The following is a 72,089-nucleotide window of genomic DNA, read 5'->3' as shown; positions in this document are numbered from 1 at the left end:
GTACCCAATTCCTCTTGTAGACTTTTCCAAAATCGTGAGGTGAAACGACTATCACGATCTGACACAATCATTAACGGAACACCGTGAAGCCTTACAATTTCCTTCACGTAAGAATTCGCAAGCTTTTCCATAGACCATTTCTCATTGGCTGCTATGAAATGCGCACTCTTAGTGAATCGATCAACGACCACCCAAATCATGTCGTGACCACTTTTTGTTCTGGGCAGTTTAGTGACAAAATCCATGGCAATGTCTTCCCACTTACCCATAGGCACAGGTAATGGTTCTAAACTCCCGTATGGTTTCTGATGCTGTGCCTTGACTCTTGCACAAGTCACACACTCGGCCACATACTTCGCAATGTCGAGCTTCATCGTCGGCCAACAATAATAGGGTTTCAGGTCCCTATACATTTTTGTGCTACCGGGATGAATCGAGTACATGGTTTTGTGAGCTTCTTCCATCAGAAGATCTCTGACTCCTCCTGTCTTAGGGATCCAAATCCGATCTTGGAACACCTTCAGTCCATGACTGTTTACACCGAACACCAACGTTTTGCCCAAACGTTCCTCTTTCCGGTCATTCTTCTCAGAAGCTTCGCTTTGAGCTTTCTTTATACTTTCCAAAATAGTCGAGACAACTTCAATTCTCAACGCTCTTGGCCTTTTCCTTTCAAGATTGACTTTCCGACTGAGAGCATCAGCAACAACATTGGCTTTACCGGGGTGGTAAAGTATCTCACAGTCGTAGTCTTTAAGAAATTCCAGCCAGCGTCGTTGCCTCATATTCAAATCTTTCTGACTAAAGAAATATTGGAGACTCTTATGATCCGTGAAAAGTTTGCACTTCGTGCCATAGAGGTAATGCCTCCATATTTTCAGAGCGAAAACTACCGCTGCCAACTCCAAATCATGAGTCGGGTAGTTCTTTTCATGCTCTTTCAGCTGTCGAGATGCATATGCTATCACCTTATCCCTTTGGGTCAAAACGCAACCCAATCCAACCCCAGACGCATCGCTATAAACAACGAAGTCTTCAACTCCATCGGGTAGAGAAAGTATCGGTGCCTCGCATAGTTTCTTCTTTAGCTTCTCGAATGCTTCTTTATGCTTATCACTCCAAGCATAAATAGCTCCTTTGTGGGTCAAAGCTGTTAATGGACTAGCGATCGAAGAAAAGCCTTGGATAAATCTTCGGTAATATCTGGATAATCCTAAAAAGCTTCGGATCTCCGTGGGACTTTTCGGTTGTTCCCACTTCATCACAGCTTCGATCTTCGCTGGATCAACCATTATCCCTTCTTAGTTGACCACGTGACCCAAGAATTGGACTTCTCGAATCCAAAAATCACATTTGGAGAACTTCGCATACAGCTTCTCCTTCTTCAAGACTTCCAACACTTCTCGCAAGTGTCTGCCATGCTCTTCTTGGCTTTTTGAATAAATCAGAATGTCATCAATGAACACTATCACAAATTTATCAAGGAACGGATTACAAACCCTGTTCATTAAATCCATGAATGTTGCTGGAGCATTGGTCAGTCCAAACGACATAACCAAGAACTCATAGTGTCCATATCGGGTTTTGAATGTGGTCTTCTCTATATCCTGATCCCTTACTTTCAACTGATGATATCCTGACCTTAGGTCGATCTTTGAAAAATAACTTGAACCTTGTAGCTGATCGAATAGGTCATCAATCCTCGACAACGGATATCTATTCTTTATTGTTGCCTTATTCAGCTCTCGGTAATCAATGCACATCCTCATGCTTCCATCTTTCTTCTTTACGAATAACACCGGAGCTCCCCAGGGTGATGAACTAGGTCTTATGAAACCTTTGTCCAATAACTCCCGAAGTTGCATCATTAGCTCATTCATCTCCGTCGGTGCTAATCGATAAGGTGCTTTTGCAATTGGCGTTGTTCCGGGCAACAAGTCGATACGAAATTCTACTTGTCGATCGGGCGGTAATCCAGGAAGATCTTCGGGAAATACTTCCGGATAATCACACACAACAAGAATATTTTGCATCACCTTCTTTTCCTTCTTAGCATCGATCACGAATGCTAAGTATGATGTACACCCCTTGGTCAAACATTTTCTAGCTTTCATTAGAGAAATGATTCCAGAATTTACTCTGCATTTATCTCCATACACCATAAACGATTCCTTCCCAGGCGGATTCACTTTCACTATTTTCTTCTTGCATAAAATTTCAGTATCATTGGCGCTAAGCCAATCCATTCCCAACACGATGTCGAAACCGTTAAGTTCGATAGGTAATAATTCCTCGTGGAACTTATTCCCATTCAAGTCAATTAAAATGTTTTTCATACGATGGCTAATAGGTACAAACTTGCCACTAGCAACTTCGACTAATAAAGCATTATCTAGTCTATCAACAGGCAAAACTAGTTTTCTACCAAATTTATGCGATATAAAGGAGTAGTTGGCTCCAGAATCAAATAAAATTTGGGCAGACAATTTGTTAACGAGAAAGGTACCTGAAGCGACATCAGCTTCATCTTTAGCAGCTTCCAGTGTCATCTGGAATGCTCTCGCCTTTAGCTTTGGCGGGATGTTGGGTCTTGCTGCTTCTATCTTTTTCGGACAATCCCTTGAGATGTGCCCCTCCTCACCACAACCATAGCAAACATTCTTGGTGAAGGTGCAGTCGTTGGCATAATGCCCTGGCTTTCCACATTTGAAGCATGTAGTTTCCCCGCCACACTTCCCATGATGCTTCGTCTTACACTTGTCGCACCATTTCGCCTCTACCTTTCCTCCACTTCCTCTCGAACTAGACTTCAAGAATTTACTTTTCTTGCTGGACCCTGAAAATCCATCGATTTTCCTTTTCTCACCAACCTTTGACCTTTCCAGACCTTTTTCCCTGATCTGGGTCTCAACATTTCTAGCAGCCCAGATGGCGGCTTTCAATGTGGTTGCTTGCTTAACCATTGGACCATAGTCCGCTGGTAGTCCAAGGGCAAACTTGTTGACCTTATAGAGTTCTGTAGGCACCAAATATGGGATAAACTTCATCTTTTCCGTGAAACTTGCAGCCTATTCAGTAACGCTCAATTTCCCTTTCTTCAAATTCTGAAACTCATTACTGATTTCCAGAAGGTCCTGCTCGGAGCAGTATTGCAGTTTTAGTTGTTCCACAAAGTCTTCCCAAGACATTTTGCTTGCTTCTCCCTTGGGCATAGAGTCAGCTAATAGCTTCCACCAACTCAACACGCCAGATTTTAGCAGAGGGATCGCAAGAGCGGTCTTCTGCCTGTTGCTGCATTCGCAACTTTCAAACATAGTCTCCATTTCGGAGACCCAGTCCATAACTTGTACCGGCGTCGGGCTTCTGGATAGACATGGTGGTTTGGATGCCATGAAATCCTTATACTTGCACCCACGACCATCATTTCCTCCATACTAGTTATTGCGTCTAACCACTGGTTGTTCGTCTTGACCAATGATCCCACTAAAGTTTTGTCCTTCAGACTGCCCTCCATTCTCCTCGGGTCTTCCGCTTGAATCGACGGTTCTTCACGATTCTGCCTAAGCAGACGTCTTGTTTCTTCCATCTGACGATCCAACATCATTTGAATCATCATTTGTACACCAGCCATTGTTATCGGCTCAAGTGCATCATCATTTGTACAGGCGGTTGATTCCTGTTTTCATCAGCATTTCCAACTCCGCTTCTTGTTCTCACCATTTTTGATCTACACACCGAATAATTTCACCTTATTACTCCAAACGATTACATGCTAGTTCTAATATCGTACACATACGCTTAGAATCCTAAGCACATAAACCTTCAGATCCGGTTGGCAACAAACCGTAGATCCGAACAAATAATATCATATCTAGCAACATATAACATTTAGCACATAAAAGCATTTTAGGCAACTTTCCTAAAATAAACTAGTGCTCGTGTCTAAAATTTATCAAACACACATCTCACAATCTCCACTTAGCATCCTATGTTTAAGTCTAGAAATCCTACAAATTCCTAGTTCGCTTAAACTAATGCTCTGATACCAACTGTGACATCCCCAAAATCTCGGCTAGAAAAGACCGATTTCATTTATGCTTTTTAAACATTTTCAGAGTAAATCCTTTTAGTTTTAAAAGAGATGCGGAATTTGTTCCCAAAAACAAAACATGATAAAATAGATATTTATCAAAACATTTCATAAAGAAATATGATTTCATTTCATAATCAAAAGTCGGGATGTCATGTTCTGATACAGATCATAAAACATAAACGATAACATTACAAGTCATTCAACAAATATATACATATACAGACTTGTAAACAAAACAACTTGATGATTCGCCCATCTTAAGCTCTTGCGCCACTTCCTGTAATGCAAATAAACTGAGTGGGTCAGGCTTGGGAGCCTAGTGAGCATATAGGGTTTTCAACCCACAATAATTATATTTAATTTCAACAATCCACAATAAACCCGATTACCCATTCCCGTTATCCTCACTTTACGTCCCTAAAATAACTTCTATTATAAGGAACCTAATTCAGGATTTTCATCGGGACGGATGTTACTGCAGAGGGGCTTCCTCAACAATAAGTATCCTAAAGGCAACCATGTGGGGGATAGAGTACACCGGTGAACACGTCGTTCACAACACCTACAGGTAATGAGCCTGCTAGTGTTCCACAGGACAGTCTAGAATAGTCTATGGTCGTCATCCATACTCTGTTGAATGACTAGAATAACACCAATAACACCGAGGCCTCTCATCTGTTTATTTCACACCAATTATCTACCCATGTTCTACCCAACATATTAGTAGATAAAAATATACATTTTTATACACTGTTTAAAAACCTGTATAGCATGCTTTAATCAATACATATTCCACATAACAGATGAGGCATATACACATAACACGTATTTCATAGAGAATATAGCAGATCTATGAGATAGAAGAGAGTGAATATACATTCACACATATAACCACAAAATATATACACATAGCACGTACTTTATATTAAATACTTCATAATATTGCGTTGGAATGAAAATAACTACACACTCACTTGATCAGAAGATGATCAGGCAGCACTACGGCTTGCATAAGTAGTGTCTCTCCGTAGATCTGGAAGATCTTCACAAAAACCGGGCTCCTCGCGGGCAGGGCTTCGGCTTGGGAATAATGCTCTTCGGGATCCTCGGGGCTTCGGATCTTGCTTCGGGGCTCGGAAATATTACCGGGGCTTCGGGATACAAACGGCACGCAAAATGAGGCAAAAGACTAGAGAGAAGGATGGAATTTGCAAAAGAAACTCGGCTGCCTTCAGATCCCCTTTTATAGGAGTTGGACCCTCGCAGATACGTGGGGCGTACGCCTCGGATCGTAAGCACTTGCGTCATCGGAGGTACTCGAGTGCTGGTTTCGTCATCCTTCGCTGTACGCTGGGCGTATAGCAGTACGCGGGGCGTACTTCAGATAGGTCGGCTGACTCTCCTTCGGATAATATCGGAGGTTTTAATTAAAAATAAATATTAAATATTTAATAAACTTCAAAAATTCATATCTCTTTCATACGAACTCCGTTTTCCACGTTCTTTATATCCACGCGAAGGTGAGACTACGCTCTACAACTTTCGTTTAGACTCCGTCGGCTAATTTTGACTTTTATTTTTATTAATTATTTTTAGGAGGTCGGGACAGAAAATTTCGTTATAAATTCATAACTTCTTCGTCTGACGTCCGTTCTCGCCTAACTTTTCATCGTTTCGCTACTAACAACGAGATCTTCGATTCTCGTTTAGATTGTTTCGGCTAAAAACCGCTCGATCTCAAATCGAGTATTCGGGCTGCATACTGCCCAGTCGAAACTTCAGAAAATCATAACTTCCTCATACGAAGTCAAATTTGGGCGTTCTATATATATTCGGAAATCTCGTTTCAATTACTACAACATTATCCAAAGATATCGAGTTTATTTTACACTTAAATTTTGACGCTCATTTTATGCTTAATTAATTAAATTATAATAATTAAGAAAATACACACATAAATCACATAATTCAAATAATTCACAAATAATACATTTTATTATTTCAAATTGGGGTTACAAAGGTTAACCTAGATTATTACATTGCTAAAAATGGCAAGCCCAGAAACACGGGCGTTACATGCTGCTATATACTCTGATTCGCAGGTTGAATCAGTCATTGTCTCTTGCTTGGAACTCTTCCAAGAAATTGCTGCTCCGTTTAAGGTAAAGACCCAGCCAGAATGAGAGCGGAAATTATCCCTATCAGTCTGAAAGCTAGCATCACTATACCCTACAACTCTCAAGTCATCACTCCCACCGAAGGTAAGGACCCAATCCTTAGTCCTCAACAGGTACTTGAGGATATTCTTTACCACAGTCGAGTGTGCCTTGCCAGGGTTCCCCTGATACCTGCTAACCATGCTTAAAGCAAAGGCTACATCAGGTCGAGTACACGTCATAGCATACATGATCGATCCTACAGCTGAAGCATAAGGTGCTATCTCAGCCTCAGTACTCAGGCTTTGTGTCTTACTCAATCTGGCGTTACTCTGGATGGGTAACACTCCTTTTTGGAGTCCTGCATGCTAAACCTCTTCAACACCTTATCCAAGTAGGTACTCTGACTAAGTCCAATTGGTCTTTTACTCCGGTCTCTCAAGATCCTTGTCCCTAGAATATAGGCAACTTCTCCTAGGTCCTTCATAGAGAAACACTTCCCAAGCCAAGACTGAACTTCCTGCAGAGTTGGGATGTCATTTCCTATGAGTAGTATGTCATCCACATATAATACCAAAAATCTAACTATACTCCCACTAGCCTTGACATATACACAAGATTCATCTTAACTCCTAGAAAAGCGAAACTCTTTGACTTTCTCATCAAAGCAAAGATTCCATCTGCGAGGTGTTTGCTTTAATCCATAAATGGATTTCTCAAGCTTACACACTCTATTAGGGTACTCTGTATTGACAAAACCCTCTGGCTGATTCATGTAAACATCCTCAGCCAACTTTCCATTAAGGAAAGCGGTTTTGACATCCATTTTCCATATTTCATAGTCATGAAATGCAGCTATGGCTAACATAACCCTGATAGACTTAATCTTGGCTACTGGGGAAAAGGTCTCATCATAATCAACTCCCGGAGTTTGAGAGAAGCCCTTTGCAACCAGTCGTGCCTTATAAGTGTGTACATTACCGTCCATGTCGGTCTTCTTCTTGAAGATCCACTTGCACCCAACTGTCTTACAACCTGGTACATTCTCAACCAAGTTCCAAACTTGATTGTCATACATGGACTGTATCTCGCTGTCCATTGCCTCTTTCCATTTGGCAGACTTGGGGCCTGGCATGGCTTCCGCGTAACTGTTAGGTTCATCCAGGCTTACCAATGTCCCATCATTGATAAGTGTCTCACCTTCCACAACAATATGGAAACCATAGTAATGCTCAGGTGCATTCCTAACCCTTGTGGAACGCCTCAGAGGTACAGACTTGTCAATTGGCTCAACAGGAGTTTCCTCCTCAAGTTGAGTGCTAGGGTTTGAAGTTCCTTCACCACTTGACTCTTGAATTTCTTCAAGGTCAACTTGCCTCCCACTATTTCCTTGGCTTATGAACTCTCTCTCTCGAAAGACAGCCCTCCTAGCTACAAAGACCACATTTTCACTAGGTTTGTAGAAGAGGTAACGAAAGGATTTCTGTGGGTAGCCGATGAAAATACACCTCTCACTTCGAGGTTCGAGCTTATCATGAGTCTCGCGTCTCACTAAAGCCTTGCAACCTCAAATCTTGATGTGCTCTAGTTTGGGTACGTTACCAGTTTACATCTCATGAGGAGTTTCGGTAACTTTCTTTGTAGGGACTAGATTAAGGATATATGCGACAGTCTCTAAGGAATACCCCCAAAATGAGATTGGTAGCGAAGCTCGACTCATCATGGACCGAACCATATCCAACAAGGTTCGATTACGCCTCTCAGCCACACCATTCCACTGCGGTGTCCTGGGAGGTGTCAATTGTGAGACAATCCCACATTCCCTAAGATAGTCGAGGAACTCTGAACTAAGATACTCACCACCTCGATCGGATCGACGCATCTTAATGTTCCTGCCCAATTGATTCTCGACTTCCTGTTTAAATTCTTTAAACCTTTCAAAAGTCTCTGACTTATGCTTGATTAAGTAGACATATCCATATCTACTGTAATCATCAGTGAAAGTCAAGTAATAACGATTAGCATCCCTTGTGGCATGTTTGAAGGGTCCACACACATCCGTGTGTACAAGATCCAACAAACCTTCACCCCTCTCACAAGAACCAGTGAAGGGAGACTTTGTCATTTTTCCAAGTAAGCATGATTCGCAACTAACATCTGACTTTAGGTCAAATGACTCCAAGACTCCATCCTTTTGGAGTTGCCCTATGCGTTTCTTGCTTATATGTCCAAAACGACAATGCCATAATGATGCTTTATCCAAGTTATTATCATTAACATAATCAATACACAATACATTATTTCCTAAGTTATCAACCACAAATACAGTTCCATACACACCATCACAAGGTAATGCTTTAAAATAAAGAACATTCTTAAAGAAAGCATTAATCGAACCAACTTCATTATCAAATGAAAAGGTAAAACCTTGTTTATACAATGCATGAAAGGAAATAATATTTCTTGCCATTTCTGGCGCGTAACAACATTTATTCAAATCTAAACTAAACCCACTACTTAGCGATAAAGTATAAACGCCAATCTTGGTGATAGGTAAAGCTTTCCTATTCCCCATGATTAAGTTTATTCTTCCATGCTCCACATTCTCACTTCTTCTTAGCCCCTGCAAATCAGAACATATATGAATACCGCAACCAGTATCAAGGACCCAAGAGTTAGAATAGGGTGAGTTATTAGATAAGATAGTGTAAATACCTGCATGCTTGGGTTTAACTTTCCCATCCTTCACATCTTTCTGGTACTTTGGGCAGTTCTGCTTCCAGTGCGACTTTTCATGGCAATAGAAGCATTCAGCCTCTTTTGGGTAAGAAGAAGGAGCGATGAAACCTTTCTTGGTTCCACTTGAAGAAGAGCCATCAAGGGTCCTATCCCTAGTACCCTCCGAAGAGCTCTTCCTCTTCATCCCTCTACCTTTCCTGATTGCCAAGATAGGGGCGGAGTTTGGAGTAGGAGTAGGAGTGTTAACAATTGACTTACCTTTAAGACTTGTTTCTGCGGTCTTGAGGAGTCCTTGAAGTTTGCTGAGTGTGACCTCTTCCTTATTCATGTGATATGTGATGCGGAATTGATCATAGCATGAGGGTAAAGAGTGCAAAATGATATCTATTGCAAGATCCTCAGGGAAGTTCACATTAAGCTTCAGCAAACGATCCACATACCTTTGCACTTTCTGCATGTGGCTCGTGACAGAGTCTCCGTCCTTCATCCTGGTTGTTATCATGGAGTAGATTATTTCATACCTCTCTTTTCATGCACTTTGATGGTATCTTTCCATCAAATCTTGGTGCATTTCAAAAGGGTAGAAGTCCTTATAGGACTTTTGGAGTTCTGCTGTCATGGTGGCCAACATGATGCATGCCACTTTGGTAGCCTCCCTTCATGTTCCCGGAAATCAGAGATCTCCTGGGGAGTTACAGTGGTCTCATCAATCTCCTTAAGCTCCTTATCGAGGACATATTCTTTGTCCTCGTAGCGGGTAATCATCTTGATGTTTCTGATCCATTCATTAAAGTTGGATCCATCAAAAGTGACTTTCCGACACAAGTTCATAAGGGTAAAGGAGCCATTAGGATTAGAGCTAGAAGCGGCATTGTTTGACGACATATGAAAGAAGAAAACAAGATTAGTTTAGATATTAAGAGAGTCCTTAATAAGACACCCAAATGTAATATTAAGGCTACGATCCAATCACAATATATTATCACTTAGAAGAGGTATGCCGTAATCTAAGTTGTAACATATTTGAAAGGTAGGTGAATGGCGATTCACCAATTTCCACCATGAAAAACGAAATATAAATATTAGGTTTTTAATTGGTTCTTAGTAATTCCTAGATTCTTTTGAGATTAAATGAACTTTTCAAAGGCATGTTTCAATCTTGAGTGTACCCTCCAAGTTTTGTGACTGGGATACCGAGGATCACAAAACGAGGTGTGAAGTAACCATGCAAATCACTTGGTACCCTTAAAGTTCATCACTCAATCGATGTGTCAGCTAACCACACACGCTCCACCGATACTATGATAAACCTTAATTCACCCTTTACCTACCTTGTTATGTCCAAGTTAGTGTGCCGGTTAACCACACACGCTCCACCAACGACTTAAACAATGTGTAAAGTGTAATTTCATGGATTAGCACCTTATTCACATTTTCCTAAAGTAACTAAGATTGGGAATTTAATAAAACATTTAGTTACTTTATAATATTCATTATACTTTTAATGAGAATTATAAGTCCCTGTCCTACCCGTTCGGCTAACGACCCTCCACCGATCAAGGAAGCGGTGGGTGAGAGTGGAAACCCATTAAGTTGCCGTTTTATAGGCAACAACCTTATACCCCCCTTATAGACCGGCTTCGTGAATGAGGCGTACTAGCTTTAAGACGACTTGATCTTATACACACACACACATATATATATATATATATATATATATATATATATATATATATATATATATTAACTTATAATATTATAAAGTATAAGGGTTGACTTTTAACTTTTAAAAATCTAAGGATTGGAACTAAAGGTTTAATCATGACTTTACTTGTTCCAAAACTTGAGGGCAAGTTTTGTAACTTTACAAAACCTTGCACATTCATAACTTATGAGTTATTAAAATGAAGACTCTTCATTTTATAACTTATGTGTTCTTTTAATGGTTTTTAACACAAAGAGACTTTTGGTTATCCATAACTTGAGGACAAGTTATGGACTCCATTAAAACACATAAAGATCATGAATTAAAGATTTAAACAAGTAATTCCTATGATCTATCAAAAAATCATAAGAACATGAATATTCATATCAAAGTTTCAAGAACATATGAACACATATAATCATGAAAAATTGATATTAGCCATTGTAAATGGATTAGAACAATCATTACACCAACTAAAAAAAGTTTTACAACACCAAAACAGTTTAGGGTAATGTTTCTAGTCCATTTACAACACCCAAGCTCCAAAAACTGCTCACTGGATGAAAAACTCGTTGAGTTCATCAGGGAACTCGTCGAGTTCATGCTATAACACACAAACTTGGCGAGTTTTTGGCCAGAACTCGTCGAGTTTTCTTGTCTGGACAGTTTTTGGCTTTTCAAAAACATGTTTGCATCAAGTATTTAACAAACAAGCCTAGGCTCTGATACCACTAATGAGATTTTAATGATTCTAACACTTCCTAAGTGTACATGCAACCCTAATAAACCTTGGATCTATGTTTGTCTAAAAATACATGCAAAATATGGTCTCCAAGGTTCATAATCCTATCTAGCATACATGGGAACTTTTATCCTAAAAGAATGGCTAGAATTACATACCTTGTAGTTGATTTTGATCCCTTGAAACCTTGTGAGCCTAGCACCCCAAGTATGATGCCTCAAATGCTTCACATAACACCAAATTCCTTTGGAATGACTTTTGAGAGAATGCACACACTTGTAAATCTGTCTAGCCCTCTTACGTTCTTGTGTGTAGCCGATTTTGGTAGATAGCATGTTCCTTATATAGTGTGACACATCTAGGGTTACACCATGTAAACCCTAATGTGTCATGACTCTTCATTTCCATGACCCATGGGTTTGCAACTCCCATGGAGCATCCATGGAGCATCTTATGGGTTTAACCCAACTTGATAATCCATGGAGCCTTTTAGCATACTATACAAGTTATGGATGATTTACATAATCAACCCATATATTTAATTAGTTATCTTTTGATCACTTAATTAATTCCAAATTAATTCTTGATTAATACTAATTACATAATACTATTAATATATTATAACTTATAATATATTAATAAACCACAAGTGTTATTTCTCTCGTTTAGTCTATCCAAATGCATGATGCCATGCAACCCAAATGGACCATGCCGGGTCGGGTCAAGTACATACCAGAAATAGTTACGGACTTAGACACCTTATCCAACAAAAAGGATTTAAGGTCCTTTAAATAGGGTGAAAACCCTAAAATTAGGGTTTTCATGCACAACCTCTACTCGTCGAGTTGGGGTCCTCCAACTCGTCGAGTAGATGCCATAAACCATGCAGGCTGACTAGGTTCGACACGATGAGTTGGGGCCTCAAACTCGTCAAATTCCCATAATAAAATGAATACAAGACTTTTAAAATTTATACCTGAGAGTCGGGATGTTTGACTATCATAAACAACTAATAAGAATTTATTTAAGTAGTGATAGTACTCTCAAACTCGAGGAAGTGAGTTTAAGTCAACCAAATTTCAACTACCTTAGCCTCCTATTAGGATCCTACCTATGGAAGTAGTGATAGTACTCACAAACTCAAGGAAGTGAGTTTAGGTCAAACTAAAAACTAAAACTAACATAAAACTATGTGTAGTGATAGTTCACACCAACTCGAGGAAACGAGTTCGAACATAACACCCAATATTATTGAGGAACTCCTTGAGAAGTAATGCCTACAACACAAAAAAAAGAAATATTAGGAGAACATTATCCAATACTAACCTTGAGATCAGGTAACAAGTAAAATATACAACTTCTATCCAAATTAGAATTCAGATTTAGTCATCAAATTATCTGGATCCTACTACCAGAACGATAGAAGATATGCTAACATGCTAACCTAGGTCGAGGTTACAATGGGTGCTAACATAAGAACATCAACAAAGTATTTTCCACACTTACCAAACCTGTAAACTCACCAACATTATGTTGACCCTCTCAATATCACATGTATTCCTAGGTCAACGTATAGAGATGAAAGACTAAACAACATAGTATAGACAACTATCAGACTATCAAAAATGAACTCGAGTATGAAGACCTCTTCCAAAAGCCAAAAACTCTGAAAGTCGTGTTGCTCAGTGTTTCTGCCACCATGCAGAGGGTGTGACAGACTAGTATCGGAACATAGGTTTATAGAAAATTAGTAATTCTTTAGGAAATACAGATAAAACCTAGGGACATATACTTTTTAAAGATCTATCCTCAGATCTACAACTAATAGTATTATTAAAATATACTATCGATAGACTACTTATAGGAGAGGTGTCTAGTTGGAACTATCGCCTGGGTTTCTGGATTTCAGAACAACTATATGCTAAAATGATATTTCCCATTGGTACTTCTCATCTGGTTGATCTTTATTTGATTGTCTTAAAATGCAAAACAAAAATTTAATACATGAGAATTCAAGATTTTAGGTTAAGTGACCTTGATAAGTTTAATAGTACATTAGCCAAGCCAATACTAGACATAGAACTGATAAGCTATGTTTTATTTTGGATGGGTCTAATGTACTGCCAAACCTAAATATGGTAATTAGCAATGTAAAAGCTTGAGCAATCCAAAAGAGAACAAAGGTAAATAAAACAATGAACTGACAACGATATAAAACGTGAAATACACATACAATATTTAAAAGGCTACATAGATACATTGTGGAATTGTTTACCAAAAATGGAGCATATACACTCATACATCATCACTAAAGACAAACAAAAAGAAATCAACAACAAATAAACGTAACTAGCTAATATACTCCTCATTATCATCACCACCATCGTAGTCATTGTCATTATCACCGTCATCATCATCGTCATGAAGCGTCCTAGATGTACCCACCCTATCGCTCGGTCATTGATAAGGGGATATATAAATCCTTGAAAAGCAAACCAATCACTCATGGCTCCCACCATCCACTGCTGATAGTGGCAGACATCATGAACCTCCCTAGTCAGGTTGCCCATACTCCTACAGAGATGGGCTACATCTATCTCAAGTTGCGGGCCCTACTAAGCACCAGGGGAGTGAGATGAACACGTTGCTGATGATAACCTTGTTGAAACTCTATCTATTTCTTCTCCGTGCTTCGTATCCACCTGACAAATGGGCACAACAAAATCGTCAAGGGGATTCCTTAAAATCCTGTCTGGACCACAAATAACCGCTCGTAGCTGCGTCAGAGTCGCCTCTTCCAACTCTCGCATGGGATAATGAGTCATACCATAGGTATCGAACCCATAGGACTGAGCCAAGCAACATATAAAATGATCACCACGGATCTTGCTCCGTGGCTGAGCACCCAGAGATAGACTAGAGGAAAGGAAGGAAGCAATAATGTAAGGGATGTGGAGCTGAAAAGTCTGTATGAATGAGGCACCACCTTGAGAAAAGGTCAATTGAAGGGACCTTATTGTGCTCCTCACGATGAAGGATAGTGGAAGCGATAAGGCGGTGCATGCACCGGTGCAAAGGAGATCTGAAGTTGCTTTCCTTCTGCGACCTCGAAACTTACTCCCCAACGGTAAGGGACCAGATGCTCAGATAGTTTCCCTCGGTGGCGAGAGGATACAACTATATAAGTAGGCCTCAAACAAAGGATGATCGATGTCCTCGGTAGGATATATCCCAATCGCTGTCCCAACTCTAACAAACTGCAAAATCGGATAACCCCACCCAACAAGAGAGACAAGGCTGAGTCTTTCAACCAAAAACATCCCAGTTGAATCAGACTGTAGAAAGAAACTCTAGAACGAGCTCCCTAAAGATAAATCCCAAAAAGCCAGAATGTGGTGCCAGACGTGATTGATGAAGGTCACGAGACCTGACTTATCATGAAAAGATCTTATGAGAAACGGCTCCAGTAACATTGTCAAACCCAACTCATCCGCAACATGACAGTTGAGAGACTGTGGAATGTTGATCTGTTTATTCCGTAGCTCCGAACCCCTCATGTTCATCGTGAAACTTGAGAAAAATTAACTAGGAATGTTAGGGAATAAAAATAAGAACTTAAAAATGAAATTTAAAGTGCCCCTCACGCACATTTCCTCACGCATGATGTGCATATGAAGATGTGCCTCGGGCATCTTAATGTGCGCCGCGCGCCTCAAGAACACGACGAAGAACATATTCGATTTCAGTCCAATTTCATCCAAGTTTCAACCTAGAAAGCATAGGGTTTGATAATAGATACCCCTACAGGCCTATTACAACATCAATTTGACTTAAAACACAATAAACATTCATATTCAACTCAAACCCTAAGTTTTTCCCCAAAAACTCGAAAATTCTTCAAAATTAAGCATTATAACGAGTTTTAACGATAATCGACTATGTAGATACTAAAATCATTCGATATGTTATCTATCTAACTCATCAATTTCACAATATCACACCAAAATTCGAGAAACCCCAAAAATCACAAGAAAATTAAAGCGGGAAATTAGAATCTGTTATAAATGAAAATATGTTAGGAATTAGGACTAGTGTACTTGGAAGAAAAGGGAATCAGATGTGAGCAGAAAAACCCAAAAAATCACAGCATGCAAAACTCGTGTGGAGCCCAAAAATCGCGAAAAATGGAAATCCACGTCGACAAGAGGGGGGACCAGTGTGAACATTTCTACCTGCCTCCTTTGCACATGACGCACCCGCATACCCGACGGGCAAATCAAGAAACTCAAAATATATTTTTTTTAATTATTTAGAGGTACTTTAGTCCAACCCTTTCCGAAAACCCTAGAAATTTACTAAAAATACTCATCCCTCAAATTTAAAACGAGGTCTAGATGCACCAAAAGGGGCATAAACCATACAACCAAAAAACTGAACAATTCTACATAGGATGTGATAAGCAGACAGGTTGCTAAAAATTTAAATACAAAGACAAAAATTTATACCCGACATCAGAATATTAGGAAATATCCTTAACAAAGTAGCAACCAAGAAATATCTACCATAAATTTATTAGCATCCAGTTACAATCCATCCAGAAGGACAAAGCAACAACTAGCTTAGACCCTTAGGTAAAGGAAATAGAAGCCATTTAACAAACCCAAAAGGCAAAATAATGTTAACAACGAGTTAGGTTCAGATTATCACCTATAGTGTATCACACAATTGGTAGAATACTAAGATTTGAATCTTAGGGATAAATATTGCTCCCTTTAGCAAAGTAAGCGTGACAGGATAAGAGTAGGATTCTACCTACAGGAATAACCTACAAGTAGAAACACATGTTGAGCCTAGTATAAGTATAAATGATATTCACTTGACTATAATAGTTAGTTAAGAAACAAGAAGACACACAAAAAGTAGAACCCCAAATGGCTTAAACACCTATTACGATGAAGAAGGATCACCAAATTTAGCATGAAACAATATAGAGAGGAAATCACAACTCAAGGTAGAAACATATACACTTGTAAAAAGGAAACGGCTAGATCACAAAATGAAAAAGTAGAGGTACAAGGAAACCTTAGCATAGTTGATCAATAGAAACTTTAGGTTTCCTCTTAGTGTAAAACAAAGTAGGAATAGATTTCCTCTTATTGTAAAAACAAAGTAGGAATGGATTTCCTCTTGATGTAAAACAAAATAAGAAGTAGGAATACACTTCCAACTACATCATAACCCCTCATTAACCAATACCTAACAGACCTCAAAACGGATCCCAACCTCATTACAAAACAAAGCTAAAAGAAGAGAATACCTCTGTAAAGCTACACTCTAGGAATAAAATTCAGAAGCTAAAATGACGATGTAGTTTTGTGGACACTAGATTTAAAACACTCGTAAAAACACAAAATCGATAAAATCTAAGAAACATATGTTATTAATTACTAGGAGGATGCATAGATTACATGATTATAGAATTAGATGGTTTTGAAAATGTGATCTAGCTCCATTACGCAACTCTCGTTTGAGTCTAACCGTAGTAGAGAGAAATCACATTGTCGAAAAACCGTTTAATTTTAGCAGCAGATAACAATACTCCCTAGAGTAATAGATAACATCAAGCAGAACTCACTGTAACACTATGGATCCCTCGAAAATTCTAGAATAAGTTGCTTCAAAAACCCTTCGAAATATCATAAAGGTTCAATATCTTTTGAGTCTATGTTCTTGTAAGTACTTGACTGATGTCACTACCACTCTATGCTCCAGTAAGTACATGACTGATGTCACTACCACTCTATGTTCCAGTAAGTATTTAACTGATGTGACTACCTCTTTATATTCTAGAAAGTACTTGTTTGAGGGCGACATCACTGCCACTATGTATCAGAAAGTACTTGGCTAATGACATTCTCTCTATCCCTCACATCAAAAATCAAATCGGTCCTAAAACTTCCCTTTGGAGGTGAACCCGAGGGAGTCGATTACTTTGTATAAAACTAAAGCATAAGTACTTAGTTACTACTCTGAAATAAAAACTTTGTAATATATATATATATATATATATATATATATATATATATATATATATATATATATATATATATATATATATATAGTGCATCCGTGCCAAATACTACAAATTAAATTTAGGGTACAAAATTTCCTTCACCAGGGAGAGGATGTGACAACCTAGGAAATATGCCCTCAACCGCCGTCGATAACCAATGTCAAAATACAATAGATAAAAGCATAATTGTAAGAAATGAAATTTGTGCATTGAATTTTGAGGACTGTATTTATAAAAGTTATGTTCCGATGTAAAAAAAACACGAATGAAAAAAACATGTACATAAAATAAACATGAAAACATAAAAAAAATTATTTCGAAATGTAGAAAAACTCGAATCTATACCGATACGTAAAAACAATGTAAAAAATACGTCGAAATGTAGACAAACTCAAATATAATAGATTTTCTTAAGTTATCGAAAAAAATTATTATATGTGACTCGATATATACGTAACGAACGTACATAAAATTAAGCAAGAAATGTAAAAATAAATACGTTGAAACATACACAAACTCGAATATAATATATATTTTTAATTAACGAGGGAAAGTTATTTTATCTGATATGACTTATACGTAGGAAACATACATAAAATTAAGCACGAAAACGTAAAAAAAAACTACACTAAAACATAAGAAAACTCGAATTTATCGACACGTGTATAAAAAAACAAGTCATTGTTTTAAAAAACAATAATTAACGAAATAGAGTTTTAACTTCACATAGAAATATTGACCACCTTAAAGTTATACTGACATATATATATATATATATATATATATATATATATATATATATATATATATATATATATATATATATATATAAAAATAAACATGTAAAAAATTAGTTTTTTTATATTAACAACCGGAAATTATTAAGGAAAATCATATTAAATATAATATGGTGGATAAATAAATTTTTTTAGAAAAGTAGAGAGGATGAAAGTCATATTTTTAAAGTTTAAAATAAAAAGTTAAAATGATATTTGAAAAGTAAAATGGTGAAAAATAACAAACTCATAAACATAAAATTACATAAATGATCTTTATGGTTTATCCATAGTCACAAACTCAATCTTTGCTACTTGAAAAGACCAAAACATCATCACACTAACAGATGAACAGTAACGACATCAGCAAAAATGGTCATTCACATAAGTTTTGGAAACCAAATGGACCATGTTTGTTAAATTTTTTTTAAAATGACTGATTTTGTAACCTTTAGTAAACCATAAGGACCACATATTTATTTAAATCAATGATTATAATTTTATATAACTAAAAAAAATCTCTTAATTAATAATTTCTTTAAAATAATTGATTAATAACTTTAAGTTTTTACTATAAAAATCTAATTAATTTTGCAACCGTAGTTTACACGGATTATATACTAGTAAATAATTTAGGGGTGAGCAAAAACCGCACCGCAACTAAAATTAACCGCAAAAACTACATAAATCGCAACCGATAAACTGCAACCGCAATAAAAACCGATAGTGAGGTTTTCTGTTGTTCAAAAACCGCAAATTTGCGGTGAGGTACGCTTATTAGTTTTCAAAAACCGCAAAAAACCGCACCGCACCGCATATATTATATACAATTTTTTTAATTATTTATTAATATATTAAATATTAAAAATAAGACAAGTTTCATGGATGAAAAAATCTATAAAATACTAAAAGACAAAAATATTGGTTTTTTATGTTTAACTTTGGAAAATGGTGAAATTAGACAATTTAAAATATTTCTTTTTAATTACTATTGATTTGACGTTTTTAAGATATCAGTTGTGTGTGATTTAAGTTAATTGTCTTATATTTTATGTTTTTTTTTATTATTATTACAGTTAATATGTTTGAACTTTTAAAACCGTGTGATCTTTAAATGTGGTTAAAATCAACACAAAATAACTGCACCAAATCCATGCGGTTAATAACCGTAACACAGAAAAAACAAAACCACACCGCAAAAATAACCGCCTAACCGCACCGCAAAAATAACCGCACCAAGCGGTTTTAAAAATGAATTAACCGCATTTGCAGTTAGTGGTAAGGTTTTGACTAATAGCCACGCTCACCCTACTAGTAATATATATTTTATGGAAGTTCGTCGATCTACCCAACCTTTGTAAATCGTAACCTTAACTTTTTTTTTACTATATATAACGTTATTTTCGCTCTTTGCTTTCAGTTCACGTCACCTAAATACGGATTCCATATTTATTTTGTTTGGTGAAGTCACGTTGCCTTCGTGCAGGAACCCCTTAGCCGTATCTATGTAAACAGATAATGGAAGACCCATCTATTCATACTTAATTTATGTACGTATGCCATATTTGTAATCAATTTCACAATCTGCTTGTTAAATTAGGTGAAATAAGTTTGGTAGCTATCACCGATCGATCTTTGAGTTTTATTTACGTACGTACAGTACTTGCTGTATACACAATACCAGACGCTATTCATTCATTCGTAAATTAACATGGCGGTTTCTGCTTCTGCTTCTGCGTATGTTTCCAAGCACAACTACCAACACCCTGCATCCCTTTTCTCAACAAGATCGCGACTCAGTTGCAAACCCTTTAGTGCAAGTACTAATATGAACTCGTTTTCTATATCTCCATCCACCTCCAATGGCTTTTCTCTTTCTTCTTCTTGCTTTCTCCATGCGCATGCTACTGCTTGTTCTTTCCGGTTCACGAGAGTTTCCGTCCACCGTTGCAGGCGTCGCTGTCTTTGTTCCCATTCACACAGATCTGGTAATATTAATTTTCAAACATGTGCATAATTAATTCCACTAGTTAGGACACATGTAATTAGGTTTTGACATAATTAAAAAACTAGAAAGGGCCTACCGTAATTATGTTTGGACATAATTATGTCAAGAAACAGTTGTAGTCAAGTACGCCATGAAAGCGGAAACTCCAAGTGACCGAAGAAGAGTTGTTGTGACCGGGATGGGTGTAGAGACCCCCATTGGCCAGAATCCAGATGAATTTTACAATAACCTGCTTGAAGGAGTCAGTGGCATTACTGAAATAGAGGCATTTGATTGTTCAAACTATCCTACTGTACGTATATATGTCATTATTAGTTCTAGCTTGATCTCTCATAATTAATTACGTTGTTGATTAACATAGACATAACTCATTAGTTCGAACTACAGCGAATAGCTGGAGAGATCAAAAGTTTTTCGGCTGATGAGTGGGTCGCTCCGAAGCTCTCCAAAAGGCTGGATAAGTTTATGCTTTACATGCTAACAGCCGGCAAGAAAGCATTGGTAGATGGTGGGTTGACAGAAGGTCAAATGGAGGAGATAGATAAAAGTAGATGTGGGGTTTTGATCGGATCGGGTATAGGTGGTATGAAGGTATATTATATATTAATTAGTAATTGTTTCAATCATGTACGAAATTGGAACCGAAAGGGTTGTCGACAAGTTCTTTTAGTTAGTTTAATTATGGTTGTATAGAAAATCGCATATTTTTCGGGAGATTCGTTATTGTTTGTTTCCATTTATTTAGGTTGTAAGCGACTCTATAGAAGCACTGAGGGTCTCACCTAGGAAGATGAATCCTTTCTGCGTACCCTTTGCAAGTACTAACATTGGATCATCATTGCTAGCCATTGACCTGGTGAGCTCAAATCTGTCGTCTTCTTTGAATTTACAACACTTGAAAGCAATCAACATGATCTTTGTAACTGATTATTTTCCTGCTAAACATTAGGGTTGGATGGGTCCTACATACTCTATATCTACAGCTTGTGCCACTAGCAATTTCTGCATATTAAATGCAGCAAATCATATCATCGACGGGGATGCTGTGAGTACTTCTTTTTATGCGTGCTTGTTCACTTTTTGTCATACCCTATCTTGCATCTCCTGCTTGATCTGCTCCAGTTCTGGACTTGTTCTGGACTTCAAACATGTGTTCAAGATGTGAACAAATCAAAGTCACAAATGATTTGCTAATTAACCAAAATATACATATATAAACTACTCTTAAATTGTAGTATCAAACATTATGTGAGGAAAGTCCGACGGTGAAGAAAATATAAGGGTAAATTACATAGATGGTCCCTATAGTTTAGGATAATATGTCTGATTGGTTCCTAATAATTTTTTTTTTTTAATTCGGACAATCCTTATATTATATTTTTGTTGCACGATTAGTCTTTATCCAAGATTAAAAAAAAAAAAAAAAGACTATATTGCTCTTAATAAATATTTTCTAATATTCTATTATTATTTTCATATTATTATAATATTAAAAATAAAAACTATTCAAGAAAGCCCTAAAACCTAAGCATGACGTCAACTCTTCCCCTTTCTTCTCCACTTCGTCTCTTCTTCCACCCGCATCACCTCCAAACTACCAAAATCACCTCCATAGCCACCATCGACTATCGACTGTTAATTTTACTCCACAGTCCCCTTATCCTTCCCATTCTTGCTATATACCACCAATATCAAAGAACAACTTGTAACCCTCCTTTCCTGCCTTTTACCCATCATCGGTCTCGTACACAGCCACCACCATCCACCCTTCACCCCTCTCCTTTTTCACGGTTGTCTGCATCTCCCCCTTGGTCGATTACAACCTAATTTTTGTTTTTAGTGAGCCTCGATTACAAGTCAAGAAAAAAAAAATACAATTCATACACACCTTGTTTGATTGTGACCCACAAAAACAATCATTAGAGATTTTTGAAATCGATGTTATCAAGAAATTGATTGTCGTTTTAGAAACCCCAAATGATTTTTGGTTTTTGTTTCATAGATCGATGGTCGGTTGATTAGGATTGATTTTGATTTGATTTTGAAATCAGGATTTCAAAATTGTTTTTAAACCCATATCATAGAAATCAGTTGTTGTCCACCCTCGTTACGAAAAAACTCACCAACGTCTCTCCACTTTTCTCATCGTTACTCTAGTTGCAGCCTCCTGACCCTGTTATTAGATGTCAATTGTTAATATGGTTTGGTTTTGCGCTTTGATTTCATGTTTTATTCTACGTTGGTTTTGAGCTTTGCTTTCACGTTTATTTTGATTTCAAGTTTGATTTTCAGCTTTGTCTTTGATTTTATTTTGATTTGGTGCATGTGGACGTTGTTGGTGATGTTTGTGGCGGATTCCGGTGGTGTATATGATCCTGTGCTATGATGTGGGTGGTAGTGATTGTGATTCTTGTTGAATCTTTAAACATGAATGGTAGATGGTCATGTTAGGTGTCACAGGAGAGAAAGGAAAAAGGAAAATGGATATGCAGCTCGTCGGTGAAGATAGAGGACTGAGGTAGTCAATGGTGAGTGCTGATTATGGAGATGATGCAAGTTAGATCATTAGAAGGTGCAAGAGAGGGGAGTAAAAGGAGTGATTTTTGGTGGTGGGACCCATATGAACTTTTTTAATAAATATCTTTTCTGAATAAATAAAAACTATAATAAATATGAAAATAAAATTATAAGGGTAAAATTGTCTTTGTATGTCTAATAGGGACCAGAGATGCAACAAAAACTTGTAGTATGGACGGTCTAAATTTTAAAAAAAAAATTGTTAAAGACTAAACATACATATTACCCTATACAATAGGAACAATCTATGTAATTTACCCAAAATATAACAATTTCTAGGAAAACTTTATTTCATAAACAATCAATTTTAGTGGAGACATTTCTATGCATGTCAAACTAAGATATATTGATACAATAACATAAGTCACACAAGGAAAAACTAAAAGGAATGAGGTTTGGAAATTTTATGTAAATCTTTTTCATTAATAAAACTTAATCAAGCACTATTTTCTATCTCAATAAGAGTCCACTATCCAAAACATTTTTTTGAAAGAAATTTGGGTAATTTTTTCGAAGACACTTAATCAAGCACTATTTTCTATCTCAATAAGGGCCTTTTTTGGTTTTCGCCCCGGGCACAAAATATGTTAGGACCGGCCTTGGCGAGCGAGAAGACAAACGGACAAGTTGTGCCGTTAAGCATTTTTGTATGGAAAAACCAATTCTTTTGAAGACTACATTTATAGATCTAGAGATATAACATTGATATACATGATCCATTGTACTATATTAAGAAACTTCATCACATTTGTCGCGAGGAAACCAAACGTATCAATGCAAATGGTATAAATAAGTGTTGATTTTTCATGCACGATTTCTCATGTTTTTTTACCTTGCATGTAGCAGCTTTTAAAGCAGAATGTCTTGGCTTGAAACCCCTATCCCTCAATCCCACGAGAGGGGATACCCTTGTAAGGTCCATTCAAACATGTTTCCCTCCAGTCCATCCAAATATAAAAAATTTAGCTGTTTTGAGGGTTGACATTCATTTTGCCAGGTCAGTCAAGAAAATCGTAGGTGCCTCTTTTTTGACAGAAAGACCGGCACACTTAAAACAACACATCTTTAACCATATCGTGCATGTAATTGAACCCTTGGAGTTCTTTACAATGAACTGTATACTCTTCAAGAGAGTTTAAACATGCATTGCGACATACCGGACATATCTTGTCATCTAGAAATATTAGGATCATGAGTCGATAATTAAGGATAGTATGATACTCCACAGGAGACATATGTTGGCCAAGACCAAAACTATCCAATGAGGCATATTTGTTGTAAACCCAGCTACATTCGAATTGTTTTGTAAGAAATAGAAATATTGAATATACTTAGAGCCATAAAAAACTAACCATTTAGTATAAATGTAAAATCTTTCTAGATGTTAAGGTTATAACTCTCACAGATTTATTGGTCACCACCTTCATCAGTGCTTTCTCATTTACAAAATAATTTTAGAATCATCCATTATACCAACCTCAACTATGTTCCAGAGATCAGTTTTCAATTCGAAAAAAAAAATCAATATTAGATAAATGAGAATGTACAAATGTGTATATAGAAAATGGGTCTGATTACGAAACTCCACATAGATCTACCCTTCATGGACGGATGCTACTGACTTGGATTAAATGGTGAATTGAGTATGGTTCCTGTAACATTCCAAAAATACGGACCAAAAATTTAATTTTAAATTAAACAAATATAAAACCATTTGTCTGAAAATCATATAGTAATAATACATATGTCAAACCATTGTATCCACAATCAAAACATGTCATAACAAAATCATATCAGAGTATAAATCTCATAGATCTTTGGTGCGTAAAATCGTGTATGTGATACGTTGCTACCATATCGGCTCCTTTCCCTTCAAGGAAGAAGTACCTGAAACCAAAAATGAAAATCGTAAGCATAAAGCTTAGTGAGTTCCCCCATTATACCACACACCATATAATCACATAATGCCTAGAATATCTAGGTGTTGGCCTCCCCTTCGGTCTCTTTCAACTGGTAACTGCCGAGCATATCTGGGTGTTGGCCTCCCTTTCAATCTCTTTCAACTGGTAACCGTCTAGCATATCTGGGTGTTGGCCTCCCCTTCGGTCTCTTTCAACCAGTAACCGGGGACTAAGTGACCCCTTACCACTACCACATGATACCCTAGTATAAACATATAAATCATATACAGCCTAGCATATCTAGGTGCTGGCTTCCCATTCAGTCTCTTTCAACCGATAATCAAGGACAATTTCACCCCTACCACTACCATATAACAACATAGCATACTAGCACATAAAGCATAGCAGATAGTGGCATACCAGACAATTATCACAAAGACAATCAGTTCAGTTATAATCATCTACTAGTGGGTCGACATTGGTGCCTCAACCCACTCCTATGGGAAGGTAACTCACCTCAATGTCACAAAGTAGCCGAACTGTCCTCGTTGTTGGGATCAACTCCTCTCAAACTCCTACACATAATGATCTCCTTTAATTATCCTTCCATACTCAAATCCCCTTTAAGGGTCAACTCAGGTCAAAGTCAAATTCAAGGTCAACACCCTGGTCAAGGTCAACTTTTGGTCAAAATCAACATCTGGTTGACTCAACTCGCCGAGTTCCATAATCCATAAAACCCTGAAGTCCCGATCCTACTCGACGAGTTCTTTCATGAACTCGTCGAGTTCTTCCTTATAACATAGTCGGAACCTTTTACTCACAACTCGCCGAGTTCCTCCTTGGACTCGTCGAGTTCTCCTTCATATAGAGTCAGGACATTTTGCTCATAACTCACCGAGTTCCTCCTTGAACTCGTCGAGTTCTCCTTCAATCATCAAGCCCAAACATGTATAACTCGTTGAGTCATCTCCTAGACTCAAAGAGTTTGTTCAGTAACAGAAAAGGTTGGGGGACCACGACGAAACTCGCCGAGTCGTATGAACAACACGTCGAGTCCCTCATAGTCTAAAACCATACAGCCGTTTTTAGTCGGCCTTAATACATCCAAAACATAGATCTGGTTCCCTAGGGTCGATATATTACATAAAGTTTCTAACTTCACGTGCATGCATGGATTATTTAGCTCAAAATCCCTAAAAACTTGTTCATATGATGCATGGGACTAATGGGTTTTGAGCATTCTAGCACAACTATGGTGTACATGCAATGATCTATGTTTTCTCTAATATTCATGCAAATAAGAATTTTATAAGGTTCTCATACTAACTAGCATGGCATGGGGTACTTGTAACACAAAACTAGTATAATGACATACCTTTCTTGTAGCTTGAATTCCTTAAGACCTTGTGAGCCTAGCACCCGAAATGTGATGCCTCAAATGTCTCACACAACACCACAACTCTTGGAATAACTTGAGAAGAGAGCACTTTTACTCAAAAATCGGCTAACCCTCTATGTCTTGTCTTAGTGGTCGATTTTGCTAGCTATGGGGCTCTTTATATAGTGTGTCACATGTAGGGTTACACCATGTAAACCCTGATGTGCATGGATTTTTATTTCCCCCATGATCCATGGGTTATAACCTTCATGGAGCACCTAATGGGTCCTAGCCCAATCTAGTGAATCATGAACCATAAGCCTACTATACAAGAATGAATGATTTACAAATCAATCCCCATATATTTAATTAGTCTCCTTTTGATCACAAAATTAATTCCAAATTAATTCTTGATCAATACTAATTAAATAATATTATCAATATATTAGAACTTATAATATATTAACAAACCAAAAAGTGTCCTTTCCTCATTTTGTCTATCCAATTGTTGTAATGGGATGCAACCTAAATGGACCATGCCAAATCGGGTCAAGTACATACTAAATATAGTCATGGACCTAGTCACCTTATCCAACAGTCTCCTACTTGGATAAGTCTAATAACTATAGTTACAGGTATGACTTCAGGAACCGACCAACAATCGTATCTCTTTCCAAGTCTCGCGGAACTAAGATGATGATGCGCCATTTAAGATAAGTGATCATATAATCCTCGGTTCTAGATATCAGCCGGACAAATACATGGAACAATGTCGTACTTATTGTCCATCAGTTTGTTTCCCGATTTCCGATTTGTTTGACATAGAACTAACCTGAACACATCAATTTGGTTCTGACTGGGCCCGGTACATAGGTCAAAACAAAATCATCTAGGGGCCCAGATATCTCTTTTAATCCTCCAAGGATTAAAAGGAACAGATGAAATTCGACTCATATGCTTGTATGAACTACTTGTTGAATCATACACAAAAGCACGTTTTATAACATCGAGTTACCGATGCGTTTTCATACAATCAATGCACAACCAACTCATAATTAACAACTCATATCTCTAGGTTTGAAGACTTATATAATATTACCGTCTCACGATCACTCGAGATAAACTCCATGAAATGATACAAGTGAGCGTGGGTTGAATCCAATAGTCAGAACTTATGAGCACTCATGAATGTTGTAGAAACTTTTGCTATGTCTAACATCTTAGACATCTACAAGCCCAATTCATGATAGTCTTGATTCGTACCTACTTCCAACATATGACTGACTGTGGAGAGTTTGAATAAAGAAATTATTCTGGAAGTCAAAACATGCAAAATTGAAACAATAGTAAACAATTGACATAAGATAGCAACACTTTACTTATAAATAAACAACAATTTTTATTTAATCATTAAATGTCAATTACATTTTACAAGTTTCATAAATAGCTATCTAATCTATAAAACTAATATCATCCTTCAGCCCGATGCGCCTCAGATGTTGTAAATGCTTAACCCTATATAATCCCTTCGTGAGGGGATCTGCTGGGTTCTCATCCGATGATACACTCTTTACCACGATGAGTCCTTCTATCCGATGTTTAATGAAGTGGTATTTTCTGTCGATATGTTTGGATATGTCGTGATCCCTTCGTTCCTTAGCTAAGGCAACTGCACCCTCATTATCACAGAAAATCTCCATAGGCTCCTTAATAGCTGGTACAACTCCAAGGTCTCCAATGAAGTTCTTTAGCCATATAGCCTCCTTTGTCGCCTCGCTTGATGCTATGTACTCTGATTCGCAAGTTGAATCAGCCACTGTTTCCTGCTTAGAACTCTTCCAAGTAATTGCTTCTCCATTTAGGGTAAAGACCCAGCCCGACTGAGAGAGGAAATTATCCCTATCAGTTTGGAAGCCAACATCACTATACCCCACAACTCTCAAGTCATCACTCCCACCAAAGGTAAGGATCCAGTCCCAAGTCCTCCGTAGGTACTTGAGAATATTCTTCACCGCAGTCCAGTGAGCCTTGCATGGATTCCCTTAATATCTACTGACCATGATCAAAGCAAAGGCCACATTAGGGCGAGTACAAGTCATAGCATACATGATTGAGCCTACAACGGAAGCATACGGTACTCGACTCATCTCAGCCATCTCAGCCTCTATACTCGGGCTTTGAGTCTTACTCGGTTTGGCGTTACTCTTGATTGGTAAGTCACCTTTCTTGGAATCCTGCATGCTAAACCTTTTCAATACCTTATCCAAGTAGGTACTTTGACTAAGTCCAATTAGTCTCTTACTCCTATCTCTCAATATCCTTATCCCTAGGATATAGGCAGCTTCTCCAAGGTCCTTCATAGTGACACACTTCCCAAGCTAGGATTTAACCTCCTGCAAGGTTGGGATATCATTTCCTATGAGTAGTATGTCATCCACATACAATACCAAAAAGCTAACTATACTCCCACTAGCCTTAACATATACACAGGACTCATCTTCACTCCTCGAAAAACCAAACTCTTTGACTTTCTCATCGAAACAAATATTCCATCTGCGAGATGCTTGTTTCAATCCAAAGATGGATTTCTCAAGCTTACACACGCTATTACGGTGCTTTGCATCAAAAAAACCTTTGGCTAACTCATGTAAACATCCTCAGCCAACTTTCCATTAAGGAAAGCGGTTTTGACATCCATTTTGCCATATTTCATAATTATGAAATGCAGTTATGGCTAGCCAAACCCTCATAGACTTAATCTTTGCTACTGGTGTGAAGGTCTCATCATATTCAACTCCCGGAGTTTGAGTAATGGCCTTTGCAACCAGTCGCGCTTTGTAAGTGTGTACATTCCCATCCACGTCTGTTTTCTTCTTGAAGATCCATTTGCACCCGACCGTCTTATGACCCGGTACATTATCAACCAAGTTCCAAACTTGATTGTCATACATGGACTGAATCTCGCTGTCCATGGCCTCTTTCCATTTGGCAGACTCAGGGCCTGCCATGGCTTCCTTAAAGTTGTTAAGCTCATCCAGATTTACCAGTGTACTATCACTGATAAATGAATCACCTTCCGCAGTAATATAAAAACCATAGTAATGCTGAGGTGGATTCCTAACTCTTGTGGAACGCCTTAGAGGTATGGACTCATCAACAGGAGTTTCCTCCTCAGGTTGATTGCTAGGGTTTGGGGTTCCTTCACCACTTGAATGTTGAAGTTCTTCAAGGTCAATTTGCCTCCTACTGTTTCCTTGGCTTATAAACTCTCTCTCTCTCTCTCTCTCTCTCTCTCTCTCTCTTGAAAGACCCATCTCCTTGCCACAAAGACCACATTCTCATTGGGTCTGTAGAAGAGGTAACCAAAGGATTTCTGTGGGTAGCTGATGAAAATACACCGCTCGCTTCGAGGTTCAAGCTTGTCCTGAGTCTCTCGTCTCATGAAAGCCTCGCAACCCCAAATCTTGATGTGGTCTAAATTGAGAACTTTCCCAGTCCATATCTCGTGAGGTGTTTTGGCAACCTTCTTGGTAAGGACTAGATTAAGGATATGGGCGGCAGTCTCTAAGGCATACCCCTAGAATGAGATTGGTAACGAAGTTCGGCTCATCATGGAACGAACCATGTCTAACAAGGTTCGATTGCGCCTGTCAGCCACACCATTAAGCTGTGGTGTTTTGGGAGGTGTCAATTGTGAAACAATTCCACATTCCTTAAGATAGTAAAGGAACTCTATACTAAGATACTCTCCTCCTCGATCGGATCGGAGCATGTTAATGTTCTTGCCCAGCTGATTCTCCACTTCATGTTTAAACTCTTTGAACTTTTCAAAGGTTTCTGACTTATGCTTGATTAAGTAGACATAACCATATCTACTGTAATCATCAGTAAAAGTCACATAAAAGCGGTTAGCATCCCTTGTGGCGGTTCTAAGGGGTCCACACACATCTGTGTGTATGAGGTCCAACAAACCTTCACCCCTAGCACAAGTACCAGTGCAGGGTGACTTTGTCATTTTTCCAAGCAAACAAGACTCACAACTATCATCTGACCTTAAGTCAAACGACTCCAAGACTCCAGCCTTCTGGATTTGGCCTATACGCTTCTTGTTAACATTTCCAAGACGATAATGCCACAAGGATGCTTTATCCAAACTAGTGGAAGAATCGATATGCAATACATTATTTCCTAAGTTATCTACAACTGACACAGTTTCATATACACCATTACAAGGTAATGCTTTAATATAAAGAACATTATTATAAAAAGCATTAATACCACCACATTCATTATCAAATGGAAAAGTAAATCCTTGTTTGTACAAACCTGAAAAGAAATAATATTTCTCGCCATTTCAGACGAGTAGCAACACTTATTCAAATCTAACACTAACCCACTACTTAGCAACAAAGAATAAACTCCAATCTTGGTGACATGTGAAGCTTTCTTATTCCCCATGATCAAGTTTATCTTTCCGTGCTCCACATCTTCACTTCTTCTTAGGCTCTACAAATCTGAACATATATGAATATCGCAACCTATATCAAGAACCCAAGAAGTAGTATGTGGTGAGTTATTAGACAATATAGTGTAAATACCTGCATGGGTAGGTTTGACCTTCCCATCCTTAACATCTTGCACGTACTTGGGGCAGTTTTCATTTCCAGTGCCCCTTTTCCTAACAATAGAACCATTAAGCATCCTTTGGGTTGGAAGAAAAAGTGACAGAACCTCCTTTGGTTCCACTTGAAGAGGAGCCATCAAGAGACATTCCCTTGGTACCCTTCGAAGGGGTCTTCCTTTTTTCCCTCTACTTTGCCCGATTGCTAGAACAGGGGCGGTGTTAGGAGTAGGAGTAGTAACAACCGATTTACCTTTGAGACCACTTTCGGTTGTCTTCAAAAGTCCTTGAAGCTCGCTGAGTGTGACCTCCTCCTTGTTCATATGATAGGTCATTCGGAACTGATCATAACAAGTAGGTAAGGAGTGCAGTATGATGTCAATAGCCAAATCCTCGGGGAAGTTCACATTCAACTTCAACAAACGGTCCACAAACCTTTGCATTTTCTGCATGTGGCCCGTGATGGATTCACCATCCTTCATTCGGGTTGTTATCATGGAAGAGATGATTTCATACCTCTCTTGACGAGCACTCTGATGGTAGCGGTCCATCAGGTCCATGTGCATCTCAAAAGGGTAAAAGTCCTCATAGGACTTGTGGAGTTCAGGTGTCATCATGGCCTACATGATACATGCCAATTTTGTACCATCTCTCTCATGTGCCCTAAAGTCAGCGATCTCGTCTGGAGTACTAGTAGACTCATCAATTTCTTTCAACTCCTTGTCGAGGACATAATCCTTGTCCTCGTGTCGTGTGACCATCCTAATGTTCCTAATCCAATCATTAAAGTTTGAACCATCAAATATGACTCTCCTACAAAGGTTCATGAGAGAGAAGGAGCCAGTAGGGTTTGAGCCAGAAACAACATTGTTGGAAGACATCTGAAAAGAAGAAAGACAAGTTTAGATTAGATATAGAATCCTTAATAAGACACCCAAATTTAATATTAAGGCTAGGATCCAACATAATACTTTATAACTTGGAAGAGGGATGCTGTAATCTAAGCTATAAAATATTTGAAGGTAGGCGAATGACGATTTACCAATTTCCACCATGAAAAACGAAATAAATTATTAGGTTTTAATTGGATTGAAACTCCTGGATCTTTTGAGATTCATTGAACTTTTCAATGACATGTTTACATCTCGATTGTGCCCTCTCAAGTTTGTGACTGGGATGCCGAGGATCACAAACAAGGTGTTAATAACCATGCAAATTAACTTGGTACCCTTAATCTTTATCACCTAGTCGATGTGCCGGTTACCCACACGTGCTCCACCGATCTATGATAAACATTAAGTTATCCTTTTCCACTCTTACTAGTCCATGTTAGTGTGTCGGTTACCCACACACGCTCCACCAACGACTTGGTAAGGTACAACGTGTAATTTCATGGGATAGTACCAATTTCACATTTTCCTAAAGTAACTAAGATTGAGAATTTATAAAAAGTTTAGTTACTTTATATTTTTATTAAACTTTTAATGAGAATTATAGTCCTTGTCCTGCCCGTTCGGTTAATGACCCTCCACCATTCAAGGAAGCAGTGGGTGAGAGTGGACACCCATTAAGCTGTCATTTTATAGGCAACAACCTTATACCCCCTTTATAGACCAGCTTCGTGAATGAGGCCTACTAATGGTAAAACTGACTTGCTCTTATACATACATACATATATATATATATATATATATATATATATATATATATATATAGTATTAACTTATAATATTATAAAGTATAAGGGTTGAATTTTAACTTTTTAAAACTCTAGGGTATGGAATTAAAGTTTTCTAAATTGACTTTACAAATTCCAAAACTTGAGGGCAAGTTTTGAAACTATTCAAAACCTTTCATATTCATAACATATGAGTTTAATGGTTTATTAAAATGAAGACTCTTCATTGTATGTAACCTATAGATCTTAAATGGATCTTTACAAGAAATGACTTTTGGTAATACATAACTTGAAGAAAAATTATAGACTCCATTAGAAACATTTAGATCAAGAATTAAACTAACAAACAATTTGCAAATAATTCCTATGATCTACTAAAACTCATAAGCATGAATATTCATATCAACAATTTCAAGAATCATATAAACATATATAAAACTTGAAATTTTAATAATAGCCATTGAAAATGGATTAGCATAACCATTACACCATCAAAAACAGGTTTTATAAGACGAAAACAATTTAGGGTAATGATTCTAATCCATTTCCAGCAGCAAAACTCGAAAATCTGCACACAGGAGCTTCTACTCGTTTAGTGCACGAACCTACTCGACGAGTAGGATGAAGATACACATGGACTCGGCGAGTCCACTGAATAGTGGGCAGAAAATTCAATTTTTTCAAGCATTTTGCATCAAATATCAAGAAAGCAATCCTAGGCTCTGATACCACTGATGGGTTTTGAGCATTCTTACACTCATATGGTATACATGAAACCCTAGAAACCTTGGATCTATGTTTTCTCTAATATTCAAGCAAATAAGAATTTTCCAAGGTTTTCATCCTAACTAGCATGGCATGGGGTACTTGTAATACAAAACTAGTATAATGACATACCTTTCTTGTAGCTTGAATTCCTTAAGACCTTGTGAGCCTAGCACCCCAAATGTGATGCCTCAAATGTCTCACACAACACCACGACTCTTGGAATAAATTGAGAAGAGAACACTTTCACTCAAAAAATCGGTTAGCCCTCTTTGTCTTGTCTTAGTGGTCAATTTTTGGTAGCTATGGGGCTCTTTATATAGTGTTTCACATGTAGGGTTACACCATGTAAACCCTAATGTGCATGGCTTTTAATTTTCTCCATGATCCATGGGTTATAACCTCCATGGAGCATCCATGGAGCACCCAATGGGTCCTAGCCTAATCTAGTGAATCATGAACCATAAGCCCAATATATAAGAATGAATGATTTACAAATCAATCTCCATATATTTAATTAGTTTCCTATTGATCACAAAATTAATTCCAGATTAATTCTTGATCAATACTAATTAAATAATATTATTAATATATTAGAACTTATAATATATTAACAAACCATAAGTTTCCTTTTCTCATTTTGTCTATCTAATTGTTGTAATGCCATGCAACCCAAATGGACCATGCCAAATTGAGACAAGTACATACTAAATATAGTTATGGACTTAGACACCTTATCCAACAGGACTCCTATGGCCATAAAGTTGGCACCTTTATGCCATGGAGTCCCTCAAAGGCTCTAAATCTGAAGTCTTGACCCGAAAACATGCTTGCATCCATGAATGGTTCCAAAATGGTAAAATACAACCCTAAATGGAGATCTAAGCCATAGAAAGCCAAGGTATCGACTTTATACCTCAAATGAGCCGAAAATGAAGTTCTACTTCTGGATCCAAAGCTTCTTCCTTCAACCAAGCACTTCTAGCTTCCACTAAAGAATCAATCCTATTTCACTCACACACACTCGCAAGGCTCAAGATCACGAATTATGGTTTGATGGACTGAGGGAGGCAATGAGGGAGGCTACAAGGATGTGTTAAGGTCCTTAAATAGGGTGCAAACCCTGAAAATTAGGGTTTCACTCTGGCAGTACTACTCGTCGGGTTGAGGCTTCTCAACTCGTTGAGCAGACTTCAAGTCCCGCGTCTAAAAGTCCCATTCCTACTTGACGAGTTTGGGGTCTCCAACTCGTCGAGTGCCTTTGCAAAAATGAATAATTCTTTATTAAAATACATACCAGGAACCGGGTGTTATAGTTCCATCTAATATAGGCATATTTTATGCCAACGCAACCACCCAAGAAGATTAATTGAAATGCATTTAAAGATGCAGTTGCAGTCGACATTGTAAGATGCGCCAATTTTACTTAATGGTTTTGTGGATATAATAGTAGCTAGCAGAAAAAACTTGGGCTTCGCCCCGGGCTGTTTTTGTGTTTTTTATGAAAAAATGTAAAAGTTTTGACTGTAAGGACCAAAAGTGTCAAAATGGTTAAATAGTTAAAGGGGTTGGAATTTGCAAGTTTTTAGAAAATGACCAAATTTGTCAATTCCTTAAAGTTTTGTGGCCAAACTTTGAATATTGAAATGTTCCAAAAAATGTAAATTTTTTTATTAGAATGACCAAAAGTGTCAAAAATGGCTAAAAATGAAAGACAAAGTTGACAAAAAACGTGTAGGTTTATTGTCCATAAGGGAACAAAGTTTTAATATATATAAATTGTCAATTTTGAATTCATTCCATATTTTTGTAGGAATGTATTTTCTCTCCTACGAAGGAATGTTTTCTCATTTTGGATTCCTTTTACTTCTTTAAAGTTGAACCAAACATAGGAATTCAAGGGAATTCCATTTTATTCCTCCCAACCAAATATCAGGTAGGCATTAAACTCATGTAATACATGCGTTTGTTAAAAAAAGTTAAATACTAAAGTGTAAATATTAAATATTTTTAAAAATAAATTTAAAAATAAATACAAGCGAAATTACGAATAACTAAGTAATTTAATATATAATAATAAAAATAATAATAACATATTTTAAATAAATAGACTAAATCACAAATTTTCAAAAACTATTTTGAACACGACATTAGCTGTCTAATTGGTAAGTTTGTCGTTATTATCTAAAATTTATACGTTGAACTGATCTCTATTTTAGCACTGAAGAATGCAATATATAACTGTTCATTAGTGAACATTGGTTGTTTAAAAAAACAAACTCACTTTCGATAAATGTTGTCCGTGATTCTTTTTATTGTTATCGCAAAACATAAAAGTGTAAATTGTAATATACGCGTTTGTTAAAACAAAAGTTAAATACTAATGTGTAAATATTAAATATTTTTTAAAAATAAAGTTAAAAGTAAACCAAAGTTAGGAATAAGTAAGTAAAATATAATAATAATAATAATAATAATAATAATAATAATAATAATAATAATAATGACATGTTTTAAATAAATAAACTAAATCATAATTTTTCAAAGACTTTTTTGAACATGACATTAGATATCCTATTGGTAAGTTTTGTAAGAAAATAGATTATTTGATTGATAAATAGTGAGGTTAAACCTCATGTAAATAGGGATACATAAGAAACCTAATGTCAACCTTAAATGGCTTGGGCCTAAACCCTAATCACTAACATCCCCCCTCAGTTTGATCGGGAGGGGACGATTAAACTAGAAAAACAAAAACATAAGACATAACATAAATAAAGACAACGACAACAGCAGTGACAGAGCTTTAATGATAATGGCTAACAAAAACTACTCGTTAGAGAATGAGAAAGAAGAAGCGGCGGTCATCGGCGATTCCTTTGTATAAGAAGAGAGGAGCGGCGGCGGCGACGATCATTGAGTCGGCAACCGAGGAGTCCAGAGAAAGGAGCAAGAAAAAAAGAGGGCTCGAGATACGGTGGACGGAGCCTATTCCGACTGACTCGGAAAATAGATATTAAGAAGGACAAGTTGACGAGAAGGCAGAAAGCTTAGAGGCATCAGCCATTCGACAAGGAGACATAAGAAAACGAGGCAGTAGAAGAAGTCGAGGTAACAACTATGGTTTGGTGCCAACAGCTCTTTTATTATTTAGGTGGAGAATAGAAGAAAAGGAAAATTAAGGAACATAATGAAGGCACTTCCGACGACTATTAGAGAAGGTCACCAGAGGTAGAGGGCGTCGGCTACGGTTGTGATCAGAAGTAAGGATTTAACCTAGAGCTCAGATACCATGTAAAATGATAGATTGTTTAATTGATAAATAGTGCTGCTAAACATCATATAAATAGGGATACATAAAAGACCTAATCTAAACCCTAAAGGGCTTGGGCCTAAACCCTAATCACTAACAAGTTTATCGTAATTGTCTAAAATTAATATGTTTAACCGGTCTCTATTTTAACACTAGACAATGCAACTTACAATTGTCCATGAGTGAATATTGGTTGTTTAAAAAAAACTCAATTTCGATAACTATCGTGCTTGACTCATGTTTATTGGTATCGCAAAACATATAACCAATGAAAATGCAATACATGCGTTTGTTAAACCAAAAGTTAAATACTAAGGTGTAATATTAAATATTTTTAAAAATAAATTGATAAATAAATACAAACGAAATTACCAATAAGTAAGTAATTTAATATATAATAATAAATAAAATAATGGCAATTTTAAATAAATAGACTAAATCATAAATTTTCAAAGACTTTTTTGAACATGATATTAGATGTCCTATTGGTAAGTTTATCGTTATTGTCTAAAATTAATATTTTTAACCGATCTCTATTTTAATAGTGGACAATGCAACATAAAATTATCCATGAGTGAACATGGTTGTTTAAAAACAAACTCACTTTTGATAACAACTGTCATTAACTTTTGTTTATTGTTATCTCAAAATATACAACCATGGAAATTGTCTTCATTTAAATGTAAAACGAATCATTTTATCTAAAGGCATCAAAGACATTTTTGGAATAAACGTACGATTTCCTATACTACTCTTAAATATTATCTCTACTTCTATAACATGATTACTCGATGCTATAAGGCTAAACGGAGTGGGAGGTGCCAAAGCACTCGCTAGGCTCGTTAAGGGAAGGAAAACACCGCCCCCTAACGCTCGTTAGGGGGCTCGCTATGCTGCACTCGTTACCTCCTTGGCAAGATGAGAGATAAAGAGAAGGGAGAAACTGATTGGTGGTCAGGAGCGGATTGGTGATCCAACGATTTGTTATTTGTTCGTGGCCTCTACAACCCAAGTTGAACTTCGTTTGTAAACCATGAATACAGAAGGTTAGAACTGAGAAAACACAAATGCCTCCTTCGTTTGGTTCTTCAATGTCTGCTGCCTTCCATATATCCCAAAAGCAATCGGGATTTGGTATTCTTTAAAAGGCTTTATATGGGCTTTAAGGGGTTATTGGGCTTAATTTACTTAAGTCATTCATTGAGTTATTTAATCTAATTGCATATGTAAGTTTAAGAGTTAAAGTAACTTGTTAACAACAAAATAACTTGTATCAGTGTGCATAAAATTTGTTTAATATTTATGCATAAAAATGCTTTTATAACAAAATAAAGTAATTTAATTAAATTAAAAAAAAAAGTCAAAAAAAAAAAAAAATGAAGTGCTAGGAGTGTTACTACTTCCTACGAAGTGCTAAGATTGTCTGTTAAATGATGAAAAATGAGGTGACATTCCAAAATCTGATGTGACAAAGTGTTAGGACAGTGAAATATAAAATTAAAAAAAAAAAAAGTTGAAAAACAACATAGCCAAGCAAACTTTGACATCAAATTATTACAAAAAGAATATTGTTGTAAGAATTTATAAAAAAAAGCATGGAATTTTCTTGAAAACATATTCCCATAAAAAGTTAAAACCAACGAAGTGGTTGCACAAAATTATTTTTTAATAGAAACAAATCTACCTACGTATATAAAAAAGGTACATTATACGAAAAATAGGATGACTATTTACTTTAAGAATTATAATTCTTAATGAAAGTTTTAAACTTTATTTCCTTATCATATTTTGCTTGATTCAACCAATCAACCCTTAGTTCATTATCCAATAAAGTTTACTAATTAGAAAAAAATGATGAGAATCGTAAAAAATGATTTTTAACTAATAATTACAATAATGATGAAAATCGTAAAAATATTTTTAACTAATAAGTCTAACTAGTTTATAACCATCTATCTATTATATCATTCATGTGAAGGGTGATTTTTATGAGGGTATTTAGAAAAAATAAAATTGTATTTTATAGCATTATTTATGTCTATTATATAGTATATAAGTTATAAATTCTGATATATATATATATATATATATATATATATATATATATATATATATATATATATATATATATATATATATATATATATATATATATATATATATATAAGGTTCTAAATAACGTAAGACGTGACTTGGCGGCAATGTCAAGCCTCAAGCTTTTCCGAGCCTTGGCGAGTCACGACGTTTGTAAGGCGTGACTTGGCGGCAATGTCAAGCCTCAAGCTTTTCCGAGCCTTGGCGAGTCACGACGTTTGTAAGGCGTGACTTAAGGCGGCAATTTTCTATATAATTAATATTTTTATATGTATTTTCAACTATTATTCATTTTTATACACATATATGAGTTAAGGCGACGTTTTGGCTAAGCTTGGCGGCATGTGCAAGTGTTGGAGTCGTGGCGCGCCATGGCGGAGCCATGGCGAGCTTTTTAGAACCTTATATATATATATATATATATATATATATATATATATATATATATATATATATATATATATATATATATATATATTTCAAGAAACTAAGGGACTAAAAATCAACATAATTTACTAATGAAAATTGTACTAAAATATTAATATATATTAATAGAACATACCTAATAATAATTTTTAGTGCAATAAATTGTGATCAAATAATGTTTGGCGTTTTTCGAAACCAGCAAACTTTTATTAAGAAAAGAAAGGAGATGAAAACTCAGCCTTACATCACAGGGCAAGGAGAAAGAAACAAAACATCACCACATAGATAAATTGAGCTCCCCTATGCTACTTTACATAAGTGAATTAATAAACCAATCATGCCAATTATATACTCCATATGCCAATTATATACTCCATATTGCTTCAAAGTTTGAACCACAAGAATACGAATGGTTGGACTGTTAGAAATATCCTCATGGCCGGCCTAGAGGGGGCAAGATGGGCAGCCGACTCGGACCCGACGATGGTTTTGGGACCCTAATATTTATGAATTTTTTATATTGACTTATAAAAATTATATATAAAGTATGCACGAAATTTTCATAAACTTGCTATTGCCAAGATGGGAAGTTGCTTGTTTTCATTTTTGAAGGTCGCGAGTTCAAAACTTTACTCTATGACGTCTTGTTTTAAGCAATAATAATAATTATATATATACACCTTAAGTAAGTGTAATAGTAGTGTATGTCTACTTCACTGAGTTTATTGGTATCTTAAATTTTGATGAACAAAAAGTCATTGGTATCTTAAATTTTGATGAACAAAAGGTCATGTAGTTAGATTCTTGTCAAGTAAAAATGTTTTTCTTAGCTTAATTACTATCAAGTTTTAAACAAATTAAATATAAAACTAAGTTTAGTCGGTTAATATTTGTTTGTTTTTAATTGCTTTGTATATCATTTCCACCAATTAAATTTGTGTATTTTAAATTTATTTGTTTATAATAATTTACTTTTAGTTAAAATACCTTGTTTCAAACTTTAACATTAAATTTATTTTAAAACTTAATTTAAAGGGATAAACATAAAAATGATCATATTATTATGGACAATATGTGTAAATGATCTAATTTTTACCGGTTTACCAAAATGACTATCAAATTCGAACTAAAAATTCAAGATTTTTTAATATATATATATATATATATATATATATATATATATATATATATATATATATATATATATATATATATAGTATTTTTTTCTCATTTCCATCAAATATTTTAAAAAATTCTTTTAATCCATTAATTTGAAATGTTCATCATAATTTGGACTTGTCGTGGGAATTTAAAAGTAGTTTTTCTCTTCGAAATGTTTTGTTCGATATCCAAAACATATTTTTGTTAGAAAAATTCATTTATGTAATATAAAGTTAGTCCGAAATGGACTCATTTTTTATGGTGGTTATTTCAGTAAATGGCTCAAAAATATCTATAAGGAGGTAAATTTATATTTATGATGGTCATTTTTGTGATTATCCTCAATTTATTTTTGTATAAAAGGGTCTTTTTTGGTTTTCGCCCCGGGCCTAAAATATGTTAGGACCGACCCTAAATATGCTTCTATTTATGTTGGTAATTTGGGAATCAATGCACTTGGAAATTTTGAGATCCTGATTGACACTTTCAAATGAAGTATTTGGGTGGTACTCCAAAATACATAATTGGATAATACTTAGAAGTTTGAGAACAAGAAAAAAGAATGAGAAGTATGTTTTTGTCTGTTTTGCTCTTCAACGTATTGTACCATCTCTTTTTAGAATGTTTGACCAAAATTTGCTTAAATATGTCACTTAGTTGAAAACCGTCACAAGACAGTTACAATGTTCAAAAAACTGACACAAACGGGCTTTTAAACATTGGATAATTAGTTTAACTGATGGATGTCCGCGAACAGTCAAACCTAACACAAAACTGTTGTTTTAACCATGGGATATAATACCAAAAAACACGTGTTCTGACGTATGCTTGTTGCGATTCGTCCTAATATGGGTTGTTCCGATGCAATCATATGTGGATGGTTCCGATGCGATCCAAAGTGAATAGTTCTAATGCAATCTGATGCGAAAGTTCTGATGCATAGCGTTCTAAAGAGTTGCGATCAATCGCAATTGAACAGTAACATGTTATCCAATGTGAAAGTTCTGGTGCATTGTGTTCCAATGATTTGTGATCAATCACAATTGAACAGTAACCACTTTTGTTACGAAAATGCATTCGCATCGTAATCAGTTCCAGTTACTAAATCGAATCCGCATCACAATCAGGTCCGAGATCAATTTTGTTCCAAAATAACTTTCAGTCCGAGACCAATTTCACTCTAAGATCAATTCAATTCCGAAGTCATTTTTAGTCCGATGCCAATTACATTCCGAGATCAATTCCGGTTCCAATATCAGTTCCATTCTAAAATCATCTCGTTCCTATTTCAATTCAATTTCGAACTTAATTTTCCCTTAGTTTAAATCTTGTATAAATTTAAAGAAGTGTTTACTCCACACCTTCCTTACTTGTTTAATATTCATCAATATTGATTTGGTCAACAAGTTAATACATTACATTTAAATACACTCAGTGAAACAATTCACCAACAAACCTCCCCATTTTAAGTGTAATCTTGATTAACTTAAAACAAAACACAACAACAACAACAAATTGATGAATAAATGAAATGTCGTGCCGCTTGAATCTCACATTAGTATATTATTCATTCCAAATATTTGAATATTAGGGTGTCACTAAGGACTGAACCATTTCTATCCAAGTGAATACATGAAGATAATATACACGATAGTTTATATTCTCATAATTTCTAACTTGAGACTATATTTTACTAGCTTGTGTCCCATCCTTCAATAAGCATATGAAAGTCAAGTCCCAACTTCTTGAATCAGCTAAACATCATGTTTATATAGGTAGTTCTTTTGTTCTTGCACCCGCAAATGTAATTTTCAAAGAACTATTACGAAATAAAATTTCAACCCGTTTAACTTGCAGTACTAAACACATACCTTGGGATGATAATAATGATGCTTCCACATTGAATTTAGAATCTACTATTACATTAGATAGGAAATGGGTATCTAAATATAAAATATTTTAAATGGACTTTAAAGCCATCCCTACAACTGCCTTGTACACAAGATCTCATGCTAACCCTTTGGTTATATGATCACACTAGTCATGATGAGCTCATGAATCATGCTATTTCTAATACCTAAATGTCTAGACTTCCCATTATACACTTGACTATAAGCCTTAGCCAAGGTTGCAGCACTATCACATTTGATAGAAATGGTAGATATCGATTTGGGCCATAATGAAATTTCGTAAATGAAAATCCTTATCCACTTAACTTCTTTACCATCGGCAGATAAAGCTACAAACTTAGATTCCATGGTTGAGATGATAATACATGTATGTTTCTTGGATGCCCAAGAAATGGCTACTCCTCGAAGAAGAAACACCCAACCACTTGTAGATGAGTGATCCACTAAGTTGTTAATCCAATTGTCATTAGAATAACCTTCCAAAACATATGGATATCCACTATAAGTTAAACCATAATTCATGGTCCCTTTCAAATACTTAAATACTCTACTAACAACTTGCCAATGATGTAAAGTAGGATTACTAGTATATCTAGTAAGCCTTTCCACAACATATGCTATATCAGGTCTAGTGCTAATCACGACATACAACAGACAACCAATAACCCTTGAGTATTCAAGTTGAGACACTAGAGATCCTTTATTTGGTAGAAGCTTAAGACTAGGATCTATAAGAGTGGTAACGGGAGAATAATTCTTCAAGTTGAATTTTTCAAAATCTTCTCAATGTAATGAGATTGAGAAATTGAAATCCGATTGTTTCCTTGTTTTATTCTTATACCAAGGATTACCTCTTCCTCCCCTAGATCTTTCACTTTAAAAATAGATGATAAGAATTTCTTGGTTTTGTTAGCTTCTTCCAAATTAGTACCATAAATAAATATATCATCCACATATAAAAAAATTATTAATCCTTTACTAGAAGTATCAAATTTGCTATACACACATTTGTCAGCTTGGTTTAATGAAAAACCATTAGACAAGACAACTTCATCAAACTTTTGATGTCATTGTTTTAGTGCTTGTTTCAAAGCATGTAATGATTTCTTTAACTTACACACTTTGTGTTCATTTCCAGGCATCACAAACTCTTCAGGTTGTTTCATATAAATTTCCTCATCCAAGTCAATATTCAAGAATGTAGTTTTCACATCTATTTGGTGAATCACAAGATTATGTATAGCTGCAAGAGCTAACATTAATCTGATAGTGGAAATTTTGGCAACATGAGCATAAGTATCAAAGAAATCAACGCCTTCCTTTTGCCTAAAGCCTTGGATAACCAATCTAGCTTTATACTTATCAATTGAGCCATATACCTTCATCTTTATTTTTAGAATCCATTTACCTCCTAATGCATTACAACCAGGAGGTAAATTAGACAATTCCTAAGTATTGTTATGTATGATAGAATCAGTCTCATCATGTATTGCTTCTTTCCAGAAATAAACATCCCTAGAAGCTGTAACTTCACTAAAAGTCTTTAGATCCTATTCAATATTAAGACAATATTGATTTTGAGCCACAACCTAATCTCTTTTCATTCAACTAAATATAGTTGAAAATCAGATCCAAAAAATTTAGCTTTTCTAGCTCTAGTACTCCTAAGTTCTGGCATAGAACTTGTACCACTAGAAACATCTTTAGCTTGAGTTGTACTCTTGTTGAAAGATTTTTGAATCATTTCCCTTGGTCTCGGAATATATGTAAATCTTTCTTCATCAAAGATAGCATCTCTAGACTCTATAACGGTGTTCACAGACAGAGCCATTAGATTCTAAATCATAGAATCTATAAGCTTTGGAATGCTCAACATATCCAATGAAGATACAATCTATACCTCTTTCACTCAATGCTTTCTGTTTGGGTTCAGTGAGCCTTACAACTGCTATATAACCCCAAACTTTGAGGTAACTCAAATTTTGTACATTTTTACACCAAAGTTCATAAGGAGTATTCTTACTACTTTGTTTGGAGTTCTATTCAAAATTTAACATGTTGTCAACATAGCTTCACCCCAGAAACCTTCACTCAAACCTGAATAAGACAACATGGAGTTAACCATTTCTTTAAAGTCCTATTTTTCCTTTCAAAAACATCATTTTGGTGTGGTGTATAAGGAGTTGTGGTTTGATGTATTATTCTAGTTGATTCTAAATAAATAGGAACATAATACTCACCACCTTTAGTAGTACGTAAAACTTTTATTAATTCATTTTTATGAAGTTCAACGTCTTGTTTATAAATCTTAAATTTATTCAGAGCTTCATATTTTGAATTTATCAAATAGACATAACAATATCTAGATGCATCATCAATAAAAGTAACAACATATTTTTCGTTTCCAAGGGAAGGTATTGCATTAAAATCACATAAATCACTATGTATAAGTTCCAACCCCTTGTTTTCCCTATAAACTTCCTTGAAAGGTTGTCTGGTGATTTTAGTTAACATGCATGTTTTACATTTTTCTTAATGTATACCAAAATCAAGAATTAAATTCATTTTTGACATGTCTTTTAATCTCTTGTAATGAATGTGTCATAATCTTGCATGCCATAAATCAGATTTATCAAAAGTATTGCTAAAACTAGAAGAAGACATGAAAATAGAATTATCATAAATAGGATAATTAATATTAAGCCTAATCATTCCATTACATATATATCCGAAACCCATAAAAGAACTATGTCTTGACAAGATATACCTGTCACTTTCTAATACTTGTTTGTAACCACAATTATTGAACACAATTTCAGATATGAGATTCTTTTGAATACCCAATACATATAAAACATTGTTCAGACACAAACCTTTTCCAAAAGTAAAATAAAGCAAATCCTAAACCCCGGATTGGTTCAGTAGCAACATTTCCCATATGCACCATAGATCCATCTTCTATTGGTTGACATTCCTTGAACCAATGAAGATCTTTATATATATGGCTTGCTGCTCCCGAATCAACCCACCATGCAACATCATCACCCAGAACATAAAATGCTTCAGAAATCACATAATATAATTATGAACATATTTAGAATTTTACATGAAAACAAAAAAATAACCTTTTTTCTTTTCTATATCCTTCGATCCACTTGTTCCAGCACCGTCCTTATTCACTTTAAAAAGACAACAAACTTTCTTGAAGTGACCCGGTTTGTTACAATTCTAACAAATCACTTTTGCTTTCTTGTTAGAAGACTTATCATTCTTTCCTTTAAACTTCCATTTTCCCTTAGACTTCTTGGAATTCTTTGAACTTTCTCCTTCAACCATGTTCACAGAAGAGGAGCAAACTGATGGGTTATGAGCACTACATCAATCCTATGGTGTACATACAAACCCTAAAGCTTTGGATCTAGTTTGTCTAATGAACATGCAATAATCATCCAAAGCTCATATACCCTACATCTAGCATACAATAATCTAATTAACATATGAATAAGGGTTTAAATCTTACCTTGATTGTTATATAGCAATAACAATCTCAATCCTTCTTGATCTTGACCTTTGAAAGCTTAGTGCCTCAAATGTTGCACCTCTAATGGAGTCAGAAACACCATGAGCAACAAAAACCATGAGCAACAAGATGAACTTAGAAGAAAGAAGAATAGACACAAAAACGTTCTAGGGTTCTCTCAAAGAGTTGGTCACATTTTTTAGGGCTTAGGGGTTCCTTATATAGGTAGGGTATTAGGGTTTTCAACCAGGAAACCCTAATTTGACTGCTTAGGCCCTAAGCAGCCCATGGACTCCCTCCTTAGATGCCTTGGACGAATTCATATGGGTTTCCCTATAGATTTCGTACACTCCAACTTCTATGGAGTCCATTAGCCCATTTATGCAACTATCTTAAAAATATACAATCAGTCCCTTTATTTAATTAATGTCTTTTAGCCACACAATTAATTCTTGACTAATATTAATTAAACAATACGATTTCTCCATTAATATATTATTCATATAATATATTAATAAATCATAATTAATTATTTTTCTCCTTAGTTCATCCTATCAGTTGCTATGGTGAAGGCAACCCATAAGGACCATGCTCACAATCGGGTCAAGTACATACCAAAATAGTTATGGGCTTAGACACCTAATGCCACAGTCTCCCACTTGGATAAGTCTAATAACTATATTGCGTATAACTTCGGAACCTGATCAACAACCATAGCTTTCAAAAGCCGCTGTTAAACTCTGATCATATCAGAAACATGTGAACTGAGACATGGATATCGTATGAGCTGAGACATGGATTTTAATCATACTCTCTGTTCATGTGTTGATTCCCGATTTCTGATTTATGACGACTAACAATAGACTACAATTAAACACATCAACTCAGTCCCGGCTTGGCCAAGCGCTTAAGGTGTCATCACTAAATCATCGAGGGGCCCACATATATCGCTTTTATCCCACTTTGGGTAAAAAGAACGGATAAACTTCGAATCAATGCTCGCTTGTACCTACTCATCAAATCAAACACAACAATATGTTTTATAAAACCAACTTACTGGTGCGTTTACATATTATCAATGTGCAACCAACTTGCAAAATACAACTCACACGTCTTGGTTTCAAGAATATAAGATATTATCGTCTCACCAATCACTCGTGATAAAATCCATGCAGCGATCCAAGTGAGCGTGGGTTTAATCCAATACTCTAATCTTGTAGGAGCACTCATGAACCATGCAACAAACTTTTGCTATGTCTAAATCACTTTAGACAATCTGCAATCAGATTTATGACAGTCTTCTTTCATACCTACTTCCAAAGTATGATCGACTGTGGAACGTTCGAATAATCTTGTTATTCAGGAAGTCAAAACATGCAAAGTGAAACACAAGAATAATACTAATACCATACGGCCCCAAACTTTTAGGTATAAATAAGACACCTTTATTTAATCACTATATTGATTACTCATTATTCATTGTTTCGGGTAATCAACTTAGTACTTGAATTTATAATAGCAGTTGTCCCATACACCAAGCATGCACACTCTGTTTACCCGTGGTCCATACTTTGTGAAATAGATCAATTGAAAACATTTCCAATGATGCTCATTTCCCAATCCCTAATCCTTATCGTTAGTGTAAGAACACAAAATTCTCGCCACTACTAGAATATGTTAGATTCTAACATTTTATGCAATGATCCTTTTATAATCTTATTGAACAAAATTCACCAAGACTTTTTCAATGATATTACAAAGTGCTCTATTGGGATTATTACAAGACAATTCCATGGATGTGAAGTGTCTCATCCAAAGTACATTCCTTTAAATATACTTCATGCATAAAACCTCTTAATCTAGACATAAATTTTTAACGTCCAACTACCAGTATGGAAAATTTTCCATATTTGCCATATGACAACTCATTGTGAATCTTATCTATTCATAATAATGTCGATATGGTCCATTAATTACTATACTTCCAACTGCCCACAAGTGACTAATCCTTGGTGAACCTTAGATTGTACTTGACAGTTGTTTAATTATTTTAGTCAAATCTGGTTCTAGTCCCTTTTCCCTCTTAATGCCCTAGGCATTTGGAAAAATTTAGAACGGTCGAATATTACAGCATATGCAATCATCCTATACCCAAAGCGTATGAGACACGATTCATAATGAAAAACGTGATACTTTACCAGTTCCTTGCTATAATATTGCCATATATAGAATCCTTTTAAGTTGAATCTTTTCAACATAACATCCATATACATCCTTTGACTAAATTTGATTAAAATTTCTCGATCCAAACTTTTAGATTCGAAACGAAGTATAATATTCTCTCCCTTAATTATAGCAAAAACAACTATTCAACCTTTGCAACTTTGTGAATTGAAACTTTGTTTTCTATAATTAATATTGCTAACTTGCAACACTTAAAATAATAATCATGCTCCCACTAACATGATAATTATATCCATACCAGCATAACATTTATGCTCCTACTAGCTTTGACACGTATTCAGAAAACAGTTGGACTTCTAGAAATCAATACTTGTTGACTTCCAAAGTTCATATTTCTAATATGGTATGCTTCGATAAGCCTTTATCTAAGATTTTCAAACTCATACACCTTTCCTTAGAAAGCTTATATGTGTGTCTAAACAATTTTAGCACTTACAGCAATACGTCTTAAATGTTTAAATTAATTATCAAATCTCACAATTCGAACTATGAAGAGGGATGTCGTAATCATAATCGAATTTCAGAATGCAATGTACACAACGACTAAGTCCTTAAAATCATCCTAGTGAAAGCATTTCCTCACAATCATTTTCATGAAAGAGAGAAACCTTATGACACTTAGATTTTTATGGTGTATGTGCTCTTATCCATTTAATTTTTTCATAACCATAATCATAAGATAATGTTTGTGACAAATCCAAACTCTTATGGACATAACTTGTTCATTCTTAATTTCTTGCCATCAAGGGTCCCACCATTGCTTCCAAGTTATTTAGCAGCTTACCTATACTAGTCAACGTACTTTCATTGAACAAGGTGCTTGCCCTTATGCAGTCAATTGAGAACTCGTAGAACTCACGTGCATAAGTAACTTTACTGGAATAGCACAGAAACAAGAATATGTCAACACGTTAGGTTACAAACCTCAAGTCGTGTGCTAGTGTTTAATAATAGGTTTACTCTTGATTAGTTCTTGAACCTTTTCAAGATCATTTAGACTCCCACTAACCTCTTGACATATAAAATTCTCTTATTAAGAAACATTTCTTAACAAACAAATATCCAGGAGTCAGTGCAGATTCTTATCAAGGCTACATACAATTGGTATTATTTGGTCTTTGTCTTATCCAAGACATCATAATTTACCAATTTCAAACGTGCAAGAGTAAGAAAAACAATTTTCTACTTCACATTTGATGAGTGTGTTAGAGCTTCTTAAGATGTGTCACTCAAGTCACAATCTTGGAGTACGACTCTAAGACTTGATTTTGGAAAGAAGTATGACTCATCCTTTTTTATTTAACCATTTCAATAATTTCTGATTCCTCTTCTTAGTCATACCAGTGCACTAAGGTTTACCTAGAGGATGAATTGTGATATGATTTCATAATCAATAAGACGATCATAAAACATGATACAAAAGTACTCTCCCTTCTTTCCAAATTGGATAAACTTTTATCTTTCTTCCTAATTGATTCTTCTTATTCGTTCTGATATTATTGAAACTTTTCAATAATTCAGAATTATACATAATCTCGTAAGCAAAACTGTATTTACTAGACTTTTAGTAAATCATGAGGAATAGTCTTATTGTTCTTTGTGGTAGACTTGACTAGTGTACAACATTATGTACCAGCTCTCCTAGTCCTTCACTTGACTCTTTTTCAAGGAATTAGTCTTAATTTTCCAAATATGAAGGCTCTCATTCATCATACAATACAAGTTGTATGATTCCAAGTTTCTATCCAATTGAAACTCGGGCGACAAGAATCTTTCCTTATTTGGTAAATTCTCGACATTACCACAAATAACATAACTAAGAATCACATCCATTTCAACATTACTAAAAATTGAAATACACAAACATCAATTTTCATACATGCCATTGCAAGGAAGTATAAATAAGACGAAAACTAAAATTTATTTTATTTATAAAAAAGTGGGAAAAAACTTGTCCTTACAATGCAAATTCAAATGAAAACTATGCTATTTCATATTCCTAAACAATATATCATAACTCTAAAAGTAGCAGATCCAAAAATCCGATCATTGAATCATGCGATCGAAATCCATTTCTTCGCGATCAGACTCAGCTCACTTCTTCCTTTAAGCTTCCTCTTTTTTCTTCGATCCTACAAAACACCAAATGTAATCTTATCACATCATGTATTTATAATATCCAAATAGGAACTTAATAGAGTTAGATAGTGGATTTTACCTTAAGAAAAGTCATACATCTTGACTCTCCCATCTCTTAGATCTCTCAGGCAGTCAGGGCAGTTTCGTAACCAATGCCCCTTTTCTTGGCAATAGAAACAAGTGGACCTCTTCGGAATAGCACACGGGACAATCTCAAACTCAACCTTTCTCTTGCGTAGATAATACTTTTCTGGACTTCCAATGTTGCCATTGCCCATAGAAGGTTGGGATATTGATTTACTAGACAAATTTGCTCGACTAGTTCGCCAAATCATTGCTTAATTCAGCAGCAATAAGCAAATAAGTCAAATCAATGAAGGTCACGTCGTGTTCCATCATATAGTACTCTCTGACGAACTTACCATATGAATTGGGAAGTAAGTGAAGAACCAATTTAACACCCAACTTCTCCGAGACATCGACGCCCAACATTCCCAATCTATCAATATGCAACTTCATATCCAAGACATGAGTGCATACCGACTTTCCATCTTCGTGTCTTTTTGCCAATAGGGCTTGAGTGACCTTGAACTTTTCAAGTCTTCGAACACATGGGATAGGGAGAAATATTGGAGGAGGTGGAGGAAGTGAAGAGTGATTTCCATTTCTACAATCTAATCGTGGAATACCATCTTCATGTGGAAAACTTTTTCCAACGGATTCAGGAAGACCATCGTTGTCAGACTTTGACATCTACAAAATGGGAGAAATTCAAGTTAGTTGATTTTAGTCCTTAATAAAACACCCAAATGAGATATTAAGGCTATGACTCATCACAATATTCTACAATTTGGAAGAGGGATGTCGTAATCCAAATTGCAGAACATTTGAAGGTAGGTAAATGACAATTTACCAATTTCCACCATGAAAAACGAAAATTGAAAATTAAGTTTTAAATGAATTGAAACTCCTAGATCTTTTGAGATTCATTGAACTTTTCAGTGGCATGTTTAAATCTCGACTGTGCCCTTCGTTTGTGACTGCGATGCATATGATCACAAAACAAGTTGTGGATAACCATGCAAATATACATGGTGCCCCCAATGTTACAGTCACCTAATCGACGTGCCGGTTAACCACACACACTCCATCGATCTATGACAAACATTGAGTCACCCTTTGCCACCTTTGCTTAGAGCCCAATTAGTGTGCCGGTTAACCACACACGCTCCACTAACGTCTTAGCAAGGGTACAAAGTGTAATTTCATGGAATAGCACCAACCCCACATTTTTTGCTAAAGTAACTAAGATTTGGGAATTTATAAAAGCGTTTAGTTACTTCGTATTCATTATACTTATAGTGTAAGGTTGTGTCCTATCCTACCCGTTCGGCTAACGACCCTCCACTAGTCAAGAGTGCGGTGGGTAAGAGTGGATACCCAATGGCGGTCATTTTACAGGCCACTTCCTTAAACACCCCTTATAGACCAACTTCGTGAATGAGGCATACTAACGGTAAAACTGACATTTACATATACATATATAATATTAGACTTTTAATTTTATATATAGTATAAGGGTGTATTTTACACTTTTAAAATACTATGTGGTCTAATTTAATAAATTATACCTTTTAATTTAATTAAATACAAACCATGTCATTATGAATTTATTAATTCTCTTTTAATTATACAGTTAATTAACATAATAAAACCATAAGGGTGTAATTTGAACTTTTCAAAAAAAAAAACTAGGGTTTTAGAATTTAACATTTAAAACCATAAGGGTGTGATTTGGGATTCTATGCACTTGGAAATTCTAAGATCATGATTGAAACTTTCAACTAGAAATATTTGGGCGGTACTCCCAAATCCTCGAGTGAATAATACTTAGAAGTTTGAGAACAAGAAAAGAGAATGAGAAGTATGTTTTTGTCAATTGTGTTGTTTAATGTATTGTACTATCTCTTCTTAAAAAGTTTGAATAAAATTTGCTTAAATATGTTACTTGGTTGAAAGCATCACAAGACAGTTACGACGTTCAAAAAATTGACACAAAACATGCTTTTAACCATTGGATAATTAGTTTAACCAACAAATGTCCACCAACAGTCAAACCTGACACAAAACTATCGCTTTAACCATTGGATATAACACCGAACAACACGTGTTTCAACGCATACTTGTTGGGATTTATTCTGATATGGGTCGTTCCTCAATGCAATCCTATATAGATTGTTCTGATACGATCCAAAGTGAACAGTTTTAATATCATTTCTATTTCGAAATCATCTTGTTTCGATTTCAATTCAATTTCGAACACAATTTTCCCTTACTTAAATATTGTAAAAATTTAAACAAGTGTGTACTTCATACCATCCTTACTTGTTTAATATTAATCAAGAGTTATTTGGTCAACAAGTTAATCCATTACACGTAAATACACTTAGTTAAACAATTCACCACGGTCAACTGGGTATTAAAATACTAAAAAAATTATTTGTGTATCGATATAGTAATCTATTAGATGAGCCTTAAATATTTTAAATTCTACTATATATTATTTCAATTTCAAGAATAAGGGCCTAAACATCTGAAACAACGTAAATTTTCAAAACAGTTTTTCATTTTTAAATCATATTTTCAATCATCAAAAACAATATCAAACGACTGTATCCAAACTCATCATAACAAACAAATCCCAGAATCTCAAAAGATCTCAAATACATAAATCCTCTCAGTGTGTACGGATTATGCTGGCGCCTTCCCACGGTCCTCGCTAGTACCTGAAACACACAACACAACAACTATAAGCATAAATTCTTAGTGAGTTCTCCAAAATACCACATACAACACATACGCCTTTTCAAGCCATAACTCTGTGGGACCCTCAGGTCCAAGTGTCTCAGGGGACTTCCGTCCCGAATCCTGGTAGACCTTCTGGTCCTACCCGTATCGACCTTATGGTCCGTAACCTCCTGACCTTCCGGTCCATGTCCTCTTGACCTTCCAGTCCATATCATCTTGACCTTCCGGTCCTCATCATACATAGCATACCTAACACATACATATCACATATCAGCATATAGCACATACATCTCATAGCATATAAGACCTTCCGGTCACACATAGGTACCCTTCCAGGTACAGTATAGTGAGAAGACTCACCTCGGGTATCTCGGATAATATCTCACACGAGAACATTTATCTAGCCCCCGCCTAATCACATAAACAATACTAATAAATAATGGCTGTCAAAGGCTAGATTAAATCCATTCTATAATCCCACGGAAGGGTAAATGACCTTTTTACCCCTCCCTGACCTAAAAGTCCAAATGTTGACCAAAACCCTAAAAGTCAATGAAAGTCAATCCTCCGGGTTACGCTGCACATACCAAATCTGTACGCTGGGCGTACCCGGCGACTTCACAGAATCAAGGAAGGCGACCCCTTACGCAACACATACCGAGGTTACGCCCCGCGTAACTCCCAGTTTCATTTTGCGTCTTAAACGGTTAAGACACACGTCCAACTTTCAAATCTGACTGATCCTAAGCCTCTTAATCCATAAAGTCGGTGACTTTAAGCCTTTGCATGGCTGTAAAAGTCACCAACACCTATATCATTCCATTTCCAACCCTTAGAAAACATGGCTCCATAATAACGACCAAGTTCGGATTTTTATGGATCTACAACACATATATCACTGAAATGGGACAGATCTAGGTCCATGGAGCCCCTTATGCTCATAAAGTCTCCACCTTTGGGACTTTAACCCTAGAAATGGACCATGTAACACCAAACCAAAATGAAGAGGAAAGTTCTGAGTTTTTTACCTCTAAATGAAGCTCCTCCCTCTGAAGAACTCAGATCCAAACTTGAACTTCAAACCCTAGCCTCCACAAACTCCCCTCCTTCTTCTTCACTAACACACAAAGGCACTTTTAGCTCAAAACACTCTCACACCAGCTTTAGGACGAAGGAAATGCTCTTTTAGGGTTTCACTCTCTGAAATGGTGGCTGAGGATAAGGCCTTAGGATTCCTTTTATAGTGCACAAGCCATAATTTAGGGTTTGCATCTGGTCCCGCTACGCGCAGTGTAACCCTGGGTACGCCCAGCGTACCTAGGCAAGTCCGCGTCCAACTTAAGTGCATGAGTACGCGCAGCGTACTCATTTGCAACACTTTCCACTCAAGGGCTAATCTTGATAACTTGACAAAAGAGAAGAGTTAAATAATTGTACCTGAATTTCGGGATGTTATAATTCTCCCCCACTAGAACCAGACTTCGCCCTCGAAGTCTCATGCTGAAAACAATTCCGGATGCTGCTCCCGCATCTCCGACTACAGCTCCCAAGTCAGCTCGGACCCCCTCCGATGCTGCCACTGGACGTGAACCAGGGGTACCTCCTTGTTCCTTAGAACCTTGATCTTCCGATCCGAGATTGCGATCGGTCTCTCAACGTAATTCAGGCCCGCATACACCTGAATATCCTCCAGCGGCACCATCGTCGACTCATCGACTATACACTTCCTCAGCTGAGACACGTGGAAGGTATCATGTATCTGACTCAATTCCGTGGGTAGCTCCAACCGATATGCTACCCTGCCCACCCTCGCGGTCACCCAGAACGACCCAATATACCGGGGCCCCAGCTTGCCCCTCTTCCTGAATCGAATCACTCCTTTCCAAGGAGACACTTTCAGGAGTACGAAGTCTCTAACCTGAAACTCGAGCTCGGATCGTCACCTATCCGCGTAACTCTTCTGGCGACTCTGAGCTGTTAACAAACTCTGCCTGACTTGCTATATCTGCTTTGTCGTCTGAAGCACTATCTCAGTGCTGCCCATCACTCGCTTCCCTACCTCTCCCCAACAGATGGGAGTCTGACACCTCCTCCCATACAAAAACTCGAAGGGAGGCATACCAATGCTCGAACGGTGACTGTTGTTATAGGAAAACTCAGCCAACGGAAAATACGTGTCCCAACTCCCTCCAAAGTCCAACACACATGCCCGAAGCATGTCCTCGAGCATCTGAATCGTCCGTTCACTTTGTCCATCCGTCTGCGGGTGGTAAGCGGTACTGAAATGCAGCCTTGTGCCCAACTCCTCGTGGAACTTATTCCAGAACCTGGAAGTGAAACGTACATCCCGATCTGACATAATTGAGATCGACACTCCATGTTGCAATACCACCTCCCTCACATACAACTCTGCCAGCCTCTCTGCAGAAGAGCTCTCACTAATAGCAAGTAAGTGAGCGCTCTTCATCAGCCGGTCGACGATCACCCAAATTACATCGACACCCCTTGCGGTCCTCGGTAATTTGGTGATGAAATCCATAGAAATCTGTTCCCATTTCCATTGGGGAACCTCAAGTGGCTGCAACTTGCCATGCGGACGCTGGTGCTCGGCCTTAACCCTACAACAGGTCAAGCACCTCTCAACGAACCACGCCACATCCCTCTTCATATAGGGCCACCAGTACTCTCTCTTCAGGTCCAAATACATCTTAGTGGCCCCGGGATGGATCAAGAATCTCGATCTATGCGCCTCCTCCATCAAAGTGGTGTGCGCCCCGCCTGCATACGACACCCAAATCCGACCCTGAAAGGTCATAAACCCGCGGCTATTGGTAACGAACTCAGGTACCTACCCAATCACCCGCTCTCTTTTACAGTTCTCCGGTCTCACGGCCTCTGCATGGGCCTCTCGAATGGTGTCCAACACCGGAGTCATCACAGTCAGTCGCATACAAATGTCTCGAATTGGGGAACTCTCCGCCCTACGACTTAGGGCATCAGCTTCAACATTAGCTTTGCCCGGGTGGTACAGGATCTCACAATCGTAATCCTTTACCACGTCCAACCATCTCCTCTGGCGCATATTCAGATTGGGCTGATCCATCAAATACTTCAAGCTCTTGTGGTCCGTGTATATGGTACATCGAACCCCATACAAATAGTGACGCCAGATCTTGAGGGCGAACACCACTGCCCCCAACTCCAGATCGTGGGTAGGATACCTCGTCTCATGAGGCTTCAGCTGCCTCGACGCATACGCTATCACATTCCCCCTCTGCATGAGTACTGCACCCAACCCCGATATCGACGCGTCACAATTCACCACAAAATCCTCCATCCCTTCAGGGAGGGTTAACACTGGCGCTTCGCATAATCTTTGGCGAAGTGTCTCAAACGAGGTCTGCTGCTCTGAACCCCATGAAAAATCAACACCCTTCCAGGTCAACCTGGTGAGAGGCACGACAATCTTGGAGAAATCCTTGATAAATCTCCGATAATAGCCGACCAATCCTAGAAAACTTCTGATCTCGGTGGGTGATCTCGGCACCTCCCATCTCATAACCGCCTCAATCTTGGCTAGATCTACCAATATCCCATCCAGGTTACACAAGGTGTCCCAAGAACTGGACCTCTCGTAACCAAAAATCACATTTGGAGAATTTGGCAAAAAGACTCTCCGACCTCAACACCCCGAGAATCTCTCTCATATGCTCCTCGTGTTGCTCTCTAGATCTCGAATACACCAAAATATCATCAATGAACATGATCACCGACCGATCTAGCATCGGCCTGCACACCCTGTTCATGAGATCCATGAATGCTACCGGTGCATTGGTGAGCCCAAAAGGCATCACAAAGAGCTCGTAATGCCCATAACGAGTTCTGAACGCCGTCTTCTGGATATCTTCATCCCGCACTCTCATCTGATGATATCCTGACCTCAAGTCTATCTTGGAGAACCAAGACGCTCCTTGCAACTGATCGAACAGATCGTCGATCCTCGGTAAAGGATAACGGTTCTTGACCGTCAACTTGTTCAACTCCCGGTAATCAATGCACATCCGGTGTGAACCATCCTTTTTCTTGACAAAAAGGATCGGTGCTCCCCATGGTGAGCTACTCAGTCTAATCAACCCCTTCCCCAGTAGCTCCTGAAGCTGCGGAGATAACTCCTGCATCTCTGGCGGCGCAAGGCGATAAGGCGCTGCCCCCGAAACCAAATCGATATAGAACTCTACCTGTCTCTCGGGAGGCACACCCGGAAACTCCTCAGGAAAAACATCTGGGAAATCGCGCACTACCGAAACCTCATCAATCGAACTTGGCCTCCCAGCGGCCACTCGTGTGTCCATCACATTGGCTACAAACCCACTGCTGCCTTGCTGTAAACTCTGTCTCGCTCTGGCAGCCGAACAAAACGCTGACCCACATCGGGTACCCTCACCGTACACCGTAAGTACTCCCCCACTAGGATCTCGTATCATCACCAACTGACGCTCGCAATCTATAACAGCCCCAAATCGGCTCAACCAATCCATGCCCACTATAACACACACGTATCCCATTGCAATCGGGACCAGATCTATCGGGAACTCCACACTGAAGATCTCGAGTACACATCCTTTAATCACATCCGTAGCATACACCGCTCGTTCTTCAGCTAAAGAAACTCGCAGAGGTTGACTCAGCGCCTCTCGTCGGATACTGATGTGCTGACTAAACGCTAAGGAAAAAAATGACCGACTAGCACCCGAGTCAAATAACACCAAAGCATGTACATAATTCACAAGAAAAGTACCCACGCATATCATAATATAAGCACAATACCTCAAACTCAACATAAATAAATGAAAGAACACATACCAGGCACGACATCAGGCGCTGCACGGACCTCCTCCACTGTTAACTGGAAGGCTCTCTCGTGAGCCTTCGGTGCCTCGGCCTTCACCAGCCGAACCTCAGTAGCTCGCACGGCGTCAGGGGCAGATCCCTACTGTGCTCCCTGTGTTGTCCCCCGCAACTGCGGACACTCGGCCTTCCGATGGCCTGTATGGTTGCAATGAAATCAAACCATGAATCCCTTGGGGCAATCCCCTTCCTTGTGACATTTGTAGCAAGCACCCGATCGACAAACCCCGTCATGTCCCTTGCCGCACTTTCTGCAAGTGCGGCCCTTCTGGACTCCAGATCTCGAATCGGTGGGCTTTGCCCGATTGGTTGCAGGATGAGACTGTGCCGGCCGCCAATCCATCCCCTGAGACTCGACCTCCTCCCTGGCCTGAGTCTCCAACTCAATCTCCCTCTTCCGGGCATTTTCCTGGAGCTCAACAAATTTCTGGTAAGTCGAGTTTGATACGAACTCCCGAATATCCCTCCTTAGAATGCTCCAATACCAGCTCATGCGTTCCTGCTCGGTAGACACCTGCTCAGGGTAGAACATCTCCCTCTCATGAAACTTCCTGGTAACCACAGTAACCGAATCAGTACCCTGCTTGAGGGTCAAGAACTCCTGAGCCAACCGCTCCCTCTCCACTGGGGGAACATACTCGTCTCTGAACATGGTGGTGAACCTCTCCCAGGTCACCACAGAAATCTCTACAAGAGTGAAGCTCTCTGTCACGAACTTCCACCAGTCCTTCGCTCCCAAGCGAAGCTGGTTCAGCGCGAACCGTACCCTCAGATGATCCGGACATGAACATGTGTAGAAGCATCCCTCGATATCTGAAATCCATCTCATCGTAGCAATCAGATCCTGCGTCCCATCGAACTCTGGTGGCTTCGTGTTGCTAAACTCCTGAAACAACAATGAGTCACCTCCCTGAGGCCTGGCAACAGCCACAACTGCAGTAGCTACAGCAGCCGCAGCCTCAGTCACCGTTGCGTACTGCTCATCGAAAGTCTCAATCAGTGTGGTCTTGATAGACCCAAACATCTCCGGAATCTCGGCTCGGATGGTAGCAGCTACCTCCTCATGAATCAACCTAAGGATCTCCTCCTCACTAACACCGCTCGTCTCAGGTGTGTGGCGTGTCCCAACCATGATGTCTCTTTGAAATACAACATAAAATATCAGAGACCTGCTCGAGCATACTCGCACTTGATAATACAAACCTACTTGTTCCCTAGTACCCTAAGGATTCTTACTTGGACTGCGCACTAATACGGTGTCTTTGGTAGTATGGGCCCTTATACTACCATCCATACCGCATCAGTATTCACCCCAAGTCCTCCTCCTTGGATCCCAAATCACAAGTACTCTACATCTTGCTAGCATAGGCTACCCTTCGGTAGACCTCTCGTAAGCTCCTCACTGCTACCTACTCACTCTCAAGCATCTAATAGTAGCAGAAATCTTCCTAGGCTAAGGCATCACAAATCAGGCCACTCTGGTCCTAATATGAATACCTAGCCTACTGTATCATGCATATCATATCATAACATATCTCATAACACATAATGTAAGGGTATTTTGGGAAATCACCGTTCGGGCGTTGGCTTATCGTATACACTGCTCCATTCTGCCTTTCTCAAAATCTTTTACTCTCTTAGAAAAATTGTTTATTTATGAAAAACTTTCTCAATCCTCAGTTTGAGTTCAGATACATCCGAAGTTGCACCCGAATCCCTCAAACCAAGGCTCTTATACCAAATTGTAACCACGTAAATTTTCAAAACAATTTTTCATTTTTAAATCATATTTTCAATCATCAAAAAATATATCAAACAACTGTATCCAAAGTCATCATAACAAACAAATCCCAGAATCTCAAGATATCTCAAATACATAAATCCTCTTAGTGTGTACGGATCATGTCGGTGCCTTCCCACGGTCCTCGCTAGTACCTGAAACACACAACACAACAACTGTAAGCACAAATTCTTAGTAAGTTCCCCAAAATACCACATACAACACATACGCCTTTCTAGGCCATAACACAAACATAGCTCCATAATAACGACCAAGTTGGAATTTTTATGGATCTACAAAACATATATCACTGAAATGGGACATATCTAGGTCCATGGAGCCCCTTATGCTCATAAAGTCTCCACCTTTAGGACTTTAACCCTAGAAATGGACCATGCAACACCAAACCAAAATAAAGAGGAAAGTTCTGAGCTTTTTACCTCTAAATGAAGCTCCTCCCTCTGAAGAACTCAGATCCAAACTTGAACTTCAAACCCTAGCCTCCACAATCTCCTCTCCTTCTTCTTTACTAATACACAAAGGCACTTTTAGCTCAAAACACTCACACACCAGCTTTAGGACAAAGGAAATGCTCTCTTAGGGTTTCACTCTTTGAAATGGTGGCTGAGGATAAGGCCTTAGCATTCCTTTTATAGTGCACAAGCCATAATTTAGGGTTTGCATCTGGGCCCGCTACGCCCAGCGTAACCTTGGGTACGCCCAACGTACCTAGGCAAGTCCGCATCCAACTTAAGCGCATGAGTGTACGCAGCGTACTCTCCAGTACGCCCAGTGTACTCATTTGCAACACTTTCCACTCAAGGGTTAATCTTGACAACTTGACAAAAGAGAAGGGTTAAATAGTTGTACCTGAATTTTAGGATGTTACAAAATCAACATAACTTAATAATAAAAATAACACTAAAAAAATAATATTTATTAATAGACCATATCTAATAATAAATTTTGGTGAAATAAATTGTGACCAAATAATGTTTGGAGTTTTCGGAACCAACAAACGTTTATTAAGAAAATAAGGGAGATGAAAACCCAACCTACCATTACAAGGCAGGGAAAAAGAAACAAGACCTCACCACAACATAGATACATTGAGATCCCCTATACTACTTTACATAAGTGGATTAATACACCAATCTGACCAATTATATACTTCCTTATTGCTTCTATGCTTGAACCACAAGAATACAGATGACTAGACAATGTCTACAATCTTTGTTGATGTAAGCCTTGATTGATTAAAGGTTCTATCATTTATTATTTTCCACATACATCAAATCATTCCATAGCCGATACTCACCAAGCCCTTTTTATTTTTTTTGTTGAATCCCACCATGTAATCACAAAATCTAGAGCCTCAGTTGTGTTATCAAACAAGGACATCAAAATATCACACCATCTAAAGATCCATTTGTATGCATTTTTGGCAAAGGGGCACATGCGCAATATATGGTTAGATGAATCCTCTACTAAATTACACCCACCATACCTAAAAGTTGCAATATTAATTCCTTGATTCTTGAGTTCCACTATAAAGGGAATACGGTTTTGAACTGCCCACCAAAAAAACAAGAAACTTTTATAGGAACTTCTTTAAGCCGCATAAAGGAGTTGCCATCCGATCCACTGTCAAATTTTATCAGCTTCCTTTTACATGCTGCAACTGAGAATTGCCCATTTTAATCTAGTTCACATGACCATGAATCACTGTTTGAGTTTAGATGAGTTGTTCCAAGGATTTGCATCAGTTGGTTCACATGTCGTGGATCAGGTTGACTAGACCAAGAGCACGGAAATTCACCATCATATATTCGATCTGAGATCTTGCATTTCTTATGCAACTCCAAACAATATAGATCAGGAAAGATAAGTTGCAGTGGTATGTTGCCAATCCAATCATCTTTCCAAAATAACGTGTCATCTCCAGAATTAACCGTTCTTTTGATAATAGTACTCATTGGAATGCCTTGCTTAGCCAACATGACCTTCATTCTGGATATATTGTTCCACACCCCTGTTGTAGATTTGTTAGATAGCTCAGATGTCGATCACATAATATGTAATTAAATCATTAAATGGCCTTTAATTATCCCAGAATACCTACTTAAAACATAAGTTTTTACTTTCCAGATTATATTCGTATAAATCATCTTATTTTTAAAAAATTTAACTTAAAATTATATAAAATTACCCAATCATTTCGACAAATTAATCCCATGAACTAGGAATCAATTTTTTGAACTATTTAAGATTTCTTTATTAAAAGCCTTAAATTCTTATTAGTATAACTTAAATATCTTTTTTCTATAAATCAAAATATTTGAGAAAACACACCTTGACAAGTATGGTGTGTAATTATTCTAGCCATATGTATCAAATTCAATAAAATATGACATTTGTCAAAAATAATTTTAGTTTATTAGGGTAGATTTTTATTAACATGGCATCATAAATATTACACATATTATATATATATATATATATATATATATATATATATATATATATATATATATATATATATATATATATATATACCCACACACTTATTTATATACAATTCGATCATCACAACCTAGTATCCATCCTAACCATTGTACGTGCAACCCTTCAAGATGGCAAATTGGCAATTACTTTCTAGATTGACAAATCTTAACTGCCTTATAACCAATTTATAAGCTAACACAAACATATTAATTAATTACCATCCAACAATAATTAAGTAACAATTGTCCTAAATCCAGCTTTATAATTCAACATTATGTCTATTTTTTTTAGTATGTTGAGAATCTTGTAGGATATGATGCTTTGTGGTGGCTCTGAAGCTCCAATTATACCTATTGGTATGGTCTTATTTCTCTTATAGGTCTAATCGAACATTGAAATCAAAATAGATACAATAAATCCACAACCATTCATGCAGGAGTTGGGGGTTTTGTGGCATGCAAAGCTCTAAGTGAGAGGAATAGTGATCCTACCAAAGCTTCACGTCCATGGGATTCGGTTCATATATATTTTATTTTTTGTCTTTAATTTTTTTGTTACCTAGCCAGATTCTTTGAAAGTACCTTTACATAATGATCAGGGTCGTGATGGATTTGTTATGGGAGAAGGAGCTGGAGTTCTCTTGGTTGAAGAACTTCAACACGCTAAAGTATGTTGATGATAGTTACTATACCAAGAACCGAAAACTTGTTCATATGCTAATTAATGGCGATTAGTGTTCCTATTTGATCATATACATATATCTTAACAGAAAAGAGGTGCTAATATATACGCAGAAATTTTGGGTGGAAGCTTTAGTTCTGATGCTTATCATATGACAAACCCTCACCCTAAAGGTATAATCTAATTCATGACATGTTGGCGGATACACCTCCTGTTTGATCCTATATCATAGTTAACAACTATTATATATGGTGGATTTTACGTCACAATATTAGGTGCTGGTGTTATATTATGCATGGAAAAGGCTTTATCTCAATCAGGGGTATCCAGGGAAGATGTTAACTACATAAACGCACATGCTACATCGACACCAGCTGGAGACATCAAGGAATATCTTGCTATAACTCATTGTTTTGGCCAAAACCAAGAGGTGAATTAAAGGATACATTAATTACTATCTTATCCTTAATTACCAAAGCCAATTGCATGCATTAATTGAATATTTCATGAAATTTAATTCTACAGTTAAGGGTAAACTCGACAAAATCCATGATAGGTCACCTTCTAGGAGCAGCAGGTGCCGTGGAAGCCATTGCAACGATACAAGTAATGCAAGGAAGAAATTTTTGGTTTCATTTTCTTGAATCGTACTCTTTTTTATATTCATTTTTGGATTGTGGATATATGTAGGCCATACGAACAGGTTGGGTGCATCCAAATGTTAACCTTGACGATCCAGATAAAGATGTGGTATATATAATATATAAGCTCCTATATATTTTTTCTATTATTATTATGCGCACCATTACATGAGTGGTCTTAAATAATATCATATATGAATTATCAGGACATAAATCTGTTAGTTGGGAAAAAGAAAGAAAGATTGGACATCAAGGTGGCGATGTCGAGCTCATTCGGTTTCGGGGGTCATAACTCTTCAATATTATTTGCGCCTTTCTCATAAAGGGTACATGCAAGTGTAAGCATCAAAACATAATAGACGTATTCAACTATGCCCATAATTCATCAATAGTAGTTGATGTAGAGATCAAAATTATTCAACTGCAGTAAGTTGTATGTTTTCTTACTAAGGAGCTGTTTCAAATTCATTTGCAAAAGTAGAGTTGTGGCCCACTTAAACTATACGTATGATATTTTTAATTACATAAATGGTCCTTGTACATTATTAGAATTTTCAGTTTTATATTATAAAACTTTTCAATTACACATTTAGCTTTTATACTTTATTTTTATTTTTTTTACCTTTACCAACTGCATACATAACATTTCTTTTATAACAGATATATTATTAATGTAATAGTTTTTCATTATAAACATATTATTAAATTTTATACATAAACCTTACTAATTTATACAACTAAAAATATATCATTTACACCTTCAAATCAATACCAATATTAAATATTACTAAAATTATATATAATAAATAAAATAGATATTTCACATCATATTTATAACATTACAAAATCACAAGACCAATTCAACATTAAATTACAAAATCAAATGAACATAAAACTATAAGATCACTAAACTTGAAATTACTAGATCAATAAAATACATTGCTTACATACCATTAAACCTTGGTTAAGAATTTGGACAACTTTTTTATTATGACCTACTTGGTGGCATATGCCACATCTATGAGGTTCGCCGGGATGATGCGTGTCCATCTCATTACGTATTCAGTTTGTACGCCTCCTACCTCGAGCAACATAAAGTTTTGAGTAATCTACTTCAATCACCCAATTTGAATCCAACTAGGTGCAAAACCAACATTATATTGTAGTTTATGAGTAGCGCTAGTGTACACATCTATGACTTTTCTCCTACCATGTCATGTCTTATCATAAGAAACATCAACATGCAAAATAGTTTTAATATCTGCTTGTATATGTTTCACTAGATAAGCAAAAATGAATTTAATAGAATTTAACTGCAAATCATAGGACAAATGACACAAATTAGTATCTTAAATTTAATGTTGACATCATTTATATATGCAAGATATATATATATATATACACCTTATGTTTGAGATAGAAAAAGATCTAATGATACAAAGATGAGAGGAGTATGGAAACTGAGGATGAAAATATAAGGAACGAAGAGGTTGTAGGACAGATGAGAAAATTCAATTCGGTGATTGGAATTAATAGCATCAAAAAGTAAAATGTACTCGATTATAAATAAATATATATCTTATGTTTGAGATAGAAAAAGAACTAATGACACAAAGATGAGAAAAGTATAGAAACTGATGATGCAAATGTAACATCCCAAAATTTGAGGCTAAAAATTTTGTTTTTAATTAAGTGATTTATAAATTAGTTTATCAAAACATTGCCAAGATCATGTCAATACATAAAACCATAATATCATGTCTCAAAACCAAATCATCTTAAAGTCAAAATATCATAGTACAATCCCAAAAAACTCTAAGCGGAAATCATGTGTGTGTGATGCGCTGCTACACCGCCGACTCCTTCCCCTTATACGAAGAGGTACCTGAAACCAAAAACTAAAACGGTAAGCACGAAGCTTAGTGAGTTCCCCCATCATACCACATACTATACAATCATATAGCATACATACTGCCGGGCAATTCTAGGGCGCCCGTCCTACCCATGTCGAGCAATTCTGGGGTGCTGACCTACCATGTCAAGCCATTCTGGGGTGCTGACCTACCCATGTCAAGCCATTATGGGGTTCTGACCTACCCATGTCATGCCATTGGTGTTGACCTACCCATGTCAAGCCATTTTGGGGTGTCGAACTACCCTCCGGTCTATCTCAACCGAACACGGGGACTATTTCACCCCTTACTACCAACACATAATATTATATCAATGTCATGTTGTCAGACATATCTGGGGTGTCCGACCTACCCATTGGTCCTAGCGACCGAATCGGGGACTAGTCCCCCTTCTACTGATACTATCTCACATAACATAGCAACTAGCAAACTAGTATACTCACATATCTAGCAATCTAGCATACTCACATATCCAACAATAACAGGCCAGAAAATTATCACAAAGATAATCATCCCAACTAATCTTTACTAGTGGGTCGGCCTTGGTGCCTTAGACTCACTTTTACTGGAAGGCAACTCACCTCGATGTCGTGTAGTGTCTGAATTGTCCTCGGCATAAAGGTCGGCTCTCCTTGACTCCTCAATTCCTACACGACAACCCTCAAGTCATCAAACAGAACATACAACCCTAACCCGGGTCAATACCAAAACCAGGCAAAGTCAACATTGGTCAAAGTCAACACCCAGTTGACCTGACTTGCCTAGTTGGTCTACCAACTCGTCGAGTCCATACTCCATTAACCCGATCCAACCCCGACCCCACTCATCGAGTCTAGCAAGAACTCGATGGGTCCTCCTTCATTCAAACCATCGAGACCATCTTCATCCGACTCGTCGAGTTCTTCCTTGAACTCGGTGAGTTCATCTCCCTCATAGAATGTGTTCGGTCTACGACTCGCCAAGTTGTTTGAACAACTCGTTGATTCCATCTTCAAAGATTGGGAGATTGCCTTGGACTCGCCAAGTCCATGATTCCCAGGTCACTTTTCGCGTCTAAACATCTACGAGACTTTCCTCCCTAACAACTAGTCCATCCACAGATAGGATTTGGTGGTCCTTACACCAAGACTCGCCGAGTCCCAAGAACAATTCTTCGAGTCCATCCTTGACCAACACTATACATTCGATTTAAATGGATCTTAACACACCAAAACCATAGATCTGGCCTCCTAATGTCCATTTTACATGTAAAGTTCCAAACTTGGTACACATGCAAGGGGTCTTTGGCCCAAAAAGCCATAAAAGATGGCCTCCAAGGTGTATGGAGTGTTCATGGCAACAAAATGGGCACCTTTGTGCCATAAAACCCCCCAATAGACCTGGATCTAAAGAATACACTGACTTCCAACACTAAATCCCGAATACAACCTCTCTAGGGCTTGGAAAGATGAAGGAAAATGCCCAAAATCAAGATCTATAGACAAAGGTGATGGGTTTTACACAAATAAACATCCTATATGCTCATGCAAACCCTAATGCTTGGACCTAGGCTTCTGTATTGTACATGCAATGAATCCAAGACTTTCAAACCCTAGATCTAGTAGTACGAATTCAAAATTAACATAACAATCAGATCTAGATGATTACCTCTTGTTGATTGCTTGATTCCTTCTTGATTCTTCTAGTCTTGGAGCTTAGAGTCACAACTGTAACTCCTCTAATGGCTTACAAACACCACACAAGCAAGAAGGCAATTATGAGAGAGAGAGGAGGCAATGCTAAAATCGACCCTAGGGTTTCTCTTGGGATCAAGTGGCCGAAAATTGCAAGTGGATCTCTCTATTTATACTATAGGCTGCTAGGGTTTTTGCCAAAACCATAATTGACAACTTAATCACCAAGTAGCACATGGAACCCTCTGGAATGGGGCCTTGGACGAAAATACGATGATCCTTCATCATAATTTCGTTCCCTCTTAGTCCATTAGGTTTCCCAGCCCAAAACTCAACTATCACACATTTGACAGTTTAAGCCCCTTTACTTAATTAATCTCTTTTAGTCACCAAGTTAATTCCTAATTAATTTATGATTAATATTAATCAAATAATATGATTTCTCCTTTAATATATTATTCTTATAATATATTAATAAACCATAATATCTTTTCTCTCTCCATAAATTATCTTGTCAAGTTGCTTTGGTAAAGGCAACCCAAAAGGACCATGCACAACCGAGTCAAATACTTACCAAATATAGTTACGAGCTTAGACACTAATCTAACAAAAGGTTCAGCTTCATACCTCCAATAAGCTGAAAATGAGTTCCAAACTCTGGATCTTCTTGTTTCCCTTTGGTCTCACAGGCTCTTTTCCTCTTCTCAAGCTTCACAACCCACCAAAAAGCACCAAAATGGCCTTAGAACTCACATAAACGGCTAGGGTTTCGATAAGATGTCTTCTGGGAGTATAAGGGACGATGGAGGCTGAGATAAGGCATTTAAATAGGGTGCAAACCCTCAATTTAGGGTTTTACCCAAACAACACCTACTCGCCGAGTACGTCTTCCGACTCGTCGAGTAGGTCACTTAAACTGTCCGTAGATCTCGGGGCCTCCAACTCATCGAGTCCCAGAAAAAAGCACAAGAAATGCTTGAATTAACCGCGTACCAGGAATCAGGTGTTACAACAAATATGAGGAAAAAAAGAAGTTGTAGGATTGATGGGAAAATTCTATTCGATGATTGGAATTAATAGCATCAAAAAGTAAAATGTATTCGATTATAAAGAACAAATATGACAATTCATCAACAGTAGAATACCAAATGTACATTGACATTTTTGGATCCTTCAACTCCTTTGGAATTGTTTTTACATACATTATTATATACATTATTGTTGATTGGACAATGCATATATAAAATTTGTATATTTATTTATTTTATATCTATTTCTAATAATATCCATATAATTATTAAATAAATTTAATTTTAATAATATTTAATATTTGTATTGACTGAAGGTAAACAAAAATATTTAAATGATATAAATTATTAAGGTCTATATATAAAATTTAATAACATTTATAATAAAAAATATTATTTATAAATCAAAGTGGAAAATGAAAATAAAAATATAAAACACAAATATATAATTGAAAATGGTAATTGCATAAAACGTAAAGGACCATTTATGTAACTTTAAATGTAAACGTATACAAATGGACTTGAAACAACCTCATTTTTACAAGCCATTTTGAAAATAGCCCCCTTTTTACAAAAAAATACTCTACTATAGCTTTCGTCTCCAATCAACTTGTTGAACAACAACCATAGTTTAACTAGAGTTATACTCGTCCGGTGGTCGGGTTGACCAATATAAGAAAATGTATTGATTTTACTTTCTTTTATATAGTGTTCTACTTTCATTTGTTCTCCTTATAGCATTATACTATGACAAATATTCCAAATTATAGTTATGTCATTCATATAAAAGTTGTTATTTTTTTTGTACATAATGTGTTTAGATTTAGTGATCTGTTTAATATAGCATCCTACTTTCAAGTACACTGCTATTTTTTTTTCTAGAGTTTAACTTAATTATAGTATTTGAAAAATGTATTTACCAAATGATTCTACTTTTAGATTTATTTACTAAAAATATTTAGATAACAAAAGGTTCAGTGCAATATTTAAAAAAGATGTTTTTGAACATAAAAGTTTAATCAATGAACATAAATCTATATTCGTCAATTTCTACAATGAGAATAGTATCAAACTTAATCATTTTTTTTCTACCATCAATATTATACCAAATTCTTCATAACTTATAAACAGTCATAAATCAATTTTTATCGATATTACAAAAACAAAGCATGGATTGAAATAGAAAAGAGAACACCTCCCCCCTTTCTTCTTCCTTCTCCTTTCGTTTTTCCTCTTCCCCTACCTTTTTCCTCCCCTCCTTTTTTTAAAACCCTTTTTTTTAATTCAGATTTTTTTTCTACATTATTTTTTTTAATTAATTTTTTTTTCAGCCATTTTTTTTTATTTCACCAATTATCTTTTTTCAGCCATTTTTTTATTTAACCAATTTTTTTTTTTACACCAATCTTTTTATTTACCCATTTTTTTATTATAACCATTTTTTATTAAAACCAATTATTTTTTTTAACACAAAATTTTGCCACCACCTACCCATGGATTATCACATTAGTTATTTCATATCGGTTATTATTATTGGAAGAATACTCCTACCACAGTCGGACTTCATATTATCTTTTTGTGATGCTTGCACCGCAACGACGATTAATCAACAAAGTTGTTTCGGATTCTTAATTTTATGGGATATTATGACTTGGCGCTCTTGATTTTTGGTTGACGAATCATGTATCTTGAGCATGTGGACTTTATTCTCTATTGAAGACCACTTCAAGTATTCCGACACCGCAGTTTGGATATTTGGATATATTTTTGGCACAACAGATTTTCTCAGCACAGTTTCAGCAACTATGTCACCCGCTTTCTCTTGACCACAAGAGTATTTATTTTACTCTTTCTCGTTTCTTATCGAGACCCTTCATACATCTAGGGAGAGCGTCTCTGTTAGCTCTTGGTATCCGACACTCTCCATCCGATGATTTGTTGATTTTTGATATCCGGTCATTGGTTATCAAAAATAGGGAGAGAATATCATCCAGATTTGGTTATTATTGTTTGAGTTTGGATTCTTGAAGACTTCTGAAGACGATTATTTATTTAGTGATGCAATGTGACACTTATTTTTTGTCTTCACGGATCAAATTTTTGGCATTACTCAATGTTTTCCGATTCAGATTATTTATTATTCGGACTCTACCATAGGATGATTTTGTGTTCGCATCTAGTTCAGATTTTATGGTTTCACGAGTTTGGGTTTATGATATGTTGAAGACGAAGATTATTTTGGCAATGTGATGTGACACTTATTTTTGATCCTTGGATCAAATTTTTGGCATTGCTAGACCATGTTTTTGGACTCACATTATTTTTATCTGGACTACATTTTATGGATGAATTTTTAGCAGGTTATTCTTTGAAGAATTTCAGTGTATTATGATTCGAGAACTCGAGATGTTTTTCAGACTTTTGAAGACAAAGTGTTTCTTTTATTGGATCTTCTACTTGCTCATGGTGACCTCCTTCTTCGGGTGATCATGACTGGTTTGAAGATTTGGATCTTTTATTTTTTTGAAAGGATAAATCTAGAGAAGATGTATTAGAAAGTGAAGATGCGTATCTGATACAAAGAGCATGGTCTCTATTTATAGAGACGCAAGAGTTACAATCCAAAAGGTTTTCTATGAGTAGCCATGCAAGGTCTACTGGACAATAGAAATAAAAGAGATAAGACAATACAGACTGAGTACAAAATCAAGATTGCTGATCCTTGGACTTCGGTTGCGGATGACTGAAGTAGAAACTCTTGACTGCGGCTGCGGTGCTAACTGCGGTAGGGAGAAGTTCAAGAGGGTCACTTTTAATGATTCAACAATTTCCCCCTAAGTGACCTCTTTAACTTCTGATCATTTATCAAGACAAAGATATTTGATCAAGATCCACCAGAACTTCCTCACATTCTTTAACCAGGTGATTCTCCTCAGGATCTCAAACTTGACCTCTGCGGTAGTGAATTTGGATTTCTCTACTGCATTGCGGCAGATGTCAAGCTGCTTCCTGGTGAGCCGATCCATGGCACTCATAGGAATAAAGTATTTGACATTGTCGGTTTTCCTTTTGAAAATGATGCCAAGCTCTCGGAAGTTAGTTGCACCTAAAGATCTGTCAGCAAAGCCTTGGATGGGCATCGATGCGGGGTCGGGAGGTGGCAGATCAACCTTTTTGGAAATGATGGGATAGATGTCCGCATCAATTTTGGCAAAGTCGTACACAGTTTCCATCAAAAAGTTGTTGGCCCGATCGAGTGCAGTCTTCATTTTTGGATGCTTTTCAGCCTTGTTTTGAAATACTTTGGCTATGAGAAACACTTCTTCCGGGTTCATGTTGGGAAAGTCTGCTTGGGTGCGAATGTAGTCATGTCCCCTTCGGGTGAGGGTGTACTGGAAGAATTCTGCCTTCATAAATTTCCGAGGTTTGTAGTTTACAACTGCGGATGGCCGGTCATTGGACCATATGTGGTGATTATTTGGAGGAATGGACGAAGGGTATACAATAGATCATGTTGTTGAATTTGGGAAACTAATTACTAAATTTGGCATGGAATATACACACTGGAATTTAGAAATATACAACAACTGATTGAAGAAATCAGTCTTCATACAACATAAATGAAGAAAATGCAACATTCGATTGATTGATTTTGGACCAAAAATGGTAGAAATAAAAAATATATTGTCCGATTGAGCGAAGCAGGAAAAAAACAACAGAAATTAAAATAAATGCAGCAATTTATTTGAGAGAATTGGGGAAAAACGGCTATCAATTGAATAACCTATATGGCAAAGCCTTTCTTCCCTATCTTTTGTTTCTACGATCACAAGTCACAAACACACACATACCATTTTCTCCTTCAAGAATCGGTCTAGGGCTTTAATACTCTTAAATTGGAGGCCACAGATGGTGAGGAGGAAAACGAAGAACACGCAGAAGACGACGTTGACAGTAACGATCGTATCCGATCCCCTGAAGATACCACATGCTCAACATATCACAATTCCACCAACGATTTTCGATTATCCAAGCATATCCACCGTCGCCTCCATCATAGCCGTCTCTGGTACAACTAAAGATGTCTCGGGTGCAACTGAGTGCATCTCATGTACGACCGAAGATGTCGA

General features: G+C 36.8%; 1 protein-coding gene across 2 annotated transcripts; it reads left to right on the top strand.

The window, feature by feature from the left end:
- The first annotated feature begins 19,929 nt into the window (after positions 1-19,929).
- Positions 19,930-63,798, top strand: LOC145066411 (3-oxoacyl-[acyl-carrier-protein] synthase II, chloroplastic-like). 2 transcript variants are annotated; one of them, XM_079013648.1, is made up of 13 exons: positions 19,930-20,272; positions 20,406-20,584; positions 20,680-20,883; positions 21,038-21,148; positions 21,242-21,337; positions 62,334-62,379; positions 62,460-62,539; positions 62,622-62,690; positions 62,793-62,877; positions 62,980-63,134; positions 63,230-63,310; positions 63,395-63,454; positions 63,552-63,798. In XM_079013648.1, exons 1-13 carry the CDS (start codon positions 19,996-19,998, stop codon positions 63,666-63,668), a joined length of 1,560 nt encoding a protein of 519 aa, XP_078869774.1. In that variant the 5' UTR covers positions 19,930-19,995; the 3' UTR covers positions 63,669-63,798. The 2 variants fall into 2 exon arrangements, with proteins under 2 accessions (XP_078869774.1, XP_078869773.1); XM_079013647.1 differs by having other exon boundaries at positions 20,668-20,883.
- The last annotated feature ends 8,291 nt before the right edge of the window (positions 63,799-72,089 follow it).

This window comes from Lactuca serriola, chromosome 8 (assembly GCF_051521515.1).
Source record: "Lactuca serriola cultivar US96UC23 chromosome 8, Lser_US96UC23_V15, whole genome shotgun sequence".
NCBI lineage: Eukaryota > Viridiplantae > Streptophyta > Magnoliopsida > Asterales > Asteraceae > Lactuca > Lactuca serriola.
The sequence above is the reverse complement of the archived record's forward strand: the minus strand, read 5'-3'. Positions and strand labels throughout refer to the sequence as shown.

Bases quoted from the DNA above. Each gene is read 5' to 3' on its own strand.
- LOC145066411 (XM_079013647.1), top strand. From the start codon at position 19,996: ATGGCGGTTTCTGCTTCTGCTTCTGCGTATGTTTCCAAGCACAACTAC. The intron at 20,884-21,037 runs GTATATTATATA...CCATTTATTTAG, and splicing joins CGGGTATAGGTGGTATGAAG to GTTGTAAGCGACTCTATAGA. The intron at 62,878-62,979 runs GTATAATCTAAT...TCACAATATTAG, and splicing joins GACAAACCCTCACCCTAAAG to GTGCTGGTGTTATATTATGC.